General features: G+C 39.1%; 1 protein-coding gene across 1 annotated transcript; it reads right to left on the bottom strand.

The window, feature by feature from the left end:
* Window positions 1-21,712: 21,712 nt before the first annotated feature.
* On the bottom strand, window positions 21,713-62,203 carry Ca1 (carbonic anhydrase 1). Its single transcript, XM_052180810.1, has 8 exons — window positions 62,091-62,203; window positions 31,180-31,237; window positions 30,576-30,773; window positions 28,835-28,953; window positions 26,243-26,338; window positions 25,611-25,673; window positions 22,922-23,077; window positions 21,713-22,149 (listed from the first exon to the last, which is right to left on the bottom strand). Exons 2-8 carry the CDS (start codon window positions 31,214-31,216, stop codon window positions 22,033-22,035), a joined length of 786 nt encoding a protein of 261 aa, XP_052036770.1. The 5' UTR covers window positions 31,217-31,237; window positions 62,091-62,203; the 3' UTR covers window positions 21,713-22,032.
* Between the last annotated feature and the right edge of the window lie 9,886 nt (window positions 62,204-72,089).

Raw genomic sequence — 72,089 nt, 5'->3', positions numbered from 1 at the left:
AATCCACACATCAAATGAGGTACAAGAAGAAAGGAGGAGTGGCCCCTGGTTCTGGAAAGACTCAGTGAAACAGTATTCGGCAAAACCAGAATGGGGAAGTGGGAAGGGGTGGGTGGGAGGACAGGGGAAGAGAAGGGGGCTTACGGGACTTTCGGGGAGTGGGGGGGCTAGAAAAGGGGAAATCATTTGAAATGTAAATAAATTACATCGAATAAAAAAATTAAAAAAAAAAGAAATACGGAAAAAAATGGGGTACAGAGCTAAACAAAGAATTTTCACATGAAGAACTTTGAATGGCTGAGAAGCACCTTAAAAAATGTTCAACATCATTAGTCATTAGGGAAATGCAAATCAAAACAACCCTGAGATTTCACCTTATACCAGTTAGAATGGCTAAGATTAAAAACTCAGAAGGCATCATTCTTAAAGCAATCATGGTTGCCTTACAGACAATTCTGCTAGCTTGGCCCAACGGCTATCTAGCAACAGCTTAAGTCATCAAACAAAACCATGTGCAAGCTAGGGGCAGCAGCCCATAAGAGGACTAAGAGGACTGATAGCTACCCCAGCCTCTGCCCCTCCTCCCCCTCCCCCTCCTTTCCCTCTTCCTCCTCTTCCACCTCCCTCTTCTCTTCTCTTCTCTTCTCTTCTCTTCTCTTCTCTTCTCTTCTCTTCTCTTCTCTTCTCTTCTCTTCTCTTCTCTCTCCCCCCTCTTCTCCTCCTTCTCTCTGTGTTCCTATGTGCCTCCCACTGCCCTCTGTTCCTCTCTTTCTCTCTTTCTTCCTGTCTTTCTCTGTTTACTCCTTTCTCAGCCTCTACCCCTTTTCCAGGTCTCTGCTCCCTTCCCCCACAATAATTCCTCTTTATGGTAGGTCTGTCACATGCCATGATTCACATGGCATGGCGTCTCAGCAGGATTCCACCAGGTATTACCTTACCCCTGCCACATTGTACCACTTTATATTTCATATGATCACCACAGTGCTTGAGATGCCTAGTAAACATGATCTGTTACATTTGCATCAAGGAGTGGCAGGAACCTGATTGACTGATTCCTGTTAGATTCTGACACTAGGTGACACTGTTGACATTCAGTACATGTCAACAAATCATAATGTCCTGAGAAGGTGGCTGGGTCGGATATCAATCTTTAAAGGCTGTAAGTATGAGAGTATACCTTGAAAAAAATTAAAAGTACATCAGTGCTATAAAATCTGCAAGGCTTTAATAAAGACAGACAGCAGTTGAGCCAGCATGATTTGCTGATTTGACTCATTGAAGTTGATACAAAAGGAGATACTGTATTTAAGGAGCCTCTGCTTCTGGTGGAGATAGGAAACAAGGGACTGTGCCTCAAAAGTCAGAGTAGGAAGGAGAGATGGCAGGAAGGTATCAACAAAACTAGGTACTGAAGAATAAAAACAGGTCAAAATGAACCATCCTATTGTATATACTGTATGTATGTCAGGGGACATAAAATAAGGATTTTTCCCCCTCTCATCAAATTTTAAGTTTACATATAGTTTTATCTAAATCCTACATCCAATTTGAATGTGACTAGAGCACGCGACTAGAGGAAAATAAATGTCCTACTACAGAAATGCAGTGTGCTTTCAGGAGGAATGGCGCCTTTGTGAATCACACTAGAGGTGTAGCAGGCATTAAGAGAGGGAAAGGGCCCCAGGAGCAGGCTGGTCTGCCTTGTCTTGTGTGTCTGGTTGGGAGGGCTCTACTCAGGAGTGGCACTCACTGCATTTTCTCACTTTAATGTAAAGGAGAAACTGTTGAGAAAAAATAAGGAGATGGTCCATTGGCTAAGTATCTTCCTGTCTCTTTAGTTTGCACAACATACCTGCTAGCATCTTGTCTAAGCTCCACCCCACAGGTACCTGGCTCCTGTTCTGCCCTCTGTCCTCTTCCCCCCTCTCTCCTCATTCCCTCCCCCCCAAGTGCTCATGGCCGGCCTCTACTCCTCTCTCTCTCTCTCTCTCTCTCTCTCTCTCTCTCTCTCTCTCTCTCTTCTCTGCCTTTCTCTGTCTCTACTGTTGGTATTTTGTCTAAGCTCCACCCCACACCTACCTGGCAATAGTCAGGTATGCCCCACCCCATAGATCTGGCCCACTATAAAAGGGGCTACTTGCCCCTCCTCTCTCTCTTTGCTCTCTCTCCCATCTCCCACACATTCTCACCTCTCTGCCCCTTGGGCTCTCCTCCCCTCCCTCCTCTCTCCACTTGGTCCTGGCCGCCGGCCTCCACTCCACTTCTCTACTCTCTCTCTCTCTCTCTCTCTCTCTCTCTCTCTCTCTCTCTGCTTTTTTCTACTTCCACTATACCACTAACTTCCAACCTCTACCCTGAATAAACTCTATTCTATACCATGCCTGTGTGTGTGTGGTCCCTCAGGGGGAAGAGGTGCCTGGGCACCCCCTTCCCCCACACCGCCATGCCACACTCCCTTAACCCCAATCCTCTCTTTTAAAGCCCCTTCATCTACTACCCCTTTAACTGCCCTCCCCACACTCTGAATAAACTCTGTTCTATACAATACCTTCCTGTGGCTGGACCCTGAGGGCGAAGTGATGCGTCAGCTTGGGCCTGCGGAGACCTCCCCTTCCCCCATACCTGAATACACATCCACCAAAACATATCTCCTTGTTTTTTATCTTTTTACAAAACACAACAGTCCCTCAAGAGTTTTTACAACTGAATGTGTGGATGGCAAGATTACAAATGGAAATCTAAATCCATGAGGCATCATTCAACACAGAATGTCCTGAAGCATGGGTACCACATGGAACCACCCCCCTCTTTACACTGGCAGTGCCAAGGAAGGCCGGGGTCACTGCCTGACAAAGGAGCCATCGTGTGTAAACTGCATTTCTGTTATGTAGATGTACTTATAAAATAATATTGTGAGACTGGTGATGTTCTTTTTCGCTCCGATTTACTGAATTAAATGTTGACTTACTCAGTTTTCTGCACTCTGTCACATGTGCTGTGCTCTGATTTTCTCATTTTCTGTTGCTCATAGAACTGGCCCTTTAGCATCCTGGCTGCTGCAGATAGGACCTCACAGCAGGGCTTACACTCTGTCCCCAGTGTCCTCAGCACTTCTGAGAAGTATGCAAGGCTCCCTTGAGGAGTGAGAACATGTAAGAAGCACACAGCATGTTTCCTCACTGCTTTTCTCTTTCCTACTACAGCAGTTTCTCTGTAAAATTTGAATATTTCTCTCTGCGTGTGTGTGTGTGTGTGTGTGTGTGTTTAAGATTTATTTATTATCATATGTAAGTACACTGTCGCTGTCTTTAGACACACCAGAAGAGTGTGTCAGATCCCATTACAGATGGCTGTGAGCCATCATGTGGTTGCTGGGATTTGAACTCAGGACCTTCGTAAGAGCAGTCAGTGCTCTTACCCAATGAGCCATCTTACCAGCCCTATTTCTGTGCTTAATGTCTGCTTACTACTTCATGAAAGGGAGACATTCAGGGCAGCATGTTTCAAATCTCACTAACTCTAAGTGCTGAGGTGCCTACTTAACGTATCACAGCCGACTTGACTGCCAGGTTATCTTGACACAGGGTATCTACCTGGTACAGGGTATGGCTGGGATAACCTGCCCCCTACCCTAAGTTCTCTAGACCACACAGTGGGCTGCTCTTCTGTGAGCTACCCTTCTCTCTATAATGCCACTATTTTGGCTACCTGGCCTATTTGTTTACTCTCTACCCTCCTGGACTCTTGGTTTGACTTCCCCCTCTCTCCTACCCCCTCTTCTCACATGGCCCAGCTCATCTGGTCATGCTCACTCTGAATTCTCCAAGCTGTCCCTCTCTCTGGCTATGCTCTCCCTTTCATCGACAATAAACTTTCTCCTCTACCATACCTAGGAACAGCCATGCCCATTTCTTTTCATTTCTTTTTTTCCATCCAACTATAAGAGTTACAAACCTTTCATTTTTTTCTATTGCTATAGAGTATATTGCTATGGCTAGCTATTTAACATTTCTTTACCTGTAATCTCCAAATGTAGATTTAGGTGTAGAGAGCACAAACATTTGTGTGTCAAGGATAATTTCCAAAGTTGTCTTGTTTAATGATGCCAGTGGCCATATAAGTTTATCCATATCTCAGCAATAAAGAATTTGAAAACTTTAAGAAGATAAAGAACAGTAAAGTCTAATACATGTACAAAAAACTCAGAGTATTAAAAAGCAGGAGACATATTAGTACATTTTGATCAACCTAATTTTAAAAGAAGATTGAACTGTGCATGGTAGTGTATACCTGTAATCCCTACACTTGGGAGGCAGAGAAAAGAAAATTAGAAATCCAAGGCTATCCTCTGCTACATAGTAAATGTATACCCAGCCTGGGACACCTAAGTCCTGACTCAAAAAGCCTAAATAAATACAAGAATTAAAGTAAGCAATTAAAGTAAATAATTAAATAAGATAAAATAGAAGGAAGATTGAAAGCCTTAGTCCAGATGGGCAGCTGGACTGCGACTAAGCCCATTGAACTGAAATTCCACTCAATTCAGGGTCAACAGTGGGTGAGAAAATCCTATCTCTGAATAGGAAGTCTTCTGATGTAGAACAATGCTGCTTAGGAAGGGTGTTTAGGCACCACATAGAAGAACAGACCCCCTAGCCTAGAATTTCAAGACTCATAACGTAGAATTTCAGGAGCTGCCATGAACCTAAGTTTTCCCATTTGACATCTTGACTCTGAAATTTAAATAGGAAATAAATCAATTGGTCCTGCTCATTCATTGGAGAAAAGTTAGTGTGCTTTAACTCTTTCAGATAGCAGTTTTAAAGTAATCAAAGGCAGAAAACTGAAGTAAGGAACACTGTTTTGTATGTCCACTTCCACGCCAACAATCATTACTATTTTATCATTTAGCGATTTTAAAACTCTGGTATATCTTACAACGTTTGGATAATTTTTATAAGTTGGACAAAACAAGGAGAGATTCAGGAGAGGGCAAGCTGGGTGTATCTGTGTGCTTACACATTTTAGATGGACTAAAATACACGTACTTTGTACTGTGAAGGGTAAAGATGCCTTCCTCAGCTGTCATTTCTGCCTTCAAGCTCAGCAGAGAGGACAAGAAGCAATTGTTCTATTTCTTCACCTTCAAGTGACATCACCCGGGCAGGATGGTGGCAAATGGTTGAGGAATGTCACACAGTGTCTGAAGGTGCTAATCTGTCTTCTCACAGAGCAGAGACATTCAGTCTGTGTTGACACATAGATGCCAACCTTCAGGATGAAGCAAGCAAAGATGGATTAATTAGGAGATACAGAAGACACTAGGATTCTAATTAAAGTTGCCCACTTTCTGCAGAGAAAAGCTGGCTTAAGCTTGAGTCTGTCTGGGACACAGAAGGGATTGTGCTACTGCACCGCTCACTGTCAATCAGAATCTAAGAAAATGACTCCGCAAATTATATCTGCAGTCAGCCCTCAGCATTGTGACAGCCTCCAGAGCATAGGGCCAGTAGGGTTTGTCCTCCTCCACTTAGGGCTCCACCAACCGAAACCTAAGAGAGTGAGAACAGAATCACAAGAGTCTGAAAACCTTCCTCCAGCACTGGAGGCTCAGGGCTTGTAGAAAGCCCTCCTGGTCACAATTCTGGATTCTTTCTTTCTTTCTTTCTTTCTTTCTTTCTTTCTTTCTTTCTTTCTTTCTTTCTTTCTTTCTTTCTTTCTTTCTTTCTTTCTTCCTTTCTTCCTTCCTTCCTTCCTTCCTTCCTTCCTTCCTTCCTTCCTTCCTTCCTTCCTTTCTTTTTTTCTTTCTTTCTTTTTTTTCCGAGGCAGGGTTTCTCTGTATAACCCTGGCTGTCCTGGAACTCACTCTGTAGACCACGCTGTCCTCAAACTCAGAAATCCTCTTGCCTCTGCCTCCCAAGTGCTGGGATTAAAGGCATGCGCCACCACTGCCCGGCAATTCTGGGCATTTCTTGAACAGCTCGTCCTGCTGTGTGACTCTGTAGCCAGCCAGTCAGCCTTCTAATCTCTAAGCCCTGCTTCTGCCAACTTTGCTAGCTTACTCTTCTTTGTCTGTTTTTCCCTCCCTCTACCATTTTGCTTGCCTCTCCTTTGTGTTTTGTGGCACTGAGAATCTAACCAAGGCCTATGAGCTACAGCCCCAGTCCTTTCTATTTGAATACTAAGAAGTCTTGCCAAGTTGTCCAAGCTGTAGCTCAGACTGGCAATTATATTTATATATATATATAGTGTGTGTGTGTGTGTGTGTGTGTGTGTAGTAGTTCAGGTAGGTTTTGAACGTGAAACCCATCTTTCTGAGCCTCCCGAGTATCTGGAGTTTCAGACATGTGCAGTTATGACCAGTTTTATCTCTTTCTTTTCTTGTAAGGACCACCAGTGTAGCCTCTTTGTAGAACCTCCTTTTGATGCTTACACAGCCCCCCCACGCTGCCCTGGACATTCTTCATCTCTGCTCTAATGGGTTTGACTTATAATCATCCCTGCTGTTCTTGTTTTCACAGCTCCCACTTGTGCTTGGCTCAGGTCTTTGAAGGCAGAGGTCTGTGTATTTTATGTCTGTAACTTCCAAACTGACACAGCACCCAGATGTTGTCATCACTGGATGAATATTTGAGAATGAATACATTAGCATAAATAGATTATTGGTTAATGAAAAGCAAACAATGGCTGTTTCATAATATTTGCTATCTGTTTAATCAATTGCCCCTCTTTCATCTTGGTTGTATGCTTGGTGCTGTGATACAAAACAGTGTGACACTGTTTCTGGCATGACAAGGTTCAAAACTTTTTTGAGGGAGAATGACAAGTAGTAAAAATCATATTAATGTATCAAGTTTTTTAACTAGAAAAGTATTCTTAAATGTTCTTTTGTATGTGATTCAGAGTATGGTCACATTTTAAAAGAATAAAGAGTAAAAATAAAGAAAGTAAATATAATTTATTCTTTGTATATGTGTTTAAACAGCAAATCTTTTATTTCTCATCAGAGACACAAATCCTGGGTGCTCTTAAATGGTGTAGGGTGTTCAGACTCTTCTTCTGCCATGGAGAGCTGTTCTGCAGTACTCAACATTGCCATGGAAAGGCACATAAACACACATGCATATGCATACATAAATAAATGCACATATACATAAATGTACACATACATAAAATATGCACAAGCACATACACAGATACAAATCTATACAGATTTGTAAAATATACACATGTACACACACAAAGTCAGACATGCGTGCACATATACATATGTGTACTCAAATGCACATTTATACATAAACACACAAGTACATACATGTAGATGTGCATATTCACACATGTATACACATGTATACACATGTATATATTTAAGCACATATACTCACATACACAACTATATACACATGTACACATATAAATACATACATGTGTACACATGCATATGGAGTTGTGGCAGCCTTTATAATTGTCAACCTTGCTCTCTAGAACTCCACAGTAGCAGCAGAGCAATAGTGTCTCTGCCACCACCCCAGCAATCCTCTCAGAGATTGAGACTCAGCGCAACTTAACAGGAGAAGTAGAAGAATGGTGTGTGGCAAGCTTCGGTTTCACTCTGTACCTATCTCTTGGACTGGACTTGGAGTCAGTGTTTGCTAGGATTGCCTCAGGTTTCTCCATGTGATGTAAGCTATTAGTGACCTGAAATAGTCAACTGGCATTTTGTAAAGGTCAGAGGTCACCACAAAAGGATTTGTGCAGAGACAATGATTACTCCATAAGGAAGAAACTTAGAGGCACATAGCCAGAAGGCCAGGGAGATGTCCAGAGGCCAGTTGCTCAGTGTGTGCTTCTAGTCAGGAGGACAGTAGTCAACCAGAAACAGAGTAAGTGGAGTGAACCAATAAATTCAGTAGTATCATGGAAGCAGGATACTTTTCCTGCCTTGAGTGGAAGTTACTACCCTAGGATGGCATGAAACGCTTAAGATATTTTAGAATTATCTTATTTTATGTTTTTTTTCACATATTCAGAATCATAATTTTTAAGATGACAGGCGATTGTCCAGAGGGCTCACAGTTCCTTGATGTGCCTACCATGGGTGCTGGACTTGAAGATTCCACAAAAACAAAGTCAACCCTGTTGTAGGTGGTGTGCTGCTTCTTCCCTTTAGGGACATGGGAGCAGTTATTGGCTCTACCTACGAGGTACACATCAAGCAGATGAAGGATGTTTAGAAGAGTCAGAAGAGGATGGTGAGAAACCTCAGCATGAGCTTAAAGACTATGCAATAGCACAGGTCAATCCTCAGTCCTTCTATGGTGTTACCTTCATGTTGTGTAATGTGTCACCCTCTTTCCTTTTACTACAAGTCTAAATCTGATGATTATCTGATGCTTCTGGATTCCATTTTCAAAACGTGTAGAATAAGCACACTGCAAACAGTCTACTAATCAGGGATATAGCAATCTAAAAAAATTGATTTACAAAATGACAGTAAAGGTCAGTTTGGGTTTGATCAATATAGAGCGTGGATTGGCCAGTGGTTATGCAAGCCAGGTGGTAATTTTGAAAGCAGAAGGAATCTTTTTAAAATGCATATCCAGAGAAGGCCTCAGCATGAGCCCAGCATAGAGCTATACCCTCATTTAACAGTAGTTCTTGAAACTGTGGCATTCTTCTGTGAAGAAGAAATAGCCCAGAAAAATGCCTCTATTCTAATCCTCAGAATCTGAAAACACTTTACCCAACAGACAACAGTGGGCTTTACAGATGATGTGATGGTTAAACCTGATAAACAGTCTGATGGATAGAATCACTATGGTAGCAAACCCCTGGGTCTATCTGTGAAGGAATGTCTAGACTAGATTAACTGTGGGAAGTATAATTCCATGCTTCCTACCATAAATGTGGGACGCACCACTGCACGGACTGGGACGCAGATCCGAATACAAAGGAGAAAGTGAGCTGAGCACCAACACTCAGTGCTGCTTGCTGACTGGACAGACACAGTGTGAACAGCTGCCTTAGCTGCTGAGTCCTGCATGGCAGCTGTGGAAGGGGTAGTGTTACACAGTCCTTGTCCCTAGAGCAGAACAAGCAGGACGTGAACCTCCTCCTGTGTTGATGGTTGCTAGATGTAAGGCTTATTTGTACAATAACATACACAATTTACTTTATGTCCCTCCATCTAGAAATATTCTTCTTGCTAAGACTGTTGGGGAATGTTCTTTCTGCCAAGGTTAATAACTCCATGATAATCAGAGACAGCACCAGTCTGGGAGGCAAGGGTATGACTAATGTTCTTAGCAAAATGGTAAACACTGTGGCCTTCAGGACAGCCCTTAAATCTGTGGGAAAGACCTCAGAAATATGAGTTCAAGAATATATAATTTCTCAAGTATATAAAAATATAAGGATGAAATATGAATCATATGAGAGGCTTACCACAGAGGCACTTGACAGAAAGATATTTAGAATGGAGATAAAGAGATTTGGGAAGTGGGGACTGCAGGACAAGATTCCACCCAGCTAAGTTTATTGTTTGTGCTTAAAAAGGCAGGCAGATCCCTGAGTTGAAAGGTTTAGGCTGGGGAGAGAGCGAGTTTTGACCCAGGTGTGGTAGAAATAGTGATCTCCAAACAAGATCTTACCCAGCTAGCTTATTGCCTGCACTTACAAAGTCAGGCAGATCTCCGAATTCAATAGCTATGCTAAAAAATGTATTTGCCGTCTATTCTGGAAATCAATCTGGTAATTCCTCAGAAAATTGGAAGTACTTCTACCTGAAGACCCAGCTATACCACTCCTGGGCATATACCCAAAAGAGGCTTTGTCAAGGACATGTGCTTCACTATGTGTATAGCAGCCTTATTCTTAATAACCAGAAGCAGAAAGCAATCCAGATGTCCCTCAACTGAACAATGGATAAAGAAAATGTGGTTTGTTTATACCATGAAATACTATTCAGCTATTAAAAATTAGGACATCATGAATTTTGCAGGCAAATGGATGGAACTAGAAAATAACACTTGGGTTAGGTAACTGAGACTCAAACAGACATTTGTAGTATGTAAGCACTAATAAGTGGATATTAGCCAAGAAGTACAGACTACTCCTGACACAACCCACAGACCATAAGAAGTTTAACAAGAAGGAAGGCCCAAGTGAGGATGCTTTAATCCCATTTTGAAGGGGGAACAAAATAATCATTGGGTGTAAAGGGAGGAAGGGACCAGTGTGGGAGGGGGCACCAAGTCAAAGGACGGAGTTACAACCCACTGTCAAAATTTCTTGCCCAGAATTGTTCCTGTCAAAGAGAAATGCAGGAACAAAAATGGAGCCTACACTGAAAGAAAGGCTGTCTAGTGACTGACCCAACTTGGGCTCCATCTCATGGGTGGGCACCAAAGCCTGACACTATTACTGAGGCGTTGTCGTGCTGATAGATAGGAGTCTAGCATGACTCTCCTCTGAGAGGCTCTGCCAGCAGTTGACTCAGATTTAGATTCAGAGAGTCAATCATTAGACGGAGGTCAGGGACTGCTATGAAAGAGTCAGGGGATGAACTGAAGGAGCTGAAGTGGATGGCAACCCCATAAGTAGACCAACAGTCTCAACTAACCTGGACCCCTGGGAGCTTCCAGCGACTAAGCCACCAACACCCCTTCCAAGCCTCCACCCCTGCACATATATAGCAGAGGACTGCCTTGTCTGGCCTCAGTTGGAGAGGATGCTCTAAGCCCCAGGGAAGAGGGTGGGGAGAGCACACTCTCAGAAGCAAAAGGGAGGAGGAATGGGATGAAGAATTGTGGGAAGGAGGACTGGGAGGGAGGGCAATGTCTGGAATGTGGATAAATAAAATAATTAAAAACTAGTAAAAAAAATATGAAAGAATATAATCGAGGGTCTAAGATCATAAAATGCTGATTTGTGGGGTAATCAAAAGGGAACCTGGGGTAGAGATTGAATTGAAATGTAAATAAAAGTTTGGGCTTTGGTTTACAGAGAGCTGAGCTACCTAGAGAGCCATCTGGAGCAGAGCACAGGACTTTCGGCTTGTATTCCATGAGCTACTCCCAAACACTTCTCAGGACCTCCTCTCTAAGCTGAGGCTGGTCCTCTGTCCCCACACTTCTGCCCTACGCTTTTCCCACTATGATGAACTGTCTTCAAACTTTGAGCCAAATTAACTTTTCCTTCTTTAATTGCTTTTACAGTTGTAAATACAGATTCATAATTTGAGATACTAGAATACCTCAGATTATACAGATAGATTAGTCAATGCAACTACAAGAATCTTAAAAGCTGACAGGCTTTCCTTGCTATGCTTAGAGAAAGGTAGGTGAAGTCAGAACAAGGCTCAGTTGTATCCTGTGTCTTGAAGATGGAAAACTATGAGTCAAAGTATGCCAGTGGCTTTTGGATCTGGAGAAGTCAGAGAAACAGATAGATGCAACCCCAGAACCAGCAAAGAAAATTATCCTGCTGATGATTGACTTCAGCACAAAGAGAGTCTTGTGTGACTTCTGACTTAACAGAACTGTAAGATAATAAAATAAATTTGCATTGTTTTAAGGCATCAGGTTCGTTGTAAGTTGTTATGGAAGTAATAGGACATTTGAGAAGGAATACATTATAAGCCTAACCAGCTTGAGTCTGGTTAATACAATGAGGTTGGTTCTCATTTTGAAGGTATAGTTCAGTTGAAAAGAATTAACCCTTGCCATGTTAGAAACAGGCCCTGTCTGTTTTTGATGTTTTATCTAACTGTAGTCCAAGAAAAATGTTTACCCCTTTTGTGTTTGATTTACTTATTTGTCATGGTGTCTTCAGGTTCATTTGTGTTGTAACATATATGAGAACTTCATTCCTTTTTATGGTTGAATAATATTCTACCAGTCTGTATATGCATTCATGTGTCCATTCCTCTGCTGACAGTTAGGTTGTTTACACCTTTAAACTATTGTGAATAATGCTGCTTTCAACTCCTTTGATGTCTATCTAAAAGAAGAATTTTCATATCATATGGCAGTTCCCCATTCAGCTTTTTTGAGTGCCCATAAAATGATGACTCCTAGTGGCTAAACCACCAGCAAAGTGTGAGGACACTGAGACTTTTCACACCTTTGTCAATGTCACCTTAGTAGTTGCTGATACTTTACTCATTTTTGAACTTACAGCAGTTTGAAAACTGCTTATAAAAGTTCACCTTGTCTATCACTCATAGTATGAATTCTCTCTGTCCTTTGATTTCCCTTGGTTCTGTACATTTTAAACTACTATAGAGTCTGCTCCCAGTTACTTTCTGATCCTTGGTGTTCCAACTCTTGTCATTTTTGGAAGAGCCAAGCCATCGAGGAGTGGCAGAAAGACAGTATAGATGGAAGAAAGGAGGAAATGTATGGTTTGTAACAAGAACAAGGAAGGAGTGTGTGCAAATAGTTAGAGGATTGTAAAGGTGTGCAAAGCATGGCAAAGAAGACAACCTGGGGACATTCATAGAAAGGGATGGAGGAAGTGAGTTAGATATGTAAATCAGCTGGCCCAGAAGAGCCTTCATCTTTAGGTAATAAACTCACTACACAATCTTGGAATGTGCATGGAACCATATGTGATTCGTTTAAATTTGTCACCTCAGCACATGGCCTGGACCCTAGAGATAGGATTTTACTATCTAATTTATGCTGACCTTGAACTCAGGATCCTCCTGTTTCAGCATCTTGAATTCTGGGAAAACAAAATGTCCTGCCACGTTTGACCACTGCAACAGCACTCAAACATCTTATTAGTTCAAACACAGCAGGCTAGAGGTCTGCTCTTGTCTGAAAAATCTTTTCCCTCCTCACAATTCTATCAGCTGTAATCTGATGTTTTTGTTCCTGGTCATATTACTTTAGTTGCACTTATTCCATACACAAAGTTCAGGAAATTAAACATTTTGGGAAATAATAAAGAACACCAGTGCAGTCTAAGTAAGTTTTGCCCCTTTTAATACTGCTGCATTCCATGCATATTTCTACAGATTGCCCCTTTTCTTCCCCTAAAAATAAAATGGCCAACAATGAGAACAAAAATGAAGTATCTCCTTGACAAATATCCTGTCTGTAACAACGAGCAAATATTTATTGATGACCTCCCATGTATAAAGCAGGAGAAACATGATGGTGATATGAAAAACCAGGTTCTGACTTCATGGAAATTTCAGCATTGGAGATGGGCGAATGCCAAGGAGTGGGTAACATGGGGGCATTGGCTGTTTTTTCTCTCTTTCTGGAGTAGCTCTTCTTCCAGAGTATTTTTACCTGAGCGTGTGTGGTGTGGATTCTATGACAGTTATATGTAGTAAATGTGTTCTTAAAGCCTATCAAGTGAATTTATGGGGCCAGGTACATCCTAGTACAGGAAATATACATTGCATACTGGGTTGAGGGCTGTGCTCTTAGCTTCTCTCTTATTGTTCTTTCAATTCTAGCATCACATCTCAGTTTTCTGTTGGTAAATGATTACTCCACAGATTTGGTAGAGATCTGTGGCATTTCTAATGTGATATGCCCTCCTGACCAACTCAACCTTCATAAACTATGCACGGTTCCTTCTTCTATGGGATGATCTCATCAACCTGTCTCTTGTGAGGGTTCCACTTTGTCATACCTGTTTCCTTGTGTGTTTTTCTAACTACATCAGGTAGGTGAGCCTGACTGAGTGGACCATTCATGATCTCATGGCCTAAAGCTTAGCACCCTCATATTTTAGTGTGAGTAGGCACACAGGTTGAATTGCATTTTCCTACTTGAATACAGAGTCAAGGGGCAGACGATTCTTTAGGGGTTGTTTGTAAACTTGACAATGTAAAAACACAGTGTCAACAGCCTCAAGGCCCATGACCTTATTAGTAATATTGTGCTATATGGGTAGGATACTTTTAATTTTTTTCTTAGAACAAACAAGCATTAACTTCCTTTATTTCCTGTCCTAAAAATAACTTAGAGAAGTAATTAATTTCCCTTTATACCAATGTCTGTAATTCTCATGTACTTTTTATGTTGCAGAACAAACATGATGGTTATCTGACTTAAAGTACTTTAGTAGCCATGGCCACCCAAGAACTTATCACATTCTGAAGGCCAAGGGCATACATAGTCATGCTCACAAATTTAATTGATACTAAGCAATAAATATTAACTTTTGTGATATGCTGCATTCTAAACATCTATTACTTTGCTGTTTTGCTTTAAAATACAGTTTTTCTCTTGAAATAGCTTAGAACATTACATAAATTTAAGAAAAATTAAATAATGTTATAGTAAAGCACAACTACATTTTTATTACATATGCATGTATGTATTGAAACCACGACTATATCGAAGAAATTTCATTTGGGAATTAAGGGGTTCAGATTTAGCTATTGAAATTGAAATTCTCATCTTGTTTTAGTGCACTCTGGAGCCCTAACTTTCATAGGGTGAAATCAACATAATAATTATACATAATTCTTAGGACAGCAGTGATGATCAAAGGAGACATGGCTTGTATGAAACCCATTGGAGTATACCTGACCTTACTTGGTTATTTATTTATCACGCAGATAGCATCTGAAATGCAGCCACAGTTGAATCTTTGTAAATATTAAGCTATCTATTCCTTTAATTAATGTCTTCATGTTAACAACTTTGTAAAGTAGGTAATTTCATAACCTCTAATTTAAAGATGTAGAGATCATGAGTCTGAGAAGTTAATTAAATTTGAAGTAAGCAGACACCATCACAAAAGGTATGGCACATTCAGAATCACAGCATACTGGAGGCTGAGGCAGGAGGATTGGCCTATAAATGATGAGATTAATGCTTAAAACCTTATCAAAATGAAGCCAAGACATGCTATGAGAGCCTAGATTTCAGTGGGGATTTTTACAGTCAGGAATTCATGTTTTCAAACAAGAGTTCTCTCTTATCTGCTATTTCACTCCTACCATATGCCAGGCATTATCATACACATTTGGGTGATAGAGATGATGAAGTCTCTGCTTTTGAGAAAATGCTAGCTTTGTCATGAAAATATTTATGAACAAACAATCCTAATGCCATGCTGTGTGTAAGATGAAGTTCTGATGCTAAGGTCCTATTCTCCAATTGGTTCTTGATTTGTCAGTAAAGAAAGCCATGGGGCCATTGCTCGGCAGAAGTTAGAGACAGGACTTCTGGGTCACTAGAGGCAGGCTGAGGGACATGAGGAAGGAGAGGAGTTTTTGAGATTTTTTGAAACAAAAGGAATGAAGCAGCCATGTGAGGTCAGGGGAGGAGCAGGGTCCTGGAGCCACTACTACATGCAGATAGTCATGGATATTTGGCAGGAGCCATATGGGATTAGCCCGTAAGTTTAGGGCAAGTGGAAGAGACTGAGTTAAGAAATTGATAAGGGCTTGCTTTTCCAGGCAGGAAACGGTAGTGCCCAGCAACTATGCCAAGAAGGCAAATTGTAAAGGAATGAACTGAGTGTGTATGTGTTTTATTGATAGATTCAAGGGCCTTGGCAGATATTCGAGGGTATCTGGAGGAGTCTGGTACCATAGTCACCTCCCAGAGCAAAGTGGGTAGAGCAAAAGGGAAGCTGGAAAGGAACTAGTAGCTCATAGCTCATAGCTCATAGCTCGTAGTTTGGCTGGTCCCAGAACAAAGGTGGTAGTGTAAAAAACAACAACAACAACAACAGAAAACTATACACAACAGCCATGCATCATTGGCTGACTTATACTGGGGTCCCAGGGGAGGTTACATCAAGTCTTCCTTCCATCTCTGAATATTATAAAGGCTGTGGAGCAGGTATGAAGGGGACACATGTCCCTTATGTTAAAATCCTCAAACATATTAAGTCAGTTTTCACAAAGTCATTTTTTAGTGACTGAATAAAAACTATGAATTTTATATCATTAAAAATTAGACCATATAAAAACAGCTGATTTAAAAGTTGGTGGGTATTTCTGTATGTTGTTTTTCAGTTCTGGAAATATTTGGGTAATGGATAAAATAAAAGCTAAGCATAGTTCATAAGTAATAAAATAATTAATTATGAAAAATTTTACATAATTTATTAACTATTGACAAGGATATCCTGAATGCCCAGAAAGACATTTGTTTCCAAATTATTATAAAACTTTGATTGGATTGATGGTTCCCACAATACCAGGGGGTGCCATCAGGAGGGTGAGTCTAGAGGATCAGAAATTCAAATCATCCTTTGGGTACATAGTTCAAGGCCAACCTGCGTACGAGGCTCTATCTAAAAAAATAAAAACCACTGACGTACATAAAACTTTAACAAAAATTGACAAGTTAACAGCGAAACTGAAACACAAAATTTAAAATTCTAATTCCATTAAAAAAATTAAAACTTTTTTTGAGTCAAGTTCTGATGTATTGATATTTTGATTACATGATTGGCTTTGAAGTTTGTATAGCAGAAGACGATCTTGACCTGCTGATTCTCTTGTTTCTTGCTTCTTGCTTCTTGTTCTTGATTCTCTTGTTTGGTGTACATGGTGCTGGAGATTAAACTCAGTGCTTCATGCATGCTAGACAAGCAGTGGAGTTACTTCTCAACACCCAAATTTACTTTTCATACACAGGAGTGTATTTTAAAAGGTACAATATAAGATGAACAATGAAAAACTTACAAGCATTATCTAGAAATAAAATTTCTACTTCAGTTAAAAACTGAGTCATTTCATTCAACCTTTTCATAGAAGAAAATGATTCCCAAAAAAGGCATCTATGTTCATTTAGAGAGCAAAAAGGATTAGAAAGGTACATGTTGCTTCTAGCCCACTGAATAATACAAGGGTTATTAATACTCAAGTACAAGGGCTAGGGTGAGTTCTTTAAAATTGCACAATATTCTTTAGCTGTCGTGTGTAGTGCTGTGAATATTCACTGATTTATGAAAAGTCCTGGAACATAGGCAAATAAGAAAGTGCATGTTTACCTCTCTCCCGGGAATGCCAGCTCGTTTTGTAAGAATCTATTTGCAAATTTCAGTTTGCACATGTGCCAGCAAACAAGAGTGATGACTGCGGGCTTACTCTTGCTCAACAACTCTTACTACAAGTCCTTACCCTCCCCTCATCAGTCTCCAGCATCCATGCTGGCACAACCCAGTAGCCTTTCTGTCGTTCCGTCACTGTTGCCTTTTGTGTTTAGAACACCCATCTAAGAGAAGTGGAGAGATATTTTCTTAGATAGGATTATGTTAGTCACCATGGCTGATATTCAGGTCTGATGTGCTGGTTTGAGTGTCTGATGATGAGAGACAGACATTATATGAATTACATTAATAAATTAATGAATTTATTAATTTCGTTAGTGAATTGACTAATTAGTAATTAGTAAAATTAGTAACTTACTAATTTCATTAGTAAATTAATTTTTGTTTTCTTATGCTGCTTTAAGGACTCAAAATGTAAGATATAACCTGGACCTTTCCTTGCTTGGGTGTAAGGGTCTATGTAACTACAATCTGCAGGAATAAGGGCTTATTTTAGTTGAAGTAGGTATTTGCTTAGTCTTGAAGATAGGCACTATGAAATCTGTTACTGGAGGTGTGAAAGGCACCACAATATGTGGTAGTGTAGCTTGTTCAGAGACTCTGGCTCTGGGGCTGAAACATGGACACTTGAGCTAAGTAGTTAGGAGATGAGTCTGTAACTTTAGGTCAGAACACATTCCAGGTCTTAAGGGAAAATTTTAATAAGCTTTGAATTTGTTTCACAACAAGGAAAAATGAAAGATTTTTATACAAAGTGGGTATTTAAAACGTACTTTTTAGACAGCAGGTGTTGGCGAGGATGTGGAGAAAGAGAAACACTCCTCCACTGCTGGTGGGATTGCAAGATGGTGCAACCACTTTGGAAATCAGTCTGGTGGTTCCTCAGAAAACTGGGCATGACACTTCCAGAGGTCCCTGCTATATCACTCCTGGGCATATACCCAGAGGATTCCCTTGCATGCAATAAGGACACATGCTCCACTATGTTCATAGCAGCCCTATTTGTAGTACCCAGAAGCTGGAAAGAACCCAGGTGTCCCTCAACAGAGGAATGGATAAAAAAATGTGGTATATTTACAGAATGAATTCATGAAATTCTTAGACAAATGGATGGAGCTGGAGAACATCATACTAAGTGAGGTAGCCCAGTCTCAAAAGATCAATCATGGTATGCACTCACCGATAAGTGGATATTAGCCTAGAAACTTTGAATACCCAGGACAAAATCCACAAATTAAATGATGTCCAAAAAGAATGGAGGAGTGGCCCTTGGTTCTGGAAAGACTCAATGCAGCAGTATAGGGGAATTCCTGAACAGGGAAATGGGAAGGAGTAGATGGGGGAACAGGAGGAGCGAAGAGGGCTTATGGGACTTTTGGGGGGTGGGAAGCCAGAAAAGGGGAAATCATTTGAAATGTAAATAAAAAATATATCAAATAAAAAAATTTAAAAAAACCAAATTTGCAAGAAAAGAAAAACAAAACAGCATAGTTAAGAGCCTGTAGCAATAGAAGCAGAAGGATGACTTGGTGGGGAATAATGGACTTGGAGAAGCAGTGACTTCTTTCCCTGGTGATGATGTAGATGCCAGATAAATAGAGATACTGAGAGGGATTTGGGCTGATGGAGGTATAGGTCAGCAGGGATATTGTAAGTGCTTAAGTGCTGAGTATAGTGCAAGGGGATTCTGGTTTTTTGTTTGTTTCTTTGATATCTATAACATTTTAACCTCACCATAGCTGCCTTTGTTTAACTGAGTTCATTTGTATAAAGTGCTTTAGTACTGTGAGTTACAGAGTGGTTACATTCTTATAATGGAAAGATTGGCTCCCTTCCTCCCTGCTCCCCCAAAGGGTATCTCTACAGGCAGGTTCTCAGTGAGGCTAGTCTGATGGTGTTTCTTTACTGTATGGGCTGCTTTCTAGATGCTATCTCTTTGGGTCCAAGTTCATCTCAGGTGTATTAAGTCCCAAGCATCTGGATTAGCACAAAAAACTTTTAGCTAGTATTTGTGGTGTGTGTGTGTGTGTGTGTGTGTGTGTGTGTGTGTGTGTGTACATAAGTCAAATTGTGTGCACACCTCCAGTTACTTTTGGTATGATTCTTGACTATTTTGCCCAAGGGGAATATTGGAATTCTTTTTGAATGCTTTAGATGGATGATGATAGTACAAAATGATATTTTTGTCCTTCAAAGTGATGAATCTGATTTAACTTAAAATAGCTACTGTGTTGTTTTTCTTTGCTTCTTTTGACCCTGCTTCTTTTGAACCTTTCAAATCTGATTGGGAACAGATTTACAAAAACATAGCCTGAACTTGAATTGGGAATTTGGCATGGGAGGTGATGGTCATATTTTCTTGTCTCTTTAAAATTCATACTTATTATATGTATTGTCTCTTCACAACTTGGCCAAATGGACCATAATCTAAATTCAATTATGATGGTTTCTAAAAATGGTGCCTTAAATGAAGGGTATGAGAAGACAAACTTTAACAAGTAGGACTCCACATCTGGTCAACTCAACCAGTGCTTGTGTTCTGCCTCCAGTGTCTGTTTCTGTATAGACTTATTTTTTTTCCTTTTACCTGTTTGTCTTGGCAGTATGCATATACGATATATGTGCATGTGAATGCTTGAATGTGTAGGGGCATATATATATGTATATGATGTATATGTATGTGTATGCGTATGTATATGCATACGTGTATGTATATATATGTATGTGAGTGTGTGTGCATGCACATGTGTAAGTGGAGGCCTGAAGCTGATGTTAGTTATCTTTGTGACTGTTCTTCACTATATTTATTGAAGCACGGTCTCTCAATAGATCAAGAGCTCACCAGACAGTTTGCTCAAGGGATCTCTCTCTACCATCTCAATGTTGGGGTCATGGGTGGTCATTACATTTGTTATGGGGATCCAGACTCTAGTCTTCATATTTATACTACACTGAGTCATCTCTTCAGCCTTGGAAATTTTTTATTGTATATTGAGAGATGAATTCTTTTCATCTTAGTCAATTAGATGAATCTATTTTCTTGTTACACTTCTCATCTCAGGAGAAGAGACACAAGTAGGTCATTTAGATCACCAGTTTTTAACTGATGGGTTGTGACCCTTTTGGGAATCAAATGACAGTTTTATAGGGGTCACCTAGGATCATAAGAAAACACCGATACTTGCATTCTAATGCAGCATTAGGAAAGTTGAAAGCCACTGATCCAGATTCTTCCATTGTGGTGAAAGAACAGTTGTTAAGCTGCCGACTGTATCCTGAAAGGCAAGATGAATCTCACGTCCTTGTGGAAGCACATGGTAGAATGCACAGCAGAGAAAACTGAACTTCAAATAAACTATTTTTTTTTCAAGGCCTTTCTGAGAGGCCCTGGGAATTTGGCATAAAGGTTAGCTGCCAAGTATTTTAAAATGACAGATGTTCCTTTTATAATGTTCAGTATTCCACCCAAAGTCAGCAAGCAAAGAGGGCACAGAAAGACAAGGCAGTGAAATCCTCACCTGGTCCAAGGATTCTTCCATGTCTGTCAATGGCTGTTATATCAGCTTCTTTAAAGAAACATGGGGACCCCCATGAAGCAGCAGGAAGGAGTCTTCCTGTGGGTACTCAGCGTAGGGTGAGCATATTGGTGCCCTTAATGTGTCTCTTGTTGCATTTTGATCCTTCCCATCATAAATCCTGGGCTCTATTTTCCCCTTAAGCAAACAAAACACATATTATGTAACGTGTTTTATTTGTAATTTCTAGGTCCTTCCTATGTGAAGTACTTGCCACACTGACATGAGGACGTGACTTCAGATCTTCAGTACTCACAGAAGAACTGGATATGGCTGCTTTTTTTTCAGTTAACACCCAGAATTGGGGAGAAAAAGACAGGAGAACCCTGATCAGACAATCTAGTCAAATGATTGAGCCCCAGGTTTAGTAAAGACCTGTCTCAATAAAGTACAGAAGAAAACGAGGAATACAGTGGATATTGACCTCTTACCAACAAATGCATCTGAAGGCACGAACGCGCACGAGTGCAAACACACACACACACACACACACACACACACACACCATGCATATATAAGCAATCTGCAGCAGCCAGAAAGTCCCCAAGATATTCCTGTCACCATTCCTCAGCACTGGCTTGCAAGCATGCCACCAAGACTCTGTTTTTCATATGAGGATTTAGGATTGAACTCAGATCTTTGTACTTGAGTGGCAAGTGCTTTACTGACTGATCTATCTTCCTAGCCTTTTTCTGTTTTAAAACAGAGATAATCCTGACAAACCTGCCAGTTATGGTGGCAGAAAAACATTGAAGTTGTTAATGTTTATGCAGAAAGTGGAAATAATGTCCAGAAGCACCATCTTGCTGTATGAAAAGTCACAATTTATTTATTTATTTATTTATTTATTTATTTATTCATTCATTCATTCATTCAATTTTGTAATCAGGGAACACACAGACCAAGGCAATGTGGTACTAGCACATAGTCACTAAATCCAGAAGCCATCTTAACTCAAATAGATGTGTCAGTGTTTCATCCTTGGCTGCTCTTAGCTTACAAACTGCAATTGAGAGAAAAGACTCAAAGTCATTTAAGATTCATGACTGTGAATGGAGGCAAAACTTAATGGTTTTAAATAAATGCACAATAGACAAGAAGAAGAGATAAAGCATTTTATTGGTTCATTTAAAATGAAGAGAGCAGAAGGAGAACAAATCACTTCATTGTAATTATGAAACATTCCACAAAAAGGAGGACTTAAGCACAAACACATGTGTAAAGATTACAGTAGGCAAGCTGATAGATTATGTGCATTAAACATCAGGAATTAAAATGAATGCTTTTTAGGTCTATGGATTAAATTTGCAAGTATACTGTCTCAGCACTGAAATAATTTTGTTTATTAAAACTGATTGCTTTACTGGATGCTGCTACAGAGGGGTCAGGTCCTAACTGAGGACTCACTCCTTGCTGCGACTCAAAATGAGGCTCTGACTGCCCTGCCCTTCAGGGGCTGGGGTGGACGGTGGTTGCTGAGAACTGGAACCGCAGGCTCTCCCTCTGCACTTGACAGAAGACCGCGGAGTTGGGCCAGCTGTGGGGAGTAACACATTAAAAAAGTGGAAATATGTTAAAGTTCCAGAAAGCGCTTTGTTTCCACTGAAGTTAAGGCATTGTTGCTTAGAAAATCATTGAGGAGGGAGGTGGTTTTCTTAATGGGAGGGTGGGAGGCTGCACTCATATTCCTGTTTCTGAACTGGATATTTTGTGTAATGAGGAATACTTGGCTCTATCAGCGCACCAGCTTGCTCTTTGTTAGCTGGGGAGCAAATGGCATGCCAGCTCAGATCCCTTAATTCCACACAGCGTCTCCTTCTCGGGGTGCTTGTAAGATTCAATGTGTTAATCCGTGCAAAGGGCCTGTGGTCGTGCTTAGTGTAAAGTGGCTCTGCTTAACACGTGTCAGCTAACAGCAGGGCACAATGCTGTGAGAACAACAGGACAGGAGCTGTTACACCAAGGAGCAGCTGCATCTTCAGGATCAGTAACCCTGAAGATACTTTGTTACATATTTACAAACCTTAGCTGGAAATACAACAACCATTTTGCCACTGTGAAGTTAGGCCACCCAAGAGATACAGTGGAAGTTTCAAGGAATGTCAGTATTTCAGACATTCTTTGCTACCTAGCAAGTTTTGGCTTTTTTTTTATAAAGAAAGCAGGAACCCAGAATTTAATGTTTGTTTTGTGCATATAGTAAAATCAATTATTGCATAGTCATTATCATCATCATCATCATAATTATTACTATTATTGTTTTAAACTCAGAGATCCTTCTCAAGAAACAAATCCAGTTCAATTGATACCTGCTCTGGGCTTATACTGATGCTATCCTTGCAGATCACCCAGGTCACACTTTCATGAAGAGGAGGGTGAGTCAGAGAGCCAAAGTAGGTCCAGTAATCCAGAGACGAAGGAAGGAGACTGGATGGGTCAAAATTTGTGAATGGAGCTCGTTTTCCCTGGAAACAAAAGCAGTACATATCATGGTACCGAACTTACATGTCCTCATATATGTTATCTAGAGATTTTAGCTGCATTAAATTGGTTTTTCTACTATACTTGTGTCATGACTGGTATATTTGTAAATATTAACAATATGAATGACAGAAAAATAGTACACGAATGTTTTGGGCATCAATCTTCCTCTTTATTTGGTGAAGGAAAGTAAAAGTTAGAACTTTTACGTAATTTGTGTTTATCAAAAAGACATTTAATTTTCAATAGGAAACATTTTAATTTGTTTAGAAATCATACTCTCTTGTTCTAGAGGCAAACCCATTCACCAACAAGGCTGCCAACTTTTTAGTATTTTTTACTCTTACTTATTCCCATGATTTTTCCTGATTGGTTTGCTACTTATATACAGAAAATGAAGTTAGATTGGTATGTTAATTTTTATATGACCAGTTCTGCCCAACTTTTGCATCAATTTCATTTTTTAGTTGATTATTTTGAAATTTTCCAGGTAATACAGTTAGCATATCATCTGCATTTGATGATTATTTTGTCTTTGCTTTCCCAGTATTTAGTTTACTATTTTGTTCTTGTTGGATACTTAACATTCTAGTTATAATGTTAATTGGGACTGTGGTAGAAACTGCACTGTTCTTTTTCTTGATTGCCACAAAACAGCTTCAGTTGGAGATGCTGATGATATGAATTTTTCTTTTTAATAGAATAATATAACACATCTACTGAAAGATGTTCTAACACTAAGCCATCTGCATGCTTCTAGAGGGAACTCTACTTCAAAAATGAGAAAATTATCAGTGGTTTGCTAGAATTAATTTTCAGAGTTCTTTCAGCCATGCTGCTAGAAAAGGCTCTGTGTGCAATCTTCTTCACACAGTTTATGAACCAGGTTTCATTAAACGGATGAGTTTTCTGCCTGGCTCCTCACCTGGGAAAATGTTTAGTTGATACTGCATGATTGCTCCTTCCTCTTTTTTGTAACTTATTAGTATTTTGCAAGTTTATCTGTGTGTGGCTTGTGTGCATGTGTGTATATGTACTCATTCATATGTACATGCAGGCATATGTGCAGGTGTGTGAGTATGCATGAAAAGACACGAGGTTGGTGGCTACACTTTTTGATTGCTCTTTGTAGTATTTTATATGCAGAGTCTCTCGAATCCAGAGCTCTCAGCTAAGATTGGTGCAGCTTGGTAGCTGGATCCAGCAATTCTCTCTCTTCCAAGCTCTGGGATTATGGGGGAGGCATCATGAACCCCTGGCATGTTAGCGAGCCCTTGTACCAGCACGGAAAATGCTTTATCTGTGTCCCTAGTCACACTTGATGATTTCTCTAAGGTTGAATAAACATTCATATAAATTGGAATGGGCAAGGAGTTTTGCTTAATAGGTACATTTTTACTGTCATTTCAGTTTATTCTTAGAGTTTTGACCTATTTAGTTTTTCTTTTGGGTCATTTTATAATTTTATATTTTTTTATGATTGACACTCATTTTGTCTGACTTTTCAAATTTGCTGTTGTACTATTATAAGTGGTTTTCAGTACAAAAATTTTCTTCCACATCTATATAATATTTTCTAAGCTTCTAATAGAATCTCTCCCTCTTCTTAATTAATGAATTATACACCTGTGCAGGCACATATATGTGCATGCAGGACAGTCTACAGGAGTTAGGTTTCTTTGCTCCTGTGTGAGTTCTAATGGCTCAAGAAATCACCATTCCTTGCTGAGCCCTCTGATAGCATTTTGTATTTGTGCCAGCTTTCCTTTCCCAAAGCTGCTTGAAACATTCTTTTTGTTGCTACTTATTCCAAAGAAAAAAATTTTCAATTATTGATAAAATAATATTTTGTATTTAGTTGTCATTTATTTCTTATATTTATTTTCTGCATCTGTCCACTCTACTTCCTTCTACTTTAATTATATGTATTTTTGATACTCTAGAGTTTTAAAATATGATACCTCTCAATTTTTAATATATATACATATATAAACCCAAAGTTTAATGTTTTATGAACTCAGTGCAAAACAAACTTATTTTACATAAAGATAGACTAGCTTTCCACATTGTGAAAAAAAAATGACAAACCTCCTTGACCTTTGGTCTAGGATTCAATGTTAAAACAGGAATGCTAAGGATGGGCATTTCAGAAAATCGATTAGGGGTTCTGAGTTTAGTTCAGAATCATAGTTCTCAAATATGCTCTACCCATACTTTTGCACTACTAAATAAGTCAACATGTTTTCCTTCATGGAACAGAAATCTTTCACTAGAATGTGACCAGTTTTTAACAGACCTAGAAATGACTGAGTAATGTGCTTTGCTGTGCCATGTATACAAGGCAAAGCCAACTGTTGACCAGGTTCTCCTGTGCAAGCAATGGCTCCTGGGCACCTCATGGCTGGAAGCACCTACACCTGTCCTGATGCTCCCTGTTCCAAACAGGCAGCAGGATAGTTCCTGTATTTCTGTGTGGTGTTGTTCTCAGAAGTAAATTAGCTTGCTTAGTTTACTTACCTTAGTTTTAACTGAGTTTAGGGCATCCAGTACTTTCTGCAGGTTTGGGTTGGCTGGACCAACCTGGAGAAATAAAGGAAAAAGAAAGAAAGTATGAGATTGAGATGTGATTTATAAAATATTCTTTAGCTAAAATTTAAATTTTCAATTAACATCAATAACTGAGGAGAGGAAGATGGGATTTCATTTTACTCCAAAGGAGAAAAAATTTTGAGGTATGTACCATTATGGGATCTTGTGCTCTGTAAATTTCTCATCAGATTAAAAAAAAAAAAAAACCAAAACATAGTAAGCTGCAAACATGGCTAAATTTAATGGTGAATGAGATGATTAAGGCTACATAGCCAAACTCTAGATGATTATCAAAACTATGACACAAAACTACATCCTCACTTTCATTTGTTGTTAGTTACACCTAACTCATTTTTGTCATATCCTAAATACGTGTTTGACGTAAGTCACCTCCAAATACTCTAATCTCAAAAGTCACTGAGTCACACAGTCTTACCTGGTCTGATGACTTTTATCAGAGCATCTCTTCAATGATAATAAATACATTTACGTGGTAAATTTCAGGGCATCTACCATTTTAAAAATCAAGAGGCAAAGTGGCACAAGCACCCATAACTCACCTTCATCAAAACCCCAATGATTGCCAGCCCATCAGCCTTTGAGATGGCTTCAGTAGCACTGGAGTACTTTGCAGAATTCCAGTGAACTAAGTGAAGCTAAAAGAGGTGACATGTAAATAATTTGTTATGCGTACAGATGCAAAGGAAAAGACGCACAATGAGTTACATGTAAATGTGTTATATTTGGAGATATATCTTGGCACAGGTAGATAAAATTTACACGAACCTTAATAGGATGGGTAACTAACTTTAGGACAAAAGGTGAAATCATTTTCTCTTACATGAGATAACCTTGTAAGAAGTTCTTTGTTTGGAAGCTTGGGCATATCGGTGTCCTTCCCAGGATCCTCTCAGTCAAATTCTGCAGCCAAAACTCTTGATGGAATTTTAGACTTGTACATTAGTGTGTACCTGAATGTGTTCCCAATACTGTCTTGATATCTCCGTGTGAGTGTCTAACAGAAGTCTGAGGAGTCACATAGCTAAAGGCTCACCTTCTTATGCTGCAACTGTCCTTTTCTCATCTTAGAAAGGTAACACTACACATCCAAGTGTGTAGTCAAAAAGTACCACAGGTATTACAAATTTCATAATTTGCACATTTATTGGTCTCCTTGCTTAGCAGAGAATATCTTCTCATTTATTCACACCATGGGTTTTATGTAGTAGCTGCTGACTTCCTGGTATTTCCTTCCTTTGTCTCTACTGAACTCAAATGTCATGCCTCAAATAAATTGATTACCCAACATAATGTGACTACCATAACTCAAATAGTTTCTTTTCATGCTATTTATCTGATCTCTTCTTTCTCTCTACTGTTCTCTTCCCTTCTTCTCTTCTCCCTTCTTTTAAAACCATTTCTTCTACAAAATACAGATTCGTACTCAGTTCCTTTAAAACTATTTAGTATATTATAAAGACTCAATAAATAGTTAATGAATAAAAAAAGAGCAATTAGAACACGTCTTTTGACAGAGACCACTTTCCAGCCCTAATTAAAGTGTTGCTTCATCGTCAACAACTCTTTTCCCTCGGTGACAATTCTATGTGAGCACCAGCACTGCCATTTGGTACTATGTACTTAATCCCTGGCATTGATCCCCATGCTTTGCCTCTGCAGAAGTGATGCTATTGAGCATTTACGAAGTAGAAGCTGGCCTAAGTGTCCTGTAAGTATTCTCTCAGTAAGTGTACAAGGTGATTAATGCTATAGCACCCAGTTCTATAAATGAGAAGAGTCATTTACGTCACCAATAAGTGACTCAACTTTCATTTCATGAAGGTCAAGGGAGGAGTCTGGACCTGACACTCATGACCTGCACTAACTCTTGAGCTTTCTGTGTAGTCCACACAGGCTTTTGAGCTGAATAGTAGATAATACATAGAACTTTGTGATTAATTATTTATCATTGGTTTAGATTATTTTTTATCAACATAGTTGAATGAATATAGTCTCTGATTTGGATTCCATGAATACTTGCAGGTATTCTTCCTAAAACATAATAGTTTAGGCATCCATTCCACTTTAGTCCAGCTTCAGTTTTGCAGAGGGCAAACTAGGAAAGAATTTTTATAGACTTCTGCAACACTGAAAGGCATTATCTAACCTTAAAAATATACAAAGACAAAGTTGTGTCTGTATTTAATACCACAGCATCTAATTTTATCACAATAAATTGCATATATTTTATAACCTGTTCTGTGAAAAATCTCTCTTACATAGTTACATGGATACTTCAGATACAAGTATAATGTATTAATTGAGACATTTTTGATAAAAATGAAAACAACAAAACTCACATTGGAATATAATAAGCAGATATTATAATTGTTCATCAAAAGACTACTTAAACAAATTCTGATATTCAAGTTCAAACAAATTGAAATACTAAGCAGTTATTTTTAAAAGAAATGGAATTAAATCTTCTGACTTGGAGAATGATAATATATTGGTAAGTGGGAAAAAAACAAGCTTCAAAGTCAAATATTCATTTTACTAAACTAAAACTAAAATAGCTATCTTATCTATATGTAATCATAGTTATGTACACACATTATGCATTCATTCAAATAAGTGAATATTTTATCATTTTTATCTCCACCAAAGGTGACACTTTTTAGTTTGATGTACCCGTGTTCAGGTTTTCAAAAGTTACATACACATACACAGGTTTTCAAAAGTTACATACACATACACATACACATACACAGATTCCTCCATTGTAACTGTTAAAGCAGAGCTCCATGATTTAAGTTAAGCACTTTCTGCTATGTTACGCCAGTGTGTTTGTCTGTACATGCACATGCTACTGAAGTTAAATAAACAGAGCTCAGTGGGATGCCCAGCTCTGTCGGAGTCTTAAAAATGATAGAACAACCTTTGAAGCTGGAAAGATATCAAAGCTTTCCATAAACGCTCCTTTCCAAGGTAAGATATTTCTTTCTATAGAAAAATGCCCCTCCATTGCAAAATACGGTATACTGTGCTTGATTTAATGGATTTCGGCATCCATATGAAGATCAGCATGGTCTCCCCTTCGAAGCATTCTGATAGTAGCCTCTGTACTAGCTCTCATTGTTATATCACACTACCTCTCCAGAATATTTGGTTCCATCCACGGTGTGCTCAGAGCCATGGTCATTGGAGTTGCCCCAGTGAAAATGGAACTGAGTGAGACGATAGCTATCAGCAAGAGGGCCACCTTGCAGAACTAGAAGGAGAGAAAGTTACTGTCAGCCAGGTGACCTCTCGTTCATCTTTAATATAAACCAGTGTTACATTGTGTTGTGCAAGATGGGAGGAAATACCAGTGGGTGCCAAAGTGATGTTTTCATAGTGTTCCCCCACTCCACGTCCCTGATGATGACCCTTATATATGGTGCCTTCCTGATTATGTAATCAATAATACAGCTCATGATATATACACAAATTTTAGGAAAGGAACCCCAAAGTTACCTATTTATGTTACCAAAATGACATATTTCAAAGGGAATAAGTTATATGATCACAGCACTTTCCTTGGATCACCATTAATTTGCAAGTTTATTCATTTATTAAACTGTACTGCATGCATAGTATGCAGAGTTTATAGCAATTTCTATTAATTAAAAATGTTCCATTACATGTTTTTTATATAATTATTAAAAATATAACAATGTAGCTTGAACATTTTGTTGAGAGCCTCATGGCAAAGGATGAAGAAATACTATCTATCAGGCAAGGCCACTTAAAAAATTTTTGACCTGAATGACAGTCCAGCCTAGGGAGTCTGTCCAATCCAATGATTACTTAAGCAATCACAACACTAGACCTAACTTAGTGTTAGCAATGGTCACACCCCTAAGGTACCTAACATTGAAAATTAGAAATTTGTCGGGAAGTACAGCAAGCATTACATTTCATCTCACCGGGATTCTTAGAGAAGAAACATTTAACATCTTATTCAATAAATACTGATGACCATGTGGCAAAGAACAAGCCAGAGTCTAGGGTTTGAGGGGAATTTGTGCATCATGTGTCTCAGCCTTGCGCTCATCTAGTCTCATTCTGTTTAGAGTATTTGCCCGTTTGGTTTCATGCCCATAATGGTTTGCTCACTATAATCTTTTAAAGAAATGTTACTTACTCAGATAAAGCACAACGATTCTGGAATGCCCAGAACAGATTTCATCGCTTATTAATAACGATTGAGAGAAAGCAGAGCTGGGAGCTCTGCAAGCCATCTTCTAAGAAGCCACAATGCCTCCCAGATATTACAATTTTGAGATACACAAATACATGTGCAAAATACATGGTGTTTCTGTCTCTTTTGCCTACTCTTGGGGCTCTTTTCCTTCTATTTGGTTGCCTTGTCCAGTCTTGAAATAAGGGCATTTGCCCTGCCTTATTGTCTCCTGTTTCATTGTTTCTTAGACACCTGCTCTTTCCTGAAGGGAAATGGAGAGGGAGTAGATCTAGGGGAGACAGGAGGTGGAGAGGAACTGGGCAGAGTAAAGGGAGGGAAAACTGGTCAGGTTGTATAATATATAAGAGCATAATATATTTTCCGTGTGTGTGTGTGTGTGTGTGTGTGTGTGTGTGTGTGTGTGTTTGTTGTTGGCTTTTTTTTTTTTTTTTGAGACAAGATTTCTCTGTGTAGCCCTAGCTGTCCTGAAACTCACTCTGTAGACCAGGCTGGCCTCGAACTCAGAAATCCTCCTGCCTCTGCCTCCCAAGTGCTGGGATTAAATGTGTGAGCCACCACCACCCAGCTTAAAATATATTTTCAATAAAAAAATAAATTCACTCAGTAGATTCCAAGGAACCAAGTATCATAATTGTCTTTGGACTCACCAGATTTGTTGCTACTGTCATCAAAAGTTACATGGAAAGAGTGTCCCACGTTAACAATTTCTTTAGCAGTTGCAGGATTATAGGAGACATTGACTGGTTTCAGAGAGGGATCATGTTTGGCTTCACTGGTTTTAATATCGATAGGAGACTGGTTGTTTCCATTGGCAATGGGATATAGCTTGCTCCATTGGTCAGGACCTGCATGAACAAACACATCCATGAAACCACAATTTTACAGCATGTTTCATGTCAAGTATCAGGCCTTCTACTAACTGCTTATTAGATTGTGGTTTATTTAGGTCTCTTAAATGGTATTCAGTACTTCAAAATGCATCTTATATTACTATGTTAATAAACAGTATATTTGGCAATATCAACAGTATAAACCTGATCACAATCACAGTTAGAAATAGTATGCATATACAAAATACATTTTCATGCCCAAAGACAAACCACTAAAATACATACAAGAATATTATAATTAATCAAAAATGACTCTCACAATTAACCTATGACTGTACAGTAATGTTAAATGATTAATACTTCCTTGATTAGAAAAAAGAATAAACTACTGTTTTGATAGATGTAAAAGAAGTACTCTTACCATTTTTGCTATCATATCCCCAGTCTGCACTTGCCATCTTCTATTTAGTTTTTGATTCCTGTAAAGAGAAATGACACGTGGAAAAACCAACTGCACTTATGTCTGCAGCAGAGATCTTAAGTGACACCATGGGTTTTTATAGAAGCTGGTCTTCCTGTAATAGTTCACTGTTTCATCAACTTTGCTTATCAGGAAGTATACATATAAAATAAAATGGTATTGTAAAATATCTATTGGGGTTGGTCAGCTTGAATTGTTTTATGTTATTGTAATATAAAAATGAAATATCAAAATCATAGTTATTATTAAACTAGTCTTGCTCTCCTATGCTTGTGGAAGACATGACTGAATATTGACTGAAGCTTATCATATCTTCTAGAATTAAAGTACTAAGCAGTGTTAGCAACAGTAATTTAATAATGAAATGATTTGGCATGGCTATGGACAGAACTGGATGAGTATCATGATGTTAATTTAGAACCAGGTAATTTAGAACCAGTAATTAATTATCTGTAAGATAATGTTATTCATGATACATTTTATAGATGACTTCCAAAGAACTTGCCAGTGTGACGTTTTCTTCCACTGTAAACTCTTAGGATGATAATAGCCACTCAGGGTAGGAATAGTTCTTTTATTCTGAGAAATAATGAGATTCTTAAGTGGAGGAGATTATATTAAAATCAAAGTTGAATATGGTAGAATACTTTCCACCTAGAATAAACAATGCCCTCTTGATCACTCTCTGCATTTTATGCAGCACTTCCATGTCACTTTATTTTACTGTCACACATAAAAATTCTATAAAGTAAAAATTATCATTCCATAGCTGAGGCAAGTTGAAGGACTTCATCACAACTAGCAAGACATTAACAGATGGAAATCAAGAGTAAACAGTACTCTCTTCCTCCATTGCCACATTGCAGCATGAATACGCTGTGAACTATTTCCTATTAATAGAAGTTTAGCATTCTAGAAAGTTCTTACTATTATCAATTAGGCAATTCTCTAGGGAAAATTACATAATTTTCCATTGCTTTTCTAAAAAGTGCATGTGATTATCTCAGCCTCTAGCTCAGTTGCCTCCCTTACTACACACTGCCGCATGTGCCACTCTGGGCAAAGCATGGGCTCGCATTCTCTAATTCTGCTTCTGCACTCACAATGCTCATAAGCTTGGTCCATGGATCGCTAATTTGAAAACTCACGTTTCTCACTTATGCACCATTGAGTGGTGAGAGGTTTCCTAACACTTTCCAGGGAGGCAAAGGAAGCTGACCAGGATATGTCAGACCTGGGGCAAAAAGTCTTTTCAAAAAGTCTTCAAATAATAAATATTCTTTGGAAGTAACACCAGAACCACAAGTTTCCCAAATAACAAGTGCCTTTCTCCCCTTCACTGCAGAGCTGATCTGCTACAACTCATGAAAGAATATACGTAAAGAAGCATGCTTAGCCAGGCCTGCCAGTAATGGTGATGACCATGTCCTGGCTCAGGAATAAAGTGGCCAGCAATTCATGAATATCTAGAACGTGCGACAGCCACAGTTCCAATCCTATATCACCAGGAGGCACAGCTTGCAAGGAAACTTATTTTTCTTTGAATTTTTATTAATTTCTAATTTGATGGCCATCAACTTGTATTTTTCACACACAAAATGATACTTTAGGGTACATGTGCTTTATAAAACATTTAAATCCGGCTGATGATCACATTACCTACAGTTGTTCTGTGACTTAATGCCGACCCTCCACTTTAAGAACACAATCTATCAGCATTAACCACTGCCCAGGGTAGGAATAGTTCTTTTATTCTGAGAAATAATGAGATTCTTAAGTGGAGGAGATTATATTAAAATCAAAGTTGAATATGGTAGAATACTTTCCACCTAGAATAAACAATGCCCTCTTGATCACTCTCTGCATTTTATGCAGCACTTCCATGTCACTTTATTTTACTGTCACACATAAAAATTCTATAAAGTAAAAATTATCATTCCATAGCTGAGGCAAGTTGAAGGACTTCATCACATTGCCTAATTGATAATAGTAAGAACTTTCTAGAATGCTAAACTTCTATTAATAGGAAATAGTTCACAGCGTATTCATGCTGCAATGTGGCAATGGAGGAAGAGAGTACTGTTTACTCTTGATTTCCATCTGTTAATGTCTTGCTAGTGTTATATTCTTATAACACTGCCTCCACTTAACCTTTACCAATGTAGAGTCACCTTGCTCTACAGTTCCTATCTCTGTGTAATGAACATCTTTTAATCATCTCTTTAAACATTAAATTGAACTACTATATTAGCCAATGTATTTGTAAAGGTACAACATTCTTGCATTATTACATGATGATTCAGTGTAGCAATGGCTTAACATTTATATGGCATGGTAATTCATTTAAAGTTTTAGGGACAAAAACTTCTGTGATTCCTATCTTCATGACCCTTTATTTTATTATGTACTCGGGGAATATTCAAGTACTCCTACAAGGAAAGAATCAAAGAAAGAGAGAGAGAGAGTTGTAAAATTTAACGAGGGCTCAACCCTAACACTGCCTCCACTTAACCTTTACCATTATTTTCTTCTCATAAACTGCCTCTCTCAACTTTTATGTCTAAGCTAAAGGCAAAATGTTTAATTTTTCATCTATTGGACTTTGATCCATAGATCTCTTCCACTATACTCACCAAGGGTTATAACATTTGCAATGGCTTTGCATTCTAAGAAGATATTCAATGTATATAGCCTTTGCTCTTCTAGACAGTTTATTTCCTGAAACCATCAATGGACATATGGAAGAAAGCCTTTTGCTTTTCCTTTTAGACTGTTTTGAAGGAGACCATAAGCTCCTGAATCATGATTATAAATCAACTGAGTTGATGGAACAAAATTTTCAATCTTTAGAAAAGCAAAGCAGAATTACATGAATAATTTTCCTAGAGAATTGCCTAATTGAGAAGTAAGAACTTTTAAGCTGGTTAGACTGCTACTCCAGAGGTCCTGAGTTCAATTCCCAGCAACCACATTGTAATTTACAAACATCTGTACTGGTGCACTCTGCTTGTGTGTTTGAATACAATGACAGTGTACTCACATACAAAAAATAAATGAATCCTTAAAAAATAGTAAGAACTTTCAAGAGTGCTAAAATTTTCCCATTAATAAGAACTGTATCATTATTATTAATAAGAACTTCACTATATATTCATGCTGCAGGGTAGAAGTCCAGGCATACATTGACATAATCAAGGGCTATGGACTTCACACTGCTCCCTAAATTTCCTGTCTTTCCCAAAATGACAGTTTTGATATTTTTGTGATAAGGTCAGCTCTATTTTGAGTGAAGAATCAAGCCACAGAATATAGTAATACTTTCCAGGACACTTTTGTATTAAGACAGATAAAAATTTTGATAAATCAATTCAAATGGGTTTTCAGAATTTTACACATACCACTTCCACTATATTGGTCTTTCTCTTTACATACATTGCAGATGTGTTGCTAACTTTATTCTAATGTCCATCTTAAGGCTGTAACTCTTGTGGGCCTGCCTCCTGGAGTCAGGACTTTTATAGCTCAATGCTACCCTTTCACATTTAACTTCCAAATCCTCCATAGTGTCTCTTCCTTCCCAGCCACTCTGCTGTACCACCTTGCCTTGTTTGTAGCATTTGTTGCATTAGAAATTATTTTGGTCACACTCTGAAATTAATAGATTTACTTTATGAATTCAGATTGTGATGGGCAAGCCTCTCAGAAAGGCGGTCTGATCAAACTCAAGGGTGTGTGCACAGCAGATGTGTGAGCATGTGGATGAGCTTTGCTGGAGGTGAACTCCTGACCACATTTGGACTAAAGAGAAAGAACCTTCTCCTCGCACTCCTATTAACGGGAGGATGAAATGTCCAACTGCCCCTGTCATTCATTTCTGGGAGTGTGAGAACTTTGATCCTCAGAAGTGTCAAATATTTTGACACTTTATGTGTCAACATTTAACTCTTCAATTATAGTTTGGGTTGTTATAATGTACAATTTTAAAATCTATGATTTTTTAAGACTTCTATTGTTATTAAAGACAATTTTTAGCACACAAATACACACGTACTTATATCTTACAACACAGTACTTTTGAGGGTAACTTTCAAACCTGGGACTGCATATTTAAACTTAGTAACCAGTTCAGCTCTATACAAATACCTACTTTAATCCACAGCTTTTAATTACAAGAGTGCATAGTATCTTGTAATTTGGTATTTTGGAAAACTTTAAATTGAATATATTTAGTTACTGTCATGTTTACTAACATAACCAGCTGGAAAGTCCTTTTGAGAATATGGATTTTTAAACATTTAAGGTAATAACCGACAATTTCTTCATTGTTGCCTGGAACACCTCCATATATATCTTTAGAGCTGTGAAATAGCATTCCATAACTGATTAAGGAATTAATGTGCCCTCTAACAAAATGACATAATTAAGCAACATTTTTCATAGCAAAATAAAATACAAGAAATGCCTCATAAGACATAAAATATATTTAAACCACTGAGTAAAGTCTTGAAGAGGGAGTTTGATTTTAACTTCTAGACAAATAGACAATTACATAAAGCAAGACAGTTGTAGTGATTGCGTGTGGCCTCAAATCCAAACAATTGCACAACAGATCTGCTTACCACAGCTTAAATTAAATGCCACAAGCTAATCTAAAAATGAGATAAGTTTTCAAGTGTAAATATCAGAAAAGGTGAAGGGCATTTTTATCAGTGAATTTGTCATAACATTTTTCATGTACCTCTTTGGGTTTTCTGCCTAAAATCATCTTGAGATTAAAAGAAAAAAGTTTTACTGCCCTCCAATAACAGTATTAGCTTCTAAACTCCTTTATCCAATCATAGTAGATTCCTAAAATACATTGGCTATTAAATATGTACTTTCTTAAACCACATGTTTCTTTTTTTACTAGATATATTCTTTATTTATATTTCAAATGTTGTCCCCTTTCCTGATTCCTGCCTGCCCTGAAAGTCTCATAACCCATCTCCCCTCCCCCTGTTCCCCAATCAGTCCTTTCCTGCTTCCCTGCCTTGGTATTCCCCTACATTGCAGCCTTGAGCCTTCCTCACCCATGTTTCTTAATGTATAATTTACAGAAGACTTCTCTTAGATTCACCTGATGGTGATTTTTTTAAAAAGTGTTCATGTATAAGTCTTATTCTTCCTCACTTCTATGAAATAGCAGTAACTATTGTGAGTGATCCCCAAATATGAAGTGTGTTCCATAGGTCTTGGTAGCCCCATTAGCTGTACTTGGAATTATGTGAATGATCCCCCTTATCTAATGTCCAAGAGCTATGTTTGAAAGAAAACAAGGTTCTGACCAAGTGTCTGAGTATATGTATATGATTAACAAGCAAGTATATGTAATACACACTAGTTTTTGTATACATATTCTTATGTAGTTTAAATAAAATTTTCCCATATGGGCTGACAGTGTTCCCATGGGCTAGCTAACTAAAACCCCAACCCCAGGTATTAGAAGCCCTTCTTTGAGTGGTTGGTTAGGGTGTCTAAGAGACTCTGAAAACATTATAGGCGAGTGATATTGCTCTTGTTTGTCCCTCAGAGGTAAAAGATCAATCCCTGCTGCTGAAGCTGTTGTGCACTTTAGGCGTAGGCCTCAGACGCCTCTGCACTGGATCGAACCTGAGAACTCCTCCCTAAGGATTATCTTTTATGGTACCAGAAAGTTCTGGGCAAGCTTCTGAGAAAGGAAGCCACCAACAGTCCTACCCAGGGATGAAGCCTATAGACCACAGCAGCAACCAGCAGGGCACAAAGACCCTGAGGGCAAGCAGTGGCACACATACCTGGTTAGCAACCAACAGCTCTCTCTAGTTGGACTTAAAAGATAATACCAACAGACATGCTAATTGTGCAAGAGGGAAAGCTCAGGAGGAGTCAGCCCTAGACAAATCTACAGGGGCCTGAGGAATGTTGAGAGTTGGAGAAATAATCTTCCTCAGAGAAAAGCACACCAATCCATTATTCAGTACTAATATACATATACATAGAATAACATTATACAGACTGAACAGTTTGTATTTATAACACACACACACACACACACACACACACACACACACACGCCATAATTGAAGGAAAAAAGGCCATGTGTTTGAAAGAGAGTAGGGGAAGAATGCATGGCGGTGTTCAGAGGAGCGGGAGGGGACAATGACGTAAGTATAATCTCAAAAGCTATTTTACAGGTGACTGCAATGTGACAAGCTGCTTTAAGCTACTTTGAGTCACTATAGCTTTAATTCCTTATTTGTAATTTTCAAGTATTCTGTGTGGTGAAAGAACCATTATTAGTATATTAATTTTAAAATGAAGGAAGAGTCCCTCACAGATGACAGGCTTGTCCTACCTATCTAAAGTCGGTTATACACATAAGACTAAGAACCTCATCTTCAAACTGTGTCAAGAATTCTTTCCACCATCATGAGTTTCTGACAAAGTAACCTAACAACAATAGCCTTTCTCCAAATGCATTTCTCCAAATGAACCAAAGAGTTCATTTGAACAAGGAGTCAGTACCTCAGACTGGTCTCTGTAAGTTTCTGTAAATTCCCAGAGTCGACACAGACCCTCTTGTCTCCTTTTCTCGTGCTGTCTGTGACTCTAGGCCACCCCCTCCCCTCCAGGGGCATACACTGTGAGTGTGCACACTTCCACTGTGAGTGTGCACACTTCCACTGTGAGTGTGCACACTTCCACAGCAGCCTATCCAGTGAGCCAAGCCATGGCTTGCTCACGTCCCCAGCTCCCCTCAGTGCTCACATGCCCTATTCTGTGCACAAACCTAGCAAAGAGTGCTTTACCCCACCACATCCCAGTGTAATCGGTAAAGACATTTTCCTGTAGTTTTACAAACGTTTTCTTTATTTTTTTTTCTAGGTATACGGGCAAACAACAGACACTTTTTCTTCCTTTTCTTTTTTTTTCTTTTTCTTTTTATCTTTTTGGACAGGAAGAGAAAAACACCATTATATTTATATTTGAGTCACTGTAGAAGGTGTCCAGAAAAGTTTTTGTTCTCTTAGCTGAGGGCAAAATAAGTAAGGTTTAAATCTATGTCCTTTCAGACCCTGCCTTCCTTAGGTAAAAGTTTACTGGAAAGAATTAATTTAATTGAAAGTGGACATCTCTTGTTTTAAACCCCTGTTTTACTTACTAATTTTTTTTGAATGCTGTTCCAGGCAACGGAGTGGCTCCTACATATATAGAGTATGCATTGAACTCCAAGACAGACGTAAATAGTGGCTTAGCCAGAGCCACTCAATGCCAGTGTGCCTCAAAATTTTCTTACATGTGTGACTCCTCTATACGGAAAGCAGGACACATTTCCTTCCAAGGTTTTCATGGCTTTGTTGTTTTAAAATGGAATCACTTGATCTGATAAGACCATGCCAGCAAGAGCTCTCAACCGTGACTTGGATGGACTGGGTTTCTGAATTTCAGGGTTCCGAGAAAGGTATCAAAGGGCAGGATCCCTGCTGCATGCCCTGGGGACAGTATCCGGCCTGTTCCAGAGCTCCTGAATGTGCAGTATTTTGATATTGCAGTAATATCTTTAAGACTGTTCCAAACTTTGCCTTTAATGAGTTGGTAAACTTCCACAGAGCTTTTGTGCAACCTCTCAAGGATTACAGACCCAGGGGTTGGGGCTGGCCAGGGCCTTCACTATCCATCATCATCCAGGAGGCACCAGAACCAATCTCACAAGAAAGAACTCCAGGAAAAACACCCCTCTTGTTCATGTCAATGATGTTTTTCAAACAGACACCCATAGAACCTAAAAGAATCCGAAAAGCCCCAGAGCTGAAACCATGTTCCAGTTAGAGTGAACCTTATAACTGTGCACCTCTTGGGACACAAAAGGCTGGTCTTATATAGTTGGAGTGATTTGATCTGGGCAGATAAATACCTGGCTATGTTCTTGATGCCTCCAGTCAGTAATCCCCAGGGGAGCCAGATAGCCAGGACTCACAGGGACATTCTTACAATGAGGCCTTTTGTTGCTCCTGTGCTGGGCTCTGAGAAGTCTCATAAATTCCTCTCCAGGATAAGATTTTACTATGTGGTTGCTCTCTCAACTGGCACCAGCTGCTGCTGCTTATTCTATCTTAATTTCTGTTTTAAGAATTTTCTTTGCAGTTCTCATTCAATTGCTGATTGCTGATGCACTATCAGCAGGGACAAGTGGTTTCTTCCAAGACACCACAGACTTGTTACATGAAGCCACCCCTGGGTATAGGCTGACCGAAACGTTTATTTTGGTTAATAAAATGTTTTTTGAAAGAATCATTGTAACTTCAAAGCCAGAGCCAAACAACACATTTTGCTGAATTATTCCAGGGCTCAAAATGGAAATGTAGAGTAGCAAGGAAAAAAGTGATTACTGTTTAATAGTAGCTAGATATTGAATTTGAAGGAAAGCAGAATAGAGAGTATCTTTTATTAGATCAAATCCTGACAGCAGCATTCTGGCATGATGGCCGTGCCTTCTGCATGAGATGACTATGACATCGTCTCAAAGTACAGCCCTAGCAGCTACGTGCCAACCATAATAGATGTGACCTTTCAGTACTGTGGCTACTGGCATGGCTCTGGTGTAACCCTAGATCATCCATTTTTCCATTTGGATGTAGCTGAGACTGACAGGGCAGGTGTTCATCCCAAAGTAACTGATTTATAGTTAGCTTTCCGCCTCTTTCCTACTCGTCTCTTCCAAAACAAGCTTGAAAATCTACGTCTTTTCCCTGCTTCTGCCTAGTACTTGGAGGCAAGAGTAGTCGTAATATTCCTGATGGGTGTGGGAAGCTGATGTAACGGAGCACTTAGCAACACTGTTATCCTATGCTACAACATTAAACTGCAGCCTTTTCCTACAGAAAATGAGATCGGCAGTATATGAAGAGCTAAGTCTGCAGGGCTGTACACCGTCACACCGCTGGGGGTGACTGTCTCGAGCACTGACACGTTCATGTGTTAAAAACACCTAAGGGTCAATTTTGTAATTCAGTGATATGTTGCCACTGACACTACCAGGTCACCTAGCTGCAGAGCTGTACCTAAATCCTTCCACACAATGCCTAGGCCTGACTGGAGAAAGCTTGTTTAGAACTTAATGACCTTCCCATAGCTTTGTGGGGTAAAAACTTGGGCCAGATATCAGTGAATATGGAGAGGGAGAAAATCATATTTGCTGAACCACCTGTTGCAAGGAGGAAAAGTACTTAAAACCTGTCAGGGGCATGCTTCAGATACAGGCCTGCCTCTCTGGAAACTGGATTTAAGTTAGCTTGTGCACTGAACTCATACAAGTCTCAGTTTCATCTTGGACCACCAGAGCTTCTGCACCTTAGTCCTGGTCCTTCAGCCTTTGGTTGGCTTATGTCTCAGCTTTTACTGCTGGCTATCTTAGGATTCAAGCTCCTGATCTGCCTGCCTCCTGTTTGCTAGGGCAACCCGGTTCTCAGGCCAGGAACTTCTTATCCTTTGTGTCCTGGGACTTGTTACATCCCATAATTGAGTTCAGGCAGGCTAAGGGACAGTTTGGACTAGAGGCTGAGCTTTGGCCTAGGAAGAAAACTGTGCACAGGGATTTAAGCCACAGGGGAAAGAGAACAAGCCAACTCGTGCTAGGAACAAGGGGCACGCTGAGCTCTCCAGTGGCCAAAAACTCAAGGGAAAACATCTGCACGAAATAGAAGCGAAGGGAAAGTGGGTACATGTGTCAGATGCTGTGCTTGCAACAGATGTGGTGGCTTACAGCTTCAATTTTTAACTAAGCACAATAGGTATCCTATTCTAATAGGTTCTAAATCTAAAGGGCACGAAATGAAGGGGTACACAGAAAAAAGGAATACAAATAAAAACACTTTTCCTGTCTTCTGTCCCATAGAATCAAAACTGTCACTAATATCTCATCCTTTTCAGAGGTTTTTAATGCACATGCACGGAGATACCTGCATGTACTAATGTTCTTTTCTGATGAATGCAAACAATATTGTATCTTTCAGAAGTTGACATTTGCTTGTAACATTTTCTTTTGTTTGCTTGGTTTCTGTTAAGAATTTTTCTATGCTGTGAGAGTATGTTTTTCTATAATAGCTCATTTTATAAATTATTTAGGCATTTGTTGGTTGTTTAGCCATTCAGAGTCTCTCTAGTCACTGCATACTACGCTGAAGTTAATAGCTCACGATTGAAATTCACTAGCTCCTGCAAGGAAGTGGAAAGGATTCTGCTGATGTGAGGTAAGAGTGTCATATGGATGTGTGTTCCCTAGGAAACCATAGCTAGGGGGAAATTGTACAGAGAACTCTTTCCAACAAGAAGACTGGACAGGGCTCATCTTCTGCAGCTCCACCCCCCAGAACATTCCTTTATAGTGGCGAGGTCCATTCTAATTTCCAGAAAAGGTGCTAAGCTGCAAAGTTTGTTGAGACAATCTTCTGTCCTTTGGGTTTCTTTAAAAGCATCTTCTTCCTGCCACATGCACAGAGTTGAAGAAAGCACACTGTGACAGAAGCAGATGGGGAGAGGCCATTGAGAGACGATCCCAGCTGCCAGGTGCAGAGAGAGACACTAGAGAAAACCTATGGGGACAACAGAGCAGGGAGCCAAGGGCACAGCCGAGGCATCACTGAGTGGCACTCTAGAACTGCTTCTCTGATTGACATGAGGAGCGAACGCGCCTGTTCTGAGTGTACGGCACACCGGTGGGTGCTCAGATCTGCAGCCACGAACACGTTGAAGAAACACATGGACATGGACGACAGCTCCAGAGAAGCTCTCCTCTAACAAACACCGGGTAAGTCAACAGAAAACAACAACAAAAAGCTTTAAAGGCTGGTTTGCAGATGACTGAGCACATTTCATGTGCCTACTCCTTTATAGAAGTTTAAATTTCTTTATTTCAAAAGAAGAAGAAGGAGGAGGAGGAGGAGGAAGAAAGAAAGAAAGAAAGAAAGAAAGAAAGAAAGAAAGAAAGAAAGAAAGAAAGAAAGAAAGAAAGAAAGAAAGGAAGGAAGGAAGGAAGGAAGGAAGGAAGGAAGGAAGGAAGGAAGAAAGAAAGAAAGAAAGAAAGAAAGAAAGAAAGAAAGAAAGAAAGAAAGAAAGACAAAAAACAATACACATGAAAGGCTTAGTAGGGAAGAGCTCTTGATGCTCCTTCAGGAGACCCAAATTCATTTTTCTGCACTCATGTTCCTCCGTGGTTCCTAACTGCCTATAACCCCTGTTCCAGGCAATATGAGACTCTCTTCTAGACTCTAAGAGAGATGCATTCACATCCACATAGCCACCCCCAAACCACATACACATAATTAAAACTAAATAAATCTTTAAAAATACAAAATCTGGGGTGGTGAGTTGGGTCAGGGGTAAAGACACTTGCTGCTGTACCTGAAAATTCAATTCCTATGCCCCACCCCCACCCCCTGCCCGCGTGGTGGAAGAAGAGAATCTTGTCCTCTGACCTTCAGTCTTGTATACACATGCACACTCTAAATAAATATAATTTTAAAACAAAAATTTAAAGTACATATTTTCATTGTTAAAAAATTAGTAAAATATACCTTATTTTTTTTTTTACTGTAGCTTGAAACTAAACATACAATCTGAACCTAGTCACTTTTTGTCAATGACACATTGTGATAAATATCACTTTCTCTGTGAATCTAGAGTGTCTGCATTCAGTGGTTTCTTGGCTCTCTGTGGCACATGGTGTTTCTAGCATTTGCCATGATTCCTGTGACACCATGTGGACTGACTACAGTGCCCATCACCTCTAAGGTTGGGCATGGCATATGTGACATTACACTCTGGGACTGCAGAGATAAAATGTGATTCCACAAAAAGGAACTATGTCCATGTGTGTTTTTCATCACAACTGGAAACTTTAAGATTTAAACCACATTGAACCTTACCATACCAAACTAGTAAGAGTAAATATTCAAGTCTACCAGAGTTAGTCCACAGAACGTGTTACTCTCTGGAGATGGTCCCCTAACACTGCAGTTGTGCAACCAGAAACACATCTTTTTGCCTAATTGGACCTTAATTTCTTTACTTGGGAGTGTGAGTAATGGTGTATAAAGGGCCTGGTGAGCTTTCCTTTGAATGCTGACCAACTAGGTTTCTGGGGATGTTCAAGAACTGTGCACACTCAGCCCTGTCTTTATGGCTACCCCAGTTTATTGTGCACTTAAACAAGAAAACAAGAGCAGTTTGCTACACACAATGGCAACTTCTCTGAAAGGAGTAACCATGCTAAACAAGACTGGCAACTGAAAGGGCAGAACAAACAGGCCATTTATACACAAGGACCTGGAAGAAGGCAGGGCTGAGGGCAGTGACCTGGCAAAGGAGATGTTTCTCCTACCTGTAAGTCTCCTCTACAACACCACATGGCTGACTCCTTGTCATTCAGGTTTTCAGTCTAGTGACCGTCCTCCAAGAGGGTATTGACCTCTTTATTTCTCCTTTTTTGGTCAGATATTTCTTAACATTACCTCAATTTGTTCCTCCAATCGTCTTGTGATTGTGAAAATAATCTTGCTTTCTTTGCAACTTGCTTATTATGTGCTTTTTTTTTTCCGCTTTGGAAAAGAAGGTTAGCTAAAGTCTCACCTGTTTTATTCATGTATTTGACTGGTAAACACACATAAACAACCCTAGAAAGAGGAGAGCATGGTGCACTAACACAACGAGGTGCTGTCTTGTGGAGACCCCTGGGATCCTGGTTCCTGGGTTCTTATGTACAGACCACTTCTCATGTTGGCTCTGGGGTTAGCTACTGGGACACCAGCGAACTGTGCAAGCACAGGCTTGGTATGCACTTGATTAGAAAAAAGTTGAGTCTTGGTAATACTGTTCAGGAGGTTTAGGTGGTAGAGCCTTACTTTGCTAGAGTAGTCTGTCCCTGGGGGCCGATTTGGAGATTAAAGGCCTCACACCTTCTAGCTGTCCCTATGAATTTTGTAATGCATTTGAGGAGGTAAATTCTCACCTCCCTCATGGTACCTCACCTGCAGCTTATTGCCACAATGGACTCTTTTTTTTTTATTTGATATATTTTTTATTTACATTTCAAATGATTTCCCCTTTTCTGGCTCCCCACTCCCTGAAAGTCCCATAAGCCCTCTTCCTTCCCCCTGTTTCCCCATCTACTCCTTCCCACTTCCCTGTTCTGGAATTCCCCTATACTGCTGCACTGAGTCGTTCCAGAACCAGTGGCCACTCCTCCGTTCTTGGACATCATTTAATTTGTGGATTATGTCTTGGGTATTCCAAGTTTCTAGGCTAATATCCACTTATCAGTGAGTGCATACCATGATTCACCTTTTGAGTCTGGGTTACCTCACTTAGTATGATGCTCTCTAGCTCCATCCATTTGTCTAAGAATTTCATGAATTCATTGTTTCTAATGGCTGAATAGTACTCTGTTGTGTAAATATACCACATTTTTTGTATCCATTCCTCTGTTGAGGGACACCTGGGTTCTTTCCAGCTTCTGGCTATTATAAATAGGGCTGTGATGAACATAGTGGAGCATGTGTCCTTATTGCATGCAAGAGAATCCTCTGGATATATGCCCAGGAGTGGTATAGCAGAATCCTCCAGAAGTGTCGTGCCCAGATTTCTGAGGAACTGCCAGACTGATTTCCAAAGTGCTTGTATCATCTTGCAATCCCACTAGCAGTGGAGGAGTGTTCCTCTTTCTCCACATCCTCGCCCCTGGATCTGTAAGTCTAAATAAACCCTTCCTTCTATTAGTTGCTTCTGGGCATGGTGTCCTACTGCAGCAACAGAAAAGTAAGACCATAAGAGCTATTTGCCAATCTCAAGCATGGAAATATAAAACATGGAAAAACTCATCCCCTCAGCCTCCCTTCTCCTTTGCCCTACAGACCACAAAGGCAGAAAACAGTATGGGAAATATTACATTGGTTATTGTTAATGAGAGTACCATTCAACTTCCTCAATAGCACCATGTATTCATTTGTATTCCTTTTTACCCTGATTCTTTAAAATAGGTTCTTATTGGCCAGGCTAACCTTGAACTCATGATCCTATGACTCAGTCTTCCAACTGCTATCCCAGGTGTACGCCACCACACCCTGATCTCATTTCTATTCTTTACTCCATGTATACCTACTACCTAAATGCCTAAAGGTCTCTGTTGTATCCAACCATCAGTATGATTGAATGTGTGAAATTTAATATGAATAACTAATAAATCATATTTATTAGTCAAAAAGAAAAGAAAAGAAAAAAGTTGAGTCATGTGAAGAAACTTGGTCTGGTTCCATCTTTTCTCCATAATGGAATATGGCTGGAAGATCAAGGACCAAGCATCTTAACTGTGTAAGGAAAACTTAGAACTCTCCTTTCCTTCTAGTCCTTCTAACTAAATTTAGCTACAAGACTCAATTTAACTAGATTAAGTCCAGTTAAAAAGAATGGAGTGATCCCCTCACCCCACAGAACTATGGTCAATAAAAATAAAACTTAAGATAATAGGGATTCAGGTGATGTAGCATTTGTAGAAGAACTGGGAAAGAGGTGAGGGAAAGGGGGAGTAATAGGATAAGTTCAAAGAAGTCGATAAGAGCCTTGCGTATGTAAATTCATTCCATATTACAAGACATTAAGAGATTTAAATAGAAAATTATTAGGATCAAAGAAACCAGTTAGGGGGCCATTTCAGTCATCTATTGCCATGAACTAATGCAATATGGGAGAAGATCCCAGCATCGTGTGTCTAGATGAGGACCTTTTGGACTTCAGAGAAGCTTTGATTCCTTTTCTAGAAAAATCATCTCAGGAGCCCAAGCCCCCATTAGAATTTATAATGGCTTCTTTTTTTATTTTATTGATATATTTTTATATACATTTCAAATGATTTCCCCCTTTCTGGGTCCCCACTCCCCGCAAGTCCCATAAGCCCTCTTCCATCCCCCTGTTCTTCCATCCACCCCTTCCCATTTCCCTGTTCTAGAATTCCCCTATACTCTTGCACTGAGTCTTTCCAGAACCAGGGTTATAATGGCTTCTAAAGTTTGAACCCAAGTTTGTACATACTAGGCAAGTTATTTACTACTGATACATCTACAGCAATTGAGCATTCATTTAGGAAGCTGATCAGATTATATGCTTGGGAAATCATAAGAACACGGTAGATATAGCAAATTTCACCCAATGAAAGAGGAGGAGGCAAATCCATCTCATTATGGGAAAAGACTTACTTGTCACCTAGGGCCCCAGATATAAACTCTGAATTTCATAGTCACACAGTTAAATAGTTCATATCATCTCTATCCTTTCCAGATCAGAAAAATGAAGTCGAAATGATCCGTAGAGCTGTGTTCAGGAATTCACAAAGGAAAAGGTGGTAAATTTATTCAGGCTGCCTAAGTAGGGAACTGATTGTGACCAATATATGAGACTGGACAGACCTAGATTGAAAATATGTTGGAATGTTGATGATACAGAACAGACATGATGTGAAAACCCATAGTAGAGTTTAAAAAAAAATCAACTGCGAGGAAAGAAGAGGATATTCCTGGAAAGTGCCCTCCACTTTAGTGACTTCCCCTGTGCTATGTCCTACCCCAAGAAATGTAACCTTCTGTGACAAGCATGACCAAATATGCTTTTGAAGAATGATACCTCTGAAGTCTGTTTTTCATATATACTATTTCTTGAACATACCTTATGGGAAAGAATCTTTAAAGTATACTTTTATTGTACTTTATGGACTAAAGTGAGAGATGTTTTAAGTATCAACCAGTGGCAGAATGGAGAAAGGTGTTGTGTCATTGTTGTATTATGAAGTATAAACAGAATCATGTTCGTCAACAGAGAAAAATCCACAAAACGTAATTAAGAGAAGAGACCTGCATTAGAGAAATGCATATTTTTACATTTCAAAACTGTTAGCAATAAACAAACACCATATAGGGCCTTAATGCCCAGCGATCACATAAACAACACGGTTGAGGAAAGTAACCGGCAAGAACAGGCAACACTGATGGCTACATAGGAAAAATGGAAGGAAAATGGAAGGATCTCACAGATTTTACCGTAGCCGAGAATGACACCACGTTTTGCCTATGGCACTTCTCTGTGACAGCAGAGAGAAAGCCCACCTCATGTCCAGAGGGAGCATGTCCAGGGTTGTTTATGAGCATATGGACATTAAAGGGTTTCTAGAGCCATCTGGGTGAGGTTCTGTTGGGCAGGGTGTGAGGAGAATCTGGTCTGCAGGCTAATTCTATGAATTAGTGACTTCATTCGGGGGACAAGGCCTAGGGAAAGTCAAGTAACTTTTAAAAATAAAACAGCCTAGGCCAGCTAACAGACAAATAAACATGAGAGTCTTTGAGATGCCAATGGTCACAGAAGTACCTTTCTTATTTTACTTAGTGGAGAAGATTTGTGAAAAAGAAGATCCTGAGCCTCAGTTGAAAAGAGAGGTTGTCATGGTTCTAGAAAAGAAGCCTAGCTTTATTAAAGTTATCTTATTTTTGTTATTTGCATAAGAACCTGATAGAAGCAGATGTGATGAGAGGCCACACACTGTGCCAGCCTGTGCACTGTGAGCTCCTATCAGAGGCACATAGCCTGTCTCTCACTTGAACTCCATGGGATATTTTGGGACACGCATATATTTGAAAACAACCCTATCTGGCTCAATCCTGTTTGCTGGTGTTGTACATGACACACTAATGAGTAGACTACATTCCTTGGAGGAACATGGAAAATGAGTACTAATGGTGCATGCAGATTGTGTTTCCTGGTTGTAACATTTTGTAGAAAGAAATAAAATAAACAAAAATCACAAAGGTATGGGAAGAACCACTTGAGTTCTACTAAATCCTTTTTGGTCTTTCACAGTTTTCTAAATCCTTCCTGAAAGATAAAAGATATAAGATTTTTATCCTTTTACTTCCTTTAGCCCTACTTGACATATTGACTAACTTTATTTAATAAAAAATCAAGCTCAGATAGACCTTATCTATAAGATGATAAAATAATAAACATACATTAATGCAAAGTTAACAATACTGACCTTTATCAATTTACAAAGTAATTCAAATTGTTCTCATCATTCAACATTAAAACTAAAAGGAATGAAAGTAGAAGATAGGCAAGTTGGCACACCCAAGTGTAAAATGCAAGGGTTGGCTTCCATCCCTCTTTTTTGCCTTTCCATTTTGTCTTTGTAAATGGCATGCATACCTTTCCCATTTCTTGAAAAACGTGTGTGTGTGTGTGTGTGTGTGTGTGTGTGCGCGCACGCGCGTGTCAGACTGTAGGAAGTGTTCAAGACCACTGCGTCCTCTCTTCTGTAAACCAGGCTGCAAGTGCTGCTTCTCCAGCTATCATGACCCTTAAACTTGCCTTGGTAATACAATGACCACTTCCTGGGAAGGGAAATCTAAAGCTGTGTGGGCAGAAGTTCATGGCATATCATAGAGCAGCAGGGGAGTGAGAGATTCTTAAAATTTCGGTGGCATTAAATGAACACTAAATCCTTCTTTTGACATTTCTGGAAATCACAGGTCTGAAATGAGTCTTAGCAAGCTCAGTACCATATGTTAGCAAGCTGTATTCTTTCTAAAGGCCCTAGACAGGAACTTTTCTTCCGGATTCTAGACGCTATCTGTGTGTCTCAGCTCCAAATCAGTAGCATCGGATTTTTTTCTCCCTCTGTTCCTTATCTTCTTGCAAAAACTCTTCTTACCCTGAGGTCCTTAATTCATCCACACTGTGAATTCCTCTTTCCAGTCCAAGGAAACCTGTGCAAAGGTTCTAGAGATGCCCCCAACCCCATGGACATCTTTGGGGACTACTAGGGAGCAGAGGACACTTGGTCAAGAATTCATAAAACTGTGGTAGAGCTTGGGGATAGAAATAAATATGGTATCCTAAAGAAAATAGGCCAATGAGGGGAAAAAAGATGAAAAGTTTGCATGGTATATTTAGGTTGTGATATTCAAAGGGATTAGCTACATTTTGAGTTGAAAAGATATTTTACTCTAAAAATGTGGTGATAACGTCAAGAACTTGATTCAGAAACATTATGTCCTTTGTATGTACAGGGTCCTGGGTTCAACCCTGGCAATCAACCACTTGAATGACTAAGTAATTGAATGAAATGTGCATGTAATCATGGGAGGGGAGCAGGAAGAGTATGTGATAACTCATATAAAATGATGAATTAACACTTTCACTACTACCATAAATACTATTTTTCTGATCTTTTCTAACTGATTGTAGTGGGTGTAACTTGTTTGTCCATTATTCTAGCAGATATTTTTGGCAACTAATATGTCATACTATTTGAGGAAAATATCAGTGTTAATAACAGAGTCAGATACATGAGAAATAACAAAGACAAAGTGAAAATGTTCGTTTTGCCAATATCATCACCAATAAAACCATTTGTGTGGGCTCCCACCTTAATCCCTCTATGGTACAATAGCGCAGAGGTGAGTCAGTTTGATACTGATACTAGGTTTATTTTATAGGAGCTATTAAGGCTTCAGAGTTTTACTTAGTCACCAGGTTCTCTATTTTGTGGCAAATCCATTGCTACAGTTTAGGGAGAGAACAAAAGGAACCCCCCACCCCAACCCCAAACACTTGTTTCAGGCAGGCCAGAGATTCACTAATAATGAGAAAATTCCAGTTTTAAAAGTTAATTTCACCATGAACACTCTTTCACTGTAAGCTCTGGGACATCATGAGTCAGAGAACAAGCAGAGTGAATAATGCTGTTACACAGCTGAGGAGCATGCCAATCCCTGTAAAAAATGCAGAATCGCACCCAAAGAACTTCTGTAATAGTGGCTCTAACATCTCATCCAAAGGACATCTGTAATAGCGGCTCTAACATCTACTCAGCCCTGCTGTGTAAAGGTCAGCATAATGGGAGTGATTGTCTCTACTCAGCCCTCCTTACTTCAACAGGACATGCAATGTTTTCCTTCTGCCTTTGATGTCTCTCTGAACAGGGCTGTCATCCAGGTCCAGAACGACAGTTTTGGAATTCCCTGTCTTCCTTCTCTTTGTTAGACTCCCAAGCATGAAGACTGCCATTTTTATCTTTAGGGGCCTTCCGGCTCTCCTTCTCTATCCCTTTCCCTTGTTGATATTGGCACTTGCTGCTGACATAAATATGACCTAACTGTCCATGTTACCCAGCTTTTGACATTGGGACTTACGGATGTACACTCACAACCCGACTGGCTGTGCTAGCCCAGCCTCTGTTCACTGTGATCTAGCTCAAGTCTTATTGAGAATACTCATCCTGAAAATTCTAATTACCAATTCTAATTACCTCACTAGCAGTCCAGGAACCTTCTTCAGCTTCTCACAGCCTTGCAAAAAAATGGTAAAGAGTAGCTAGCCCTGGTAAGCACCTTAACTCTACTCTTTTAGAATGCATTGAAAGTTCCTGTCTGTGCTTGATTTTTTTCCAGTAAAACAGGACTTCTCGTCATCTCTAAATCTAGTCTGCATGTTCTTTACACCTTCAGACATTGATATTCATTTTACTTTACTAAACCTAGGAAAACCTGAGACCCCCTCCCATGGCAAGGACAGGCAAGCCCTATTATCTATAATTTCAAATAATTCCAAGACCCTCCATGTATGTCTGAAAACACACCAACAGTATCAAAACCTATAAACACTATTTCCTCTCTATATGTGCATTTATGATAACATTTCTACTTTATTTACCAGACATGAAGTTAGCAAAAGTAAAATACTAGGTTGTCATAACATTGTATGAATTTATTTCACTGTCCTCATTAGTTTTCTTCCTGGAGGTGATGTGTATGATGCAATATGGACAAGAAGTGCTGATCTATAAACTTAGGTCACTATGTGAGAGTCACTTCAGGACAATCCGTGCAATTCCAAGTAGTCAATTTGATACCAAGAAGCCTACTAAGTGGCTAACTGGTGGACTATGTGCACAGCGTAGATTCGCAGAGCTCAGGCTGAGTCTCCTTCCATAGACAGTGAAGTACAAATGAGCAAGAGGTTTTTGTTCGTTTGTTTTCAGCACTGAGAATAATGGACAATTTAAAACTTACAAATGATTAATTTATGGAAATTTCCATTTAGTATTTTGGGACTGCAGTTGGCTATAGGTAATTGAAACTGAGTTCTAGGAGGGAAGCTGCTCGTGAGGGAGACACACACTCTTTATGAAGACATTCGTGAACTTTCTGCTCTCCCAAATTGAAAAATAACTCTCCCTTGCCATGTATTTCAACTATCATCTTTCTGACTCTTTTCACATTGAATCCATAACTATTTTCATGTATGTGTTTCTCTCTCCTCCACATGGCAAGCTTTTACAAATTAGAGACTAAATCTTACCCCTCTTAAGTATCTTGCATTATTCTTCATTTATACTCTGTGTTAGTGTGAATGAATAATTTAATTTTGTTCTTTTATTTCATGATAGATCAATGAAAATAGGAACATATCATTAAGCCCACTCAAAAATAAGGTTCACCTGGATCTAGAATAATGGATTATTCAGGTGAATAAGATGGTACTTGGACGCAATGAGCCAAGAGAAATCTCATCTCTAGAAACCAGCATCTTAGTACACCATTTTCAAGAAAGGGACTAACTCATGGCTCAAGATTCAGTCTAATCTTAGGACCAGAAAACTGAAACCTCCTCACTGGAGAATAAATAAGTTTCAATTTTTAATAGATGACAAACTGTCACAGAGCTGAGGGTATCAAATTATCCCAAGTATTAGCCACACTCTCAAGAGCCAGCGATAGGGGCATGTGGAGAGAGGTGCTGTCACTGGGGCTGGGGCTTGGCCTCTGGTCGTGGTGTTGGTGGCAACACTGCTCATGTCTTTGAAGGCAGCCCTTGCTCTCTCTCATCAGACAAGAGATGGTTGTATCAAGCTCCACCACCTAGGAGCCCTCAGATGATTCGGGGAGGTTGGCAGTAAGCTGGATAGGGCTTCAGAAGAGGACTCCACTTTCCTATGGAGATGCTGATGAACGTTATAGACCAGGGTGATGGGAAAGGTCAGTGTGGCTCTATAAGTGGACCAAAATATCTTAGATCAAAATTACAACATTGAATCAAGAGACAATATTTTATCTTTTATGATAAAAATGGAGGTCTTTGTAACAGGTAAAATTTGAGGGTGTTAAATTTCAGATTATTAAGAACAAATATAGACTCATGAATCAAGAAGGAGCTAGTTTGAACTCACATAAGAGGTGATGAGAGGTGAGATTACATAACGCAGAAACTTTGCCTGACTTGATAAACCTCTGTGACTTAAGAAAGAGAACCCTGTCTGGCTATGCCTAGCCTCCTTAATATTATTACGGGAAAAGGAATTTCTCACATTGCAAGCTGGGGAAGCCAAATATGGTCTTCCTGCAGCATTCTGCACTTGACTTTACACAGGGCTTTTGCTTCCAAAGAAAGTTTCAGAGAGTTGGGGTGGGGGATGACTTTGTGTACTTGTGTTTTATTATAGATAAATTTGTTGAAAGTTAATCTACTTCTAATATTATTTTAAAGTCATTACTTAACTTTCAGTATAATCTTATTACTTTGTTTCTAAGCAGAGGGTAAAGAACTGAGACCATACAGTTGGATAATAACTAAGATATTAGGAAAGATGGCAGTGTGGTTGTGCTCCCATGAACCCTCTTCCAGTCAATATTCCACGTGAAAGATTCAGACCGTAGAACAAGGTCAATGAACCTCCACAATACAGTTTTGAAACCTCATTGCTTCAGACTCAGGCAAAAGCTAGGGACTCCTGAATGAGTGGAGGGTAACGTGCTAGCTGGGGAGAAACTCAAAGCTCCAAATCCCATAGGGGGTCCAAACATGTAAACAAAGGATATTCTTCAGCTGGAGGAAAATTCATCTCTCAGTTGCTAGTGAAAGCTCTAGCAGCCCTTGAGAAAAACTGCAAGCATGAGTTGAGGTGATGCTTATCCACACTGCTGAGAACTGGAAGTGCTTACTATCCCATTCCTTGCCAGTAATATCAGGACATCAGTTTCTGCTCAGAGTCAGGGAAGCTTTTTGATTCTTAGGTAGAATTTTCAATGACAACCAGAGGAGAAATGGTAATCTGAGTGGTCCAGGAAATGCAAACTGAAACTATGGAAGATGCCAGAGGCAGGGAAAATTGAAAGTTGGTATTATTCTGTGTGAAAATATAAAGCACAAAACAATCACTTTGCAGAAGGTATCTTAATTATAAATGCACACAGAATAAGACCACCACACTTCATTTTTAGAAGTTCACTTAAAACTTTTTTAAAATTGAGATAAATATGTTATAATGCTAACTGGAGAGCAGGCATTCAGTAATCTAACAGGGTATGGATGTAGTAATGTAACTGTGATTCTGACATGCTAAATGTAAAAGGTTAATTTCTAAGTAATAACATACAATGGTCGTGAATTTATGTATGAAGCTTTTCTTCACATATGTTTATGCACTCAGTGAAAAGGCAGTCTACAGACAGGTACAGTCAGGTACCATAACCCTGAGAAGTCCATTATTAGAAGGGAGGAAAGACTACCAAACTTTACCTGATTTACACCTGAGTTGTATAAGGGTTACAATTAATGTATATTTGAAATATTTATATATTTTTCTCAAAAGTCATATTTAATAACATGAGAAAAATAGGTTTTACAGGATTTTTTTTTATATCTACTGATGTCTGTTCAGCAGTCATGAAAGTTTTTGAATACTTCTTTGCTGTCTGATAAAACTGAAAAATTCCTAACCCTGACAAGCACATGGAGAAGAATTTTTTTATTCTTTCTACATGATGATGACGCCTTTGGGAGATTAAAAAAGTATTTGTTTGGATAAACATCTGAGGCTTGGAGAAACCAAAGGATTAGTCTCACTGAATGGCATGACGTAAGAAACTAAAACATTCAAGCTGAGTGATTGGAGAATGAAACCTCAGGGTCATCTCTGAGGTATGACACCTTTTACCATGTGCCACCAGACATCAGTGTGAATTGGAACCACCTGGCGTGCTGTGAAAACCTGATGCTCCACCTCATCGTCACCACTAGGGACTTGGTGAAGAGGTCTGGGGTCAAAGCTGGAAATATGTACCTGTACCTAGTGTCCCAGGAAAGTTGGTGATGCTGGCCTAAGGGTAATACTCAGAACCATTGCTTTAAAATATTTTATCCCCTTTGTCAGAACTATCTGAGGTTTCCAGAAGCAAGCCTCCATGACACAAAGGTCTCTACTGTTAGCATGGTCCCAGAGCAAAGTGTTTCAAACATGAGGTTCTAGATGTGTCAGTATTCACAGGCCATCTTGCTTGGAAATCAAATCAGACTTTCTTTGTAGACCAGTACCATTCCCCTGGAGTAGCTTCAGAGAAAGCCTCTGTAGGTCATAAGGTGTCTACAGGAAGGATAGAAAAGTTTTGCCTTTAGTTTGGGTTTGATGCCATTTCCTGAGACCTAAGAATATTTCCAAGCAAAGTAGCCTCCTCCTGTCCCATGGCCTTAAATCATACTTGTTGCGCTCTTCCCATTCTATTATATTGTACATCAAAATTGCATGGCCATTATAGATATACTTCCAAAGTGTATGTTTACTTTGTGAAACTGATTGCTTTAGGAAAAGCAGAGGTCAGAATTGCAGTTGGTTGGCAGATCTGAGAAAATGAAGTTTGCCCTCCTCACTCCTTGCTCATATCAGATTTCATCTTGCTCACTTCTCCAAATTTGCCTTTCTTAGTGCTGTCCCTTGGCTATTCTACTGTGCAGAGTACGCAGCTTGCCTGGCATCTTTCTGACTCCCCCCGCCCACCAACTAAACCCCTTGACTTTGAGTATTTAACCATCTGGATACAAATTCACAGCAACTTCTCAAAGGAAACAACTTTAAAAGATAATTTCTTCTAATTTAATCTATTTTACATGGAGATTTTAAACTTAAAATCCCTTTATGTAAGCAAAGATATTTCTAGCACTGGACTGTCAGAGTCAGTTACAGTCCAGGCAGATAGTCTTGGAGTACTTTGTTTCCCAGCACCTCTCACTGTAGTACATCAATTTAAGATGCTTGTGAGGGTATGAGCAATGCTCTCCTTTGAAAGACTCCACACAATTCCTCCCTAAGAGGGAGTGAATATGACCCTGCACAGTAAAAGACTCCTCTTTATGTTGCTACCGCAATACTTGAACTCATGTTAGCCTATTTCATACAGACTAGAAGTAACATTTACTAATGGTTAAGAAGCCCTTTGGGAATTCCCCGGCATGCAATAAAGACACATGCTCCATTATGTTCATAGCAGCTTTATTTATAAGAGCCAAAAGCTGGAAAGAACCCAGATGCCCCTCAAAGGAGGAATGGATTCAGAAAATGTGGTATATTTACACAATGGAATACTACTCAGCAATTAGAAACAATGAATTCACAAAATTTTTTGGCAAATGATTTGATCTGGAAAATATCATCCTAAGTGAGGTAACCCAATCACAAAAGAATACACATGGAATGCAATCTCTGATAAGTGGATATTAATTAGCCCAGAAGCCCTGAATACCCAAGGCACAAATTGTATAACAAATGACTCCCATGAAGAAGTATGGAGAGGGTCCTGATCCTGGAAAGGATTGATCTAGCATTGGAAGGGAATATAAGGACAGAGAAAAAGGGGGGAGGTGATTGGAGAAGGGATGGAGAGAAGAAGGTTTATGGGACATATAGGGAGGGGGGATCCGGGAAAGGGGAAATCATTTGGAATCTAAACAAAGAATATAGAAAATAAAAATATTTTAAAAAAAAAAGAAAGAAAGATACCAATTTAAAAAAAAGAGAGAAAAGAAAACTCTAGCTCCTTCATTGGGTACCCTGTGTTTAGTTCAATGGGTGGACAGCACAGGGTCCCCAACAGAGGAGCTATTGAAAGGACCCAAAGAGCTCAAGGGGTTTGTAGCCCCATAGAAGGAACAACAATGTGAACTACCCAGTATCCCCAGAGCTCCCAGGCACTAAACCACCAACTAAAGAGTACACATGGATAGACCCATGGCTCCAAATACATATGCAGCAGAGGATGGCATTGTTGGACATCAAAAGGAGGAGAGACCCTTGGTCCTGAGAAGGCTGGACTCTCCAGTATAGGGGAATTCCAGGATAGTGAGCAGGGGGAAGGGGAGGGGTTAGGGGATTTTTGGGGGGAAATCAGGAAAGAAAACATTTGACATGTAAATAAAGAATATATTTAATAAAAAAAAGAAAACTGAAAAAAAAAGAAGCCCTTTGGTTCTAGCTCTGTAAGTAGAGAACATGGTTAAGGTTCAGCAAATAGCCAAATGAAACACGGATAAGTTAAGTTCTGGGGTTTTCTGGCTAGATCAGGGTAGGACTCTAGCCTACCATTTCTGATAGAGAAATAATAGGGTACCACCCTTTTGTATCAGGCCTAGACATCTAGCTGCCTGGCTGGCTAGACTGTTTTATAAAACTAGCTTTCTTATTATCTATAATTTAAAAGTCAATCAGGTTTTCTATTTCTTATATTACATTTATTATGAAAATATAAATATGTTTATTTATACTGATTCCCTTGCCTTTGAAAAATCTAAGACCATCTTAGCTTTGGCAATTGGAAACACAGAAATTAGTTTTGCTCAGACTACATTAGATATCTGGGGGATAAAAATGGTAGTGACCGTGACCATCAGGGGACAGTTCAGGGGAAGTCACATCAAGCCTCTAGACTCAAAAATGTCCTTAGCAGGACAAAAACAGTTTTCTGGGCAGTCCTCTATTTTAATCTTTTTAAACAAGGGGATCTGGAGCCCCTCAGTTACCTGTGAGGAGGGGGAACTGTTGCAGGCAGACAGCAAAACATTCTGCCTCACTTCTAGAAGCACAGGACTCAGTAAAAATTGCCCAGGTTCCCTCTGGCTTGACCTAGCTAGGAAAGGAGAAATTTTTCTCTATACAGACTAAATATAAAGTAACCTCAACTTTCTGAAAACAATAATTACTGTCAAATTTATGACAATCTTGATGGTGGGCTCAGTGGATAAAAGTAGTTGTCACAGATTCTTGACAACCTGTGTTTGATTTCTGCAGCACACAGGGTGGAAGGTGAGAACCAGCTCTTAACAGCTATCCTCTGACCCCTCCTTATAGCACAGGCATAAACCCCTACTGCACACAAAAGTAAGCAAATTCATGCAATAAAATATTTAAAAATGTATGAAACTCTGTATTACTGCTCTGTAAGTATGCACTGTCACTCATGAGTTGCTTTCTTTCTTTTCTCAGTCAATACTTGTTTTTATTGATTTTGCATAAATTATTTTAACTTGACCTACATGGAAGATGCATATTTTCAAATTTCTTTTAATCAGATAAAAACACAAATGTATAAATGATGTATAAAATGTTCTTTATGTCTACTCAGGAACTTGTCACAATTTTCTTTCATAGAGAACTTCATAAGAGATTTTTTTTCTACTTCTATCACGTTTACTGTTCTAAATAGATTTTAAAAACTGGTGAGTGCATATTACATTTAGCTTCAGAAGATAGCATGTATATGTAAGAGGCATTTGACTACTATAAATTATTTTGGTGACTTAAAAAATGTCAACATTGGGTTGTATATTTTAAAATAAATTTTATTACTTTAACAGAAAAAATAATTAAAAATAAACAAAATAAAAAATGTTCATAGCTGTTACATTTATGTTTTCATACTAATCTAGGTACTCTAGGAACTTTTAGTTTGGGTCATAATTTTATCATCTTTGCATGTCTGGATCTAGACCCAACTAGAATGAGTGCACTTTCTAGAAAATGAAGGGTTTCCTGACACACAGACAGCTACCATCCCCAGTGTTTAAATTCTATGGCAGTGTTCAGAAAGGTCCCACCCAATGCAAATATTTTTTCTAGAGCCTTTTCCATGGGCATACTATAATTTATAACTTTATGAGAAAAATAAAATCATTTTCTGAGCACACGTGAAGCTGCTTCAGGGAATGAGAACAATAAAGATTTTACCACATTGATAAGAATTTCATTGCATTTAGTAGATTATGGAGCAGAAAGACTCTGACAATGGTCTTCAGTTCCTCTTCAGTGAGTGGTGCCCCAGGGATTACTATAGTCACAAGTATGTGTCCCTGGCTTTTAGAGATATTCTTACATACCACAGCAGTCATAAAATACTGACTGTGTGTTTGCCCACGAGATGTTGTAGATAAAATTATGCAGTAGAGAAGTATACAAACAGGTAAGAGTGAATGGCATGTCTAAGTGTAGATTACAGTATAACATGTATGCTTTCAGAAGACCTTCAAGAGAATCCTGGAGACACGCCTTCCATTCTCCTTGGTTTATAAGATCATGAGGTCTGAATTCAATTGACTATTTCTTACCCCAATAGAATTTCATCCTCCACTTAAATCTGTTGAGTATACCTGAGTGTTTTGGGTGATGATCTCAAAAAATACATCTGTCAACAATAAGGTAGGTATTATAAGATCACAAATTAAAGCCTCCTGGAAGACAGCAGGCATTGTCTATGCTGTGGAAGAACAGAAAACTGTTTATTCTGTCAGGGATATAGAATGGCCCAGCCATGATGCAAATTGGAAGGTAATTCCTCACATTTTAACCAAGATTATCACTTTGCAGTAACCATTCTACTTTTTGAAATGTACATAAAATAACATTGAGCCTAGTCTCAGAGAGATATTAATGTATACGCATCCACAGCAGTGGCACAATTCAGTGACCGTTGCCATATACATAGGCAATTGAAGTGTGGTCTATCTACACAGAAGGCCTTTGAAAGGAAGAAATGCGCCTCAGCATGTGGTTAGCAAAATAAGCCTGATCCCAATGAACAAACACTAGCACTGGTCACATGAGGACTTAAAATGATCACATTCACAGAGAGAGGAAGCACAGTAGTCACTGGAGTCTGGACAAACAAAGAGCTGGTAGTTGTTTAGTGAGTAGTCTTCTGGTTGGCCAAGTGAGGATTCTGCAGAACAATGGTGCCAAGTGTCCAATAGTATCATCAGTATACATCATGACACAGTTATGTGTGCCTAACTAGATGTGTTTCACTTAGCAAATTCCATTTTATCACAAAAGTATGAAAATCAAAAATAAAAGTTAGTCTCTGTGTACCATATATAGATCCCATTAAAGCTAGATAAATAATATTCTCAACCCATCTTCCTGCATTATGAGCCCAGCAATCCCTGTAGCCCCTGGAACTTTATCTGACACAGGAAACACAGTTGTTTGCAGTCAAACTAGAAGGATAATGTCATTGACTATATCTGGGAATATTTTCCAAATTTTATATAAGTATATACCAGTATAAATACATCTCTGGGCCCCTATAGGACTATGGAAGTAGACCAGAGTAAAGAGTACTTGGGCTTAAACTGTATTTCAGAATAACTGCTCTCTGCTGAAGTCTGTTTGCTTTTGATATTCTAGTTTTCAACCCTAGATAGTCTTGAAGCACTGAAGTAGGGCGAGGAGAATCAGTACCTGGAGAGAAAGGAGCAGAGGCAGCTCTGCTGACTAGGCCATAGAGTAAAAAAGGGCTCTTCAAGCTCATGCTGGCCTTTATTGCAATGCATGGTCTTCTTTTATGATTTTATTAGCACTTTCAGAAAATTAACACCACCTCCTTTGACTCCCAACACAGGTAACTTTGTGTCTGGCCCACCTGCCTTACTGACCAGTGTTGATACATTTTTTTCTTCCCTCCATCTTTCCTTTTTTCCTTTCTCCCTTCCTCCCTTTCTCCTTCTGTTCTCTTTCTTTTGTTTTTTTCTCTTCATTTTTTTTCTTTTTCCTTCCTAACTTGTTTCTTTTGAAGAAAATAATGTTTGCAACAAATGCTCTAAACAAACAGAAAAGTTAAAATAAACTCTGGCAAGAATGGTCTGAAAACAAAACAGGGTGCTAGAGAGATGGCTTTGTAGCTAAGAGGACTTGTTTTGGTAGAGGACCCAGGTTTGATTACCAGCACCAACAAGTTGGCTCACAACTGTCTATACTTCAGTTCTTGATGATCACAAGCACTGGGCACATACACATACATTTAGGCAAACCCTCACATATATAAAACAAATAAGTCTAGCAAAAAAAGCAAAAAAAGATTAAAACATTTTCATGGAAACCTCATGTGCTCTAAATGAGCCCTGTGTTCTGACTGAGAGAGAAGAAAGAATGCTCAGTTAAGATGGAGGATGAAAGACTGGTTCTAAGACCCCACAGAGACTGTACAGAGATACTGTGTGCACTTGCCAACACAATCTTCAAAACAGAGTGGTAGGAGAAGGTTAGTTGCCATGCAATGAACTTGAACTTGATGCACATTTACATAATGCTGTAAAACAAAGCATTCAATGGATAGTGCTTATCCACTGAATTGCAGGAAACGATCAATAAAATAATAATATGATTGCTATTATACCAGATTGAAAGGTATAAAAGGCTTACAGGGTCCAATAATAAAAAGAAATGTTAAATTTAAAGAACATGAATGTAAATAGTTTTCATTGAGTGTGACTGAAAATTGGGTAAAGGTCTGCCAGATGTGGAAGGCTGTCATTTGAGGACAGTGTGTCACATGCCACCCTTTGTCTCAAGCCAGTCACTGTGGACTTCCGTTGTCACAACTAGGTCTCTGACCCTCTCTAATGTGTTTTATCGACACTTCACCCTTGGCCATGATTCTCAGTGCAGTAACCCCACTATATGGTCATAAGTGCCTTCTGTTTGTTTGAGTAAGTGACTTTGCAGTCCTAGAAGAAGGGATAGATATTTAAAGGAATGTTAAACCGATAAAGTTTGTGTTTATGTTAAGTTCAAAAATGCAATGTTTATAGTCATTGAAGTAAGCCATCGAGGTTTGTGATAGGACTGGACATGCAAAACAGAACCCAAGATATTATAAAATCAGATGAATGAGAGCAAGTGGGATGGCTCAGCAGGTTAAGGCACTTGCCACCAATCCTGATGACCCGAGTTGGCTCCCTGGGAGGACCTTCATGATAGAAGAGCAGCTGTAAGTTGTCTCTGATTTCCATATGTGTGCTATGACATGCTCCACTTCTCATATAAACATTACAGAAAGGAGAGTGCTTTAAAAAGACACTTGGATGCATTGAACATATGGTTTTCGTTTTTAAAGAACAACATGGTTTCTTGTCTCTACATAGTGCTAGAAGGAATGAGAGATCAGGTTAATGAATATATTGATTTGTTTTCTTTTGACTTTTTAAGACAAGTCCTCATTGTATATTTTAGGTAAGCATTGAATCTGTCTCAGCCTCCTAAATGTAAGGATCATAAAAGTGCCACACAGCATGGGAATTGGTCTGTTTTAGAAACACTGCTTTTATTATTAACATCTCTTTGCCAATTTCAAGTTTGTGAAAGACTAACTTGAAAAAAACATCTAGGATGCTTGAGAAATTCAGATAGACTAAGTTTTTAGTTGATATAGTTTATGGTATTTAAAGAAACTTTAAAAAGTCAATTAGTTACATAATTTAGGAAAATGAATGTAGAATTAACCAAGAAACACATGTAACTAATAAATCCTATCCCCCTCCCATTTCAACATTTATACTTGTTAAACATAAAAGCTTTGGAAAAACAAGTTAATGTTTGTAACTTTCAGTTGGAACTCTGTTTTATAAGATCTCTTTGATAGAGATGTGCATAAGAATGTCTGTCTAGGTATAAAATAGAAGAACTCTGTGTTACTTACAACTTCAGAGGAGGCTGCTGGCCAAGTCACCCAGTAAGTCCCTCTTGAGGATGGGTATAGCAATGTGAAACAGTAGGACACAACTTATATACAACAGGAAGGGTGTTGGTAACTATGGGCCCAGATGGACTGATTAATAATAATCTTGGTGGGTTGTGGGGCCCAAGGACTGCCCCAAGTTGTCAGTTGACTGGCATCAGAATGATTAGGGTATGTCTATAGTGGGCCCCAGAACATGGGACCCTGATAAGAGAAGCAGTTAGGGTGTGGACTTAATCAACTGTTTAAGAAAGGAAAATGTCCAGCCATTGCCACTGTCTCAAAACCACTTCATGACAGTACAGAAGAAGAAGAAAAAAACATACACCACCTTATGTAATTATTATGTTTGTATATCTAAATATTAAACTCAAATACTTGGGGGATATTTGAGTGGTTTGAGCAGAAGACACTGCTAGAGTATATGGAAATACTTTCTATATTTCCTAGCTTGATGGAAAGGCAATAACTTTTATCACTTTTGAATAGATGAGAACAGAGACATTCTAATATGACAGGAAGAGAAAAAGACTGGGTAGAAACAGAAAGTGCCCAAGGCTTGACTTGAGTTGGTTTTGGTATTTGCTTGGTATCGAAGGCCAGTAAGTCAAGTGAGATACCAACATCTTGTTTAAATAACAGGTTTTACCCAGAATTACAGAGAAAGCTAAAGGTACTAGTTTGGTCCAAACTTTGTTAGAGTGGACCCTTGATTGGTGGTGGTGTTAAGCTATAAACAAGAACAATTAATGTTACATATACCAGCTGAACTAGCTAGTAGAGAACTCATGACAAACATTTTGTTGACTCTGAATTTTCTGACCTTCACGAAGCAGTACAGGAGCCGCTGGCATTTGGTGGATTAGCACTGTTGACTTTCGATGTTGGGTTAGAACAATGGCTCCTGTGGCCATGGTGGCATGTGCCCAGGCAAGAGTGAGAAGCACTGTTTCAGGTCTGGAACACTGGTGACAGCTGGACAGGTAGGGGAGAAATGATTGCTATTATATTTGTGGGAAGGCAAGAGACAACAGAGTATGTTCATGTGACTTTAGGTTTGAGGGTGCAGGAAGGACATTGTGGGGAAATGTGTAATCTTGCTATGGGGCCACAGCATAGTGTGCTATTGTCTTTGGGTTGGAAGATAGTATCAAAAAATATGTATGAAGGATGAAAATGTAGGAGCCAAAGCTTTTTGTGATTACTGTCAGGGTCCTCCTATTGGAGGAAATATGAGGTTCCCTAGATTCAGGATGGTGATGTTTTGAAAGAAGTATTAATTTCTCAATATATTTTGTCTCTAGGGTAATTATCATCTTGGTTGATGTGTAGTGTGTGACATATAGGATATTAATAGATGTAACAACTACATATGTGTGTATATTTTGGATATCTGTGTTTATGGCAATAAGTTTTGATGCTATTGTGTGTATAGGCCTTTAGAATGCAAAAGGGCAAGGTGCTTTTAAGGGAGACTGTGGAAGGCATAGGAGATATTACAGTGAGGAAGGCAGTGAAGAATAAAGGGGATAATTTGAACAGTTAAAGGCCACAAAACTTGCCCTGTGACACCAGAAAGGCACACACTTTGCAATCTTTGATATGCATACCCATTAGATAGAAGAAGGAGCTGATAGTAGCAGGAGTCTACATCTTAGCAGCAGTATGGAAACATTACATGTGGTCCCATTGAGGCTTAGTCTTACTATGATGTTCAGTTGTGGTCACACAGAGCAAAATGTAGATCCTGCACACGATCACAGGACAAACTTAATTTGTTGGACAAATTGCAATGTCTGGAAACATACCCTGTTGGTGGCTCCCACCTTTTAAATAAAACAGAACTCAGTAATCTGATGGGCCACTGACAGTTTAGGTCCTCCTGTGGTGGTGAGGCTTCCCAAAGTCTAGTGGAGTTCATATTTCTGGTAACTGGAGACATGACAAATTCCTCCCTAAAGATTAGTGTTTAGCCTGGTTCTGAGTAACTACTTTCTACATAGAAACAATGTGTAATATAATTTTGTGGCACATGATGTTACATCAGTCATTATGTAGAAGCAGAAACATTTGTAGAATCAAAATGCAGAAATCTGGTTTGTCTTCACAGTTGTAGGTTTGTATACTCAGGTATAGTTGTTAACAACTCTAAGTAAATCAAATGGTAGAGCCCGGTTGATAGTTTTAGTCTCAGTCATGAGTAGGTGAAACTAAATGTTCTCAGCAGTTCAAGGTTTTTGTGCATGAGTGATGGGAAGTTAGGCTATACTCAAGACACACAGTTCACAGAGTGTGATATGTGTGTGTATGCTCAGTAGGATGTTAGAATGTTTGCCTGTTAAACTTTCTCTGGTTGAGGTTGGAACTCTTACAGAATACAGGTGATTCAGTCCATCAGTTACCAGGGGTTTTTTCTCAGGTGGTGATGGCTGGTGATAGGCAAGTCTTCGAAAAAATTTGTTTGCAGGGCTTGCAATAGCCAAATGCAGTGGTCACAGAATTTGCTATTTCTTGTTGAAACAAGGCTTTTATTTGGAAAAATTGAGCCTCTAAATCACATAAAAATTAAAGCATGCAGACCAAAGTCCAGCATGGAGCTGTGTGTTTACATCATGTAACATTTTATTGTTTGGTACTTCCTTTCTTCTGATGGGAATTTTCAGCAAGGGAAGGTTACTGAGTCTTACAGTAATGTAGTGATTGTTTTGTTTTTTCTTTTTGTCTTAATTTTGAAAAGGGGTCTTCTATGTAGCTTAAGTGGCCTCAGACTCACAAAAAAACCTCTTGCCTTAGTTTCACAAGTTCTGGTACTACAGGCACAAGCCACCATGCCAGGCTTCCACCATTTTGTGAAAAATTCCCTGGAGGGAAATTCCCTGAAGGGAAAAATTCCCTTCTGGTTTTTTTGAGAATTAAGTGAGGAAGTCAGATTAAACATCCATCCCTTACAACATGAAAAATAAGGGAATTTTGGGATTGAAGGAAATTTAGGCTCAAGTGAGTCCAATAGCAAGTGGGTACAGTCTAGTCTGTAGGGTTGCACATTATCACTGCGTTAACTTGATCACTGATGAGCCCCTGTGATGGTTAATTTTGGGTAAGTGTCAACTTGATTAGATAAGGATCTAATAAGACATGCCTATGGGGGTTGTCTATAAGAATATTTCCTGAAGCTTCCTCACTTCCAGATATTCTTTATAGTATTGGAAGTTTCTGTATAAGGTGCTATGGGGAAGTCACTAGCAGTCTTACAGACCCATGAACTCTGTAAACTACAATAATGACTGATGTAGCAAGACAGGCCCCTGGGTGCAGTAGCAGCATGACTGTTGTGGGGTGTGTGTGACTAACTGCTTTCCAGTTGGTTTTAAGGCCCACTGCACAAAAGGAAATGCATACACTGTACTGTAAGTCTGGCCAAGAATCCATGGCTGCGGTATTCATGAGCCTCAGAATGTACAGCTACTATTCTGAAAAATGAAAAAAAAAAGCATCAAGCTAATCTTTAAATCCTTATTTCCCTCATAGATTAATGCAGTTCTCTAGTCTCATCAGACAAGTTTCTTTGTGCAGTAGACAGTGGTGACTGCAGAAACTCACAACTGATCAGTGTGTAAAATCAGTGGAATTCTTAGCTACAAATGAGACTTCTGTATCACCTCAAATCTCAGGGATCATCAAAGGGGATGAGGTAGAAATATTGTAAGATCTAGAAGTTGGGGAGGACTGAACAAAACAGAGTCATCTGGACATGGCAGGGCCACTACATGCATGAACTCACAAAACTGTGACTTCCTACATAAGATCTGCACACAAGCCTCCCAACATTCCAGCATGGAGAAGAAACTGTAAGCTTCTACACCTAACTAAAGGCCTATGGACTGTTTAGGGCTTCTGGTGGAGGGACTGTCGGTTTACTTTACGAATGTGACCCTTGCTTAGTTGACTGTGATACAGAGAATAGCTTCTTATATGGAGCGTATGGACAGCACATATTGTTCTCAGTGGGTACAAAAAAGAAGACACAAAGTTTGGAGTTGGTAAGGAGGTGTGGATGGATTTGGAAGGAGCTAAGGGGAAGAGCGGGCAGTGAATATGATCAAATTACATTGTATAACGTATTTGAAGAATTGCCAAATTATTAAATTAAAATACATCTTATAATTGAATATTTCCTGGAAGAATTGACTGAGAGACAAAGGTCTTCTCCTAGAGTGAGCATCAGTTTCACTGATGACTGAGGGAAAAGTTGCTGATTTTGCCTGTCTGCTCTCACTCCAGTGGGTGAGTGCATCTGCTTTGTGCTATCTGTTGCCATCATTTTTTACACTGGGCTCAAGTTTCTTTTTTCTTCTACTGTGGACTGAAGACCAGTGGCTCTCCAGGAATTGCCACACCACTTCCAGTAGGATCTGTGTGACAAGTTCCACAGACTGAGGCGACTGAACTCCTGAAACAGGTTGTAGAACTCTTCACCAGAGAAAAATCATTGAGCCATAGTTCTCTTGGCAACTTATCTGTTTTATGTTTTATGTTCCTTTTCTAACTTATGAAATGTTTCTGATAGCCTAGGCTAAGATCTCAAGCAAGTATTATGCCCACAAAACCATCCCTTGAGATGAGACCTCATCTCCAGGAAAACCAACAGTTCACTAATAAATCATCTGTAAAATAATATTGATAAATATAAACTTTCCCAATAATAATATTTTCTATGTCATAAGAAGTAGGTTTTGGTATATTGTTTAAGAAAGCCTTAAATAAAAATAACTAAAATAGTTTATATTTATGCTTTGAAGATTTACAGAAAAACAAGAGCTAGAAGTTACACAGTAACTGATCATAAAAATTTATTTGTTTGTTCTTGGAAATTTGCCACCTAGCCTTAGATGATTTTTTTATTTTGATCTACCAAATGATCATAATAATGTCCATTCTACCGGACTGATTAATTAAATACACATTTTTGCAGTCCTAATACTTGAATGGTTTTGTATTTTGCTGTGCCAAATGATGATTGCAATGTCCATTCTATTATACTGCTTCAGTGAACACAGTTTTTCAGTGTTGTAATACCTGTTTCTCTATGCATAAATACCCTTGCTTGAGAGCTGCAAAATACACTCACATATAAACTGCCTCTGTGTTTGTTTCTGTTTGTCACAGGTAAATCCTAACCCACCTGCCTCGAGAATCTGCATCCCAGGGACCCCCATACCTGGCTGGGGTGGTCCATGGAAAGGAATCCTTCAGACTTCAGAACCAGATTGGGGGTGTTGAAGTATCCAGCATTGGGGCCTGAGCAGCTACTGGGTCCAGACCAATGTCTGGTTTGGGATTAGGGTACTGAGTCCTCTCTCTCCATAGATGGTCTTTGGTGATTTGTTCATATTTAAGAGAATAGTATAGTGCAATGTTAGCACCAAGGAAAAGCCAATGAGTTTGTGATCTTGAGCACACTGGTTTTTGACTACAACCTAGGTGTTTAAATATTTCATCTGCAAATGGGGATATGCCCATTAATATTATGAAGAAGGTAAACTGAGTCTGGCAAGCCCAGTGATTAGAACAGAATAAAGCATGTTTTGACATTTAAGAATATTGAGTGCAGCTGCTTTGGTGGGAAAGAACATCAGGGTTTAGGTGGCTGTCATGATTAAGGAGCATCCCTTTATTTGCATCAGTCTTAGAGGCACTTGAACTACCAATAGGAGAAATTTTAGTGCTTCTTTCTTCTTTTTAAATAAATCATGTCAGGGAGGACGCTATTCTTCTGTCTCTTGATTTAACTGGTGCTAATGGAGTTTCAACTATCTTAACTAGTACAGATAAATAAATGGGGCTCTTTGGGCACAGTCCACTCATAATACTATAGATATTTGTTATCTCAGGATGACTTTTTGATAGTATCCATTCTATTTATGAAAATTAAAGATGTAAAAATTGGGAACTAAATATTATTGTTGCAAAAATAAACCAATTAGCACAATAAAGATGTATGTGTAAAACATACAACTTATTTAAAGACATCTATGAACAGAAAACATAAATAATCAGATCACAGTAGATACTTGTACAGGGGCAGAACATAGGAGGTGGACATAAGCTTTAAAAAATAATATAAAAAGAGGAAAGTTAAAAATAGTCTTTTGTGAGAATTTTGATCATTTACCCTAAACTGAAAGAGATGTAAGTAATATGAACTTTTCAGCCAGAAGAAACTACATAAATAAAGGCATAAAACTACCCCTCATTCCCAAAGGACTCAGACAACGTGCAAATACAATGCAATACACTCATGCATCCTGTGATGGATGCAAGCAGTGCCGTTATGATCTGGGTGTCACAGCAGAAAAGTGCCTGGTTTGGGAAACTCTTGTCAGAAAATTCTTGTCAGGACAGTTACCAGTTAACTAGGTAAGAGGGTGAGAAAGCAAAGATGGTGCTAGACAAAGAATTCAGATGCTTGAGGACACAGTGGGTTCGAAGGGAGTGGTTTGAAATCTTGCAAGCACACCAGAGATACTGTTTCCCATGTGTCTGTTCTTCAGTTATTTATCAGGCGACTTCTCTGAACCTAGGACTTACAAGTAGAAACTGAATTTCAGGGCATTGGCATTTTGCCTGAGATCGCAGGAAGAGAACTGGCTGGATATAGTATTCAAGTCCAGACTTCACCAAGACCTTGGTCTTGGCCTTTCTTTCCTCTTTCCTGCATGCTGCTGAGGGGTTCTGAAGTCGGGTGGAGTGCTGGACCAGAAGGCACACATGCTTGGGGGTTATGTTCCCTGGATGACATCACCAGAGTCCTTTGAGCTTGCACATAATGCTTTGATGGGCTCTGATACTCTTTGGATAGCTCAGCCATGACACCTGTCTGCAGTTTAAAGGCAGAGCAGTTGCCATGATAAGTTTCTGAAATAGCTGGGCACTGAATAAGCTTCAAACACGCACAGGGAGTGTTTTAAAGGCCCATTCTTGTAAAGTCCAGGGCCAGGTGGGTGAAGGTCACTGGAAAGGACATCGATGGGGCTGAGTGGGCAGTGAGCTTCCTACCAGAAGTGCGCACTGGAGGTGGGGTCAGTGAGCAGGCATAGGGTTAGCAGGAGGTAGACTTGTCCAGGAACAGAAAAGATATAATCCAAGGCAACAGGAATGAAAACCTGGTTCCAAATTGATGTAAGTTATACGCAGGTCAAAATCTCCTGTGTGGGGAACTAGATTGCAGATCATTTTATCACCAAGTGCGAAGAGGATTCCGAATCCTAAGATTTTTTTTCATAGTCTCAGTGATTTACACACTGATTTCTATAGAGAGAAATGTGTAACCACTAAAATTTATTTTTATATCAACTTACAACTTGAAATATGAATGTAGGTGTGTATTCAAAGAAGTTTCTCCAAACTTTTCATGGAGATGACAAGAATTAGGGATACAGATTTTAATTCATTAACAACTGGGATTCAGTCATCAATTTCAGGTTCTTTTCTCTTTGAAGACCCTCTGTCAGTGGAATGGCTCTCATTCCCTGTCCAGGTTTTAACAACTGACCAGAAGGCAGGGAGAAGCACAGGTTATCAAATACAGAGTCTACATGCTTGCAATCTCTGTGTTTGACTACAAGTTTAATTTAGACATAATTAAAATCTTTGGGAGGTAATTTATCCTTCATTAAGATAGCCATGCTACAGCCATGTGTTAATATGGAAAAGTGCTAGGGTAGACTCTCCGATTTGATATCCTGAAATTAAGATGGCATGAAAGCTAAGCTGATTCCAGAATAAGGAAAAACAAGCCTTTAAGGGTAAAAGCATTCTTCCCGTATCTCGAGAAGGAAACGTGAAAGGCGATTGCCCCAGGTCATAAGGGCAAAGGCCACCATGTCTGCAGATCTTGCCAGTGGCCTAGAGCGGTGATCCTGCTTTAGAATGGAGATGAAGCCCTGACCTCAGATCTTAATTGACCATTTGGAACATTCAGTTAGGACCAGTGGCACTGGGGTCTAAAATCCCTTATCAGCAATAATGTTATTCCTCAGCACGGATGAGTGACTCCACCTGCAGCTGACGTCTAGTGTAACACTGCTACTTAATATCCAGTATCAGGTCACCATCCCTGGCGTCTGCTGACCACCCTGCCTTTGGGGATGAGAGCATGTTTTTATATAACATCATGATTGTTCTTAGCCAAAAAAAAAAAAAAATGGGTGAAAGTGATTCAGATCTATCAGCAGATAAACAACAAATTAATCTCAAGTTAACAGGGAAGGGAAAGGGCTACATTTGTGTATGTAACTTTACATCATTCGCTGAGCTATGCACTGCTCATTGATTATGTGTTGACAAGTATTACTGGAAGGCAGGCCATCTGACAGAATGACACACTCCACATGAACCAGCTGTGGCTGTGGGCCATTGACAAAGATGGCAGATTCACTTTCCTTATCTGTAAAGCAGAGGTTATAAAAAGCAAGAGTGCTTCTGGGGTTTAAGTAAGGTAATGTACTAACATAAGTACTAACATAAGTTTCTTAGTCAATTATAGCCACATTTATTTTTATACGTCAAATGAGTTAACGTGGCTATAGGCATAACTTTTGTGATGAAGTTGCTATTTTGTCTAAAATGTATATTTAGCCATTTAGAAAAATGGTATTTTTTCTGCAAATAATTACAACTTGAGACTAGAGTTAGTTCATGTAGAGATGGAAGAACAATTAATTTCAAGTTTGTTTGTGGTTTAGTGGTTTTCACACAGTTCTTCCTCATATCCTACAAAAACTTTCTGAACCCCAATATAACACATATTAAGAAGATATTATATACTTTTAATTTAACTATATGAATTGTAATTTTAACCATAACAATAATGCATGTGAATAGCACTTTGTAACAGTCACATTTAATACTTTAATAATTCTTGTTTTTAAATTAACTACAATTTTATTCATTATTTGTGTGTATGTGGTATGTGTGTATGTGGTGTGTGTGTGTGTGTGTGTGTGTGTGTGTGTGTGTGCACTTGCAGACCACGCTGTGCATATGGAAGTCAGAGGCCAACTTTGTGGAGTACATTTCCTTCTGCCGCTTTTACTTTTGTCCCAGACATGCAGAGCAAGCACATTTATCTGCTGAACCATATCACCACCTCTTTTTCAGTTTCTTTTTTGTTTAAAATAAGGTCTTGCTGTACCATCAAAGCTAGCTTAGCATTTAATACTGATTAACCTTAAACTGTTTTATCCTAGCAAATACTGGGTCTATGGACAACTGACTTCACATCATAGCTTTTTCTGTATGCTCTGTTAAAAGTTTCTTTTAATAGAAAAATAACTTTGTATAATTATGGAATATAAAATGATGTTGAACTATGTGTACTTTGTATAATTAAGCTAGCTAAAATACCTATCACATAGCTAGCTTGTAGTTTTTTCAGTAAGAAAGCTAATATATACTCTGAAGAGAAAATTTGAAATGTAAAATATGTTGTGGCTAACTACAGTGCAATACTGCCCAATGGGATCACAAAACTCATTTCTTCAGTCCACTGGAGTCGGTGTGCTCTTTAGGTAACTAACATCTGCCCTATGTCCACAGCACACTATCCCAGAAGACTGATAACTTCATTTTTCGTGCTCCAGTTCTATGTTACTAATGCTTTTAGTATTGCCTTTCTGTACCTGTATTGTTTCACTTAACATCTTACCATACAGTTCCATTCATATTGATGTGAAAGACAGATTTTCCTTCTTCTTAACGAGCGGTATGTTATCCCACTGCATAATGTCCCATACCATATTTTTAAATTCATTCTTCAGCACAGAATTTGCCTGTAGAGTCCTGTATAGTTTCATCATTATCTGATGAAAGCCATTATAAAAGACATAAGTGTTCTAAAGTGGTTTCCTTGATGATTCTATTTAATGTCAGTTGGCCATTCATATCTTCTTCTAAGAACTA

The sequence above is a fragment of the Apodemus sylvaticus genome, chromosome 4 (assembly GCF_947179515.1).
Source record: "Apodemus sylvaticus chromosome 4, mApoSyl1.1, whole genome shotgun sequence".
NCBI lineage: Eukaryota > Metazoa > Chordata > Mammalia > Rodentia > Muridae > Apodemus > Apodemus sylvaticus.
Note: the sequence above shows the minus strand (reverse complement) of the source record. Positions and strands in the feature narration are given on the sequence as shown.

Coding starts and splice junctions, on each gene's coding strand:
- Ca1 (XM_052180810.1), bottom strand. CDS start 31,216: ATGGCAAGTGCAGACTGGGGATATGATAGCAAAAATG. Junction 25,674..26,242: donor TCATTGGGGTTTTGATGAAG/GTGAGTTATGGG, acceptor TTATTTCTCCAG/GTTGGTCCAGCCAACCCAAA. Junction 22,150..22,921: donor TCAGTATAAGCCCAGAGCAG/GTATCAATTGAA, acceptor TACTCCCCACAG/CTGGCCCAACTCCGCGGTCT.